The sequence below is a fragment of the Staurois parvus genome, unplaced genomic scaffold (assembly GCF_062004578.1).
Source record: "Staurois parvus isolate SC_StPar_1 unplaced genomic scaffold, SC_StPar_1.0 ptg000348l, whole genome shotgun sequence".
Classification (NCBI taxonomy): domain Eukaryota; kingdom Metazoa; phylum Chordata; class Amphibia; order Anura; family Ranidae; genus Staurois; species Staurois parvus.
In genome coordinates, this window is record NW_028318144.1 from 187,446 (window position 1) to 259,534 (window position 72,089).

At 44.5% G+C, this 72,089-nt stretch overlaps 3 protein-coding genes across 3 annotated transcripts; 2 read left to right on the forward strand and 1 right to left on the reverse strand.

Moving 5' to 3' along the window:
- The first annotated feature begins 14,824 nt into the window (after positions 1–14,824).
- On the forward strand, positions 14,825–15,962 carry LOC149456769 (odorant receptor 131-2-like). The gene has a single exon (XM_089684496.1). It carries the CDS (start codon positions 14,825–14,827, stop codon positions 15,752–15,754), a length of 930 nt encoding a protein of 309 aa, XP_089540622.1. The 3' UTR covers positions 15,755–15,962.
- A 2,408-nt stretch (positions 15,963–18,370) lies between these two features.
- On the reverse strand, positions 18,371–40,644 carry LOC149456770 (sphingomyelin phosphodiesterase 5-like). The gene is made up of 7 exons (XM_089684497.1): positions 39,791–40,644; positions 37,729–37,804; positions 35,117–35,257; positions 26,631–26,720; positions 23,451–23,514; positions 23,230–23,368; positions 18,371–18,574 (listed from the first exon to the last, which is right to left on the reverse strand). The coding sequence occupies exons 1-7, from the start codon at positions 40,634–40,636 to the stop codon at positions 18,470–18,472; spliced, it is 1,461 nt and encodes a 486-aa protein (XP_089540623.1). The 5' UTR covers positions 40,637–40,644; the 3' UTR covers positions 18,371–18,469.
- A 26,402-nt stretch (positions 40,645–67,046) lies between these two features.
- On the forward strand, positions 67,047–67,976 carry LOC149456771 (odorant receptor 131-2-like). The gene has a single exon (XM_089684498.1). The coding sequence runs from the start codon at positions 67,047–67,049 to the stop codon at positions 67,974–67,976; it is 930 nt and encodes a 309-aa protein (XP_089540624.1).
- Positions 67,977–72,089: the final 4,113 nt, after the last annotated feature.

A 72,089-nucleotide genomic window follows, 5' to 3' on the forward strand; every position in this document is an offset into this window, starting at 1 on the left:
CAAATCCCTCTTGTATTGAACTGTATTTATATAATGATGGTGAAGCGCTTAAATAAATACAATACACTTAAATACTACAAGGTGCTAAATGCATGACAGTACAGGTGATATTGTGCAAACAAATTGGTCCAAATATAGGACCCTTATCAAGTACCGTTGGCGCTATATAAATCCTGAATAATAATAATAATTAAGTAGAGGTGTATCCTGAAGTATCTGTCTTCTGGGTCAATGGTAGACCATCTCCTCCTTCACACTCCACCTCTCAGCATAAATATCAAAATAAGCAAAACATAATGCTTTATCGTTAAAAACACCTTTATTTAAAAAATACAAATGAGCCACTCACAGGCTTTCAGTGCCCAATCACACCAGATATATTCAGCCTGTATAGCCTGTTAGAAATCCCTATAATATATTGTCAGCGTGTTACTGAATCCTCTCTGCTTGGTACCGCGAGCGCCATAATGTCATTAAGCCCCTCCCCTATGCGTTACACCACAGGATCACCCGGCTTCCTCAGGGGGATATGATTGGACGCAATGCCGCTCCATTCGTGTATATATAGTGGTGTCCGCGGCCATATTCTTGTAGTCTCTCCTAATTCCATCTTGTGATCGCACTTTCTATTATCTAGCGGTCATATTATTGTGTGAACGGTTTGAACACCGTGTGTGACTATATATTAAATGTCCATCATCCCAATCCCACCTCCAAAAATACATTAAAAAATCAAATATAATAAAACATACTGAATCCTGTATAAATTGAACAAAAATGATACATACAAATACAGGAATCGTATTAATAAAATACATAATGAAATACTTCATATGTGACTAAAATTTAGACCTAATCCGCAATCATCCCAATACTCACTAACCTAAAACATGACCCCTCCATGGTAAATGTGTAACTAAACCACTAAATACCTGTATTATATAGATTTTTTGATATACTGTATATATATATTGACTTTCTGACCTTTAGAAATACCTATACGAAACTACCTATATACATTATATTGCCAAAAGTATTGGGCCCCCCTCCAAACCATTGGATTCCAATCATCTCCATGGCCACAAGTGCATAAAATCAAGCCCCTAGATGTGCAGACTGCTTCTACAAACATCTGTGAAAGAATGGGTCGCTCTCAGGAGCTCAGTGACTCCAAGCGTGGTTCCGTGATAGGTTGTCACCTGTACAATAAGTCCATCCGTGACATTTCCTGGCTATTAAATATTCCATGGTCAACTGTTAGTGAGATTATAACAAAGTGGAAGCAACTGGGAAAAACAGCAACTCAGCCACCAAGTGGTAGGCCACATAAAATGACAGAGCGGGGTCAGCGCATGCTGAAGCGCACAGTGTGCAAAACTCACCAACTGTCTGCTAAGTCAATAGCTAAAGACCTCCAAACTTGGTGCGGCCTTCAGATTAGCAGAACAACAGTGCATAGAGAACTTCATGGAATGGGCTTCCATGAGCGAGCAGCTGCACCCAAGCCTTACATCACCAAGTGCAATGCAAAGCGTCGGATGCCGTGGTGTAAAGCGTGCCGCCTCTGGACTCTAGAGCAGTGGAGACGTGTTCTCTGGAGGGACCAATCACACTTCTCTGTCTGGCAATCCCATAGACATGTCTGCGTTTGGCAGTTGCCAGGAGAACGGTACTTACCTGACTGCACTGTGCAAAGTGTAAAGCTTGGTGGAGGGGGGGTTATGGTGTGGGGTTGTTTTTCAGGGGTTAGGCCTGGCCCCTTAGTTTCAGTGAAGGGAACTCTTAAGGCGTCAAGCATGCCAAGACATTTTGGACAATTTCATCCTCCCAACTTTGTGGGAACAGTTTGGGGATTCCTGTTCCAACATAACTGCCCACCAGTGCACAAAGCAAGGTCCATAAAGACATGGCGGAGCCAGTTTGGGGTGGAGGAACTTGACTGGCTTGCACAGAGTCCTGACCTCAACCCCATAGAACACCTTTGGGATGAATTAGACCGGAGACTGCGACCCAGGCCTTCTTGTCTGACATCAGTGCCTGACCTCACAAAATCGCTTCTGGAAGAATGGTCAAACATTCCCTTAGACACACTCCTAAACCTTGCGACCGGCCTTCCCAGAAGAGTTGAAACTGTTATAGCTGCAAAAGAGCAGGCCAACTTAACAAAATCCTATGGACTAAGATTGGGATGCTATTAAAGTTATTGTGCGTGTAAAGGCAGGCGTCCCAATACTTTTGGCAATATAGTGTATATCTATGTAGGTGTGTCTAAAAATTGCTTAAAAACACGTAAAATCAAATTCAGCATTCAACCCATTGGGGACAAGAGACCCAAACTTGTAAATCCATCATGTCTCCTTTTTTACTTAACTTCCTAATCATATTGCCCCATCTCCAATATTTTTTTATATATTTACAATCCCCAAAAATGCAAATTACTGTAGTCATTCTAAAATGATTGGATAAGTAATGTTCCTTGTATCCCCTTCCTATATTATAAACATGTTCTTTAATCCTGTCTTTCAAAGCCCTTTCAGTCCTCCCAACATATAAAAGCCCACATGGGCGGAATCTACTTGTGTCCCATTGGTACGTGACTGGATTATCCACCTTGGGAGAATCGCGGATATGGAGGAATGGATCGCAACGGCTAAGGATAGCCCAACAAAATTTTCTCATATCTGGTCTTGCTGGACCCATTTTCAAACTACCTCTGAATACCATAGCCTCATGGGAACTTCCCACCAACGCACTACTTGAAGTGAGCCCCTGTTGAGGACTATACAAGCATACCCCTAGGCCATCTTTGTCCCCTTTCACTGTTCTTCATCATACCCCAGACACCGCTGGGTGTGTAGCGCTATGTTCTACAATGATTGGCCTTGTTCTTTGATTGGGATCTCTTTCGTAAGGACTTGTGGACGTTTCAAGGTCTATTATTATTATTATTATACAGGATATAGCGCCAACAGTTTGCTCAGCGCTTTGCTCAGGTTTAGACTACAAACCATCATCCCTCTCCTTCTTCCTCCCCCCGCTCTTATCTCTCCTCCCTACAACCTTCCCCTGCCCTTTCCCCACCACGATTCAATCCCCTCCTTCCCCTCATCTCATCTCTACCCTCTTTTCCAACCTCCCCCCCCCTTTTTTTTTCATTTCTCTTTTTCTTCTTTCCCTCTCTCCTGTTTCCCTCCACTCTCTCTTTTTCCCTCCCCATCTTCCTCCTCCTCCACTCATCTATGTTCCGCTCATCTTTCCCTATATATTCTATCTCCTTTATTTTCTTCTGTCTGTCCCCTTCTTGGTCACACATATGCCTCGAGCTCCACAACTGCCCATTCTCATGTACTGTATTGATTTTCAATACATGAAACTTTTAATGCTTGTACCCACTAACAAAGCTTACATGGCAACATGCCCCCTTCGCATAGGACCCCGCCCCATGTAGTAGCATTCACAATGCACCCTATGATACCATTATACCCGCCCTTCTTTCCTAAATGCTCCTCCCACTGAGTTTATCAGACGACTCTGGTTAGTAGTGCATAGCAATATCACCTACTTCATGTTATGTTGTTCATGCTCTTCCCTTATGCCTGTTTTGGAGAGAGATTATTATCATTTTTTTTGTGTGCTCCAGGATTATATATGTCAGTGTGACTTTTATGCCTAATGTGTATACAATGTATTCAGATGTACAGCTTTCTTTCTGTTATGTTGCATCTCCATTCTCAATAAAACATTATGGAATAAAAAAAAAGAGCTCACATGGGCATCCTAACACATATACAACACCCCTCCTGTGGCATGATATGAAGTCCTTAACCACGTCCCCTCCGGCCCCATGTATATAAACGGCCGGACCGGAGCAGTGCAGGAGTGCATTGCCATTCATAAACGGTTCATACCATTTTAGCCTGGAAGCGCTCCCTGGAAGCGCTCCCTGGAAGCGCTCGGCACCGCGATCTGGTGTCCTCCGAACACCAATCGCTGTACGGGACCTCTGTGTGAGGTCCCGATCATGTGATCACTGATTGGCCAATCAGTGATCACATGAAGAGTAGTAAGCAAGATGTCACTTCCTGACGTGTGAAATCTGTGAATGATCACAGAGATCACATGGTACAAGGCTATTCACAACAGCCTTGTACCATGTGACAAGCTGTGACCAATCACAGCTCTCGCAGTATTTCTCAATGGCTGCAAGAATGCAGCCAGATAGAAGGAGAAATTATTGAGTTTACAACCTTTATATGTGTAAAAGCAATCAGTGTAAAAAAAAAAAAAAATCTTCCTCACCCCCCACAAGTAGTACAGTGTAACTATAGTTACACTGTACTGCTAGGGTGACAGTATGTTAAAAATAAAAACCATCAATAACAATATAAAAAATATAAAATAAAAATGAATACATTTTGGCCAAGAAGAAAGATTATTTATTTGCAAAATTGTATAAGAAAAACACTTTTTTTTTCAAAATTTTTGGACTTTTTCATTTATATAGCAAAAAAAAATTAAAATCCCAGTGGTGAATAGATACCACCAAATAAAGTTTTATCTGTCTCAAAAAAAATGCAAAAAAATTCATAAGGGTACAGTGTTGCATGACCGCGCAATTGCAATTCAAAGTGTGATAGTGCTGAAAGCTGAAAATTGGCCTGGACAGCAAGGGAGTGACATCTTTTTATGTCCTAATAGTCAGGAGGTCAAATTGTGGTCAGGAGCTGAGTGGCTCTTCATGCCAGTCCCTCTAAAATTACCCCCTGCTCTAGAGCTTTGGAAGTAGGCTTAGAGGCAGTGGGTGGATCTGAGGAGTGGCTGGCTTGAGGGATCCTGGCCAATCCCCAACAGGAGGCTTGGCAAGGAGCCAGGACACCCTTAAAAGTCAGTGAGTCTGCTTAGCAGCAGGGGAGTCGGGTGGAAGACAGAGAGGAAGATGTGAGGCTGAATGCAGGAGCCTGGAAGGGAGCCCAGATGGAGATAGGGGCACACGTAGAGGCAGCAGAGCTAGAAAGGAATAAAGCTCAGAGCTTCACTGGCCCCCAGAGTGAGGACCACCTGTACAGCAGGAAAGGTGCTGCCCAGCTAAAAGGTCTGGTAGTAGCCACCAACCCATCAGCGGTACAGGAGAGGACCTGAGTAAGAACCCCTGCACCCCTTGGGTGAATAGGGGAAGGAGCACTCTGGTGGGAAACCAAATTCCACACCTATCTGGGACTGTCCATTACTTGGAGTGACAGGAACCCTCTTCAGGGATACCTCCAGATTGCTGGGTGAAGGAGGAGGAGTTCATCTAGGCTCTGGGGTCGTACATTCGGAGACGCTGGCTAGCTCTGCAACAGAAACTGTGTGCTACAGTGGAGGCATGTAAATAGTTCCAGGAAGTTGTCCTCGGCTCATCAGTTCCCTTGGGCATCCTGTACACCCCTAACCCCATCCCAGTTTAAATCCCCCTCAAAAAAGAGAGAGAGGGAAGGGAGGAAGAGAAGGAAAAAGGAAGGAGAGAGTGAGCAGGGAGGAAGAGAAGAAACAAGGAAGGAGAGAGAGGGCAGGGGGCAAGAGAGAGAGAGGGCAGGAAGGGAGAGAGAGGGCAGGGAGAGAGAGAGGGCAGTGAGAGAGAGGGAGAGAGAGGGCAGGGAGGGAAATAGAGGGCAGGGGGAAAGAGAGGGCAGGGTGGGAGAGCGAAAGAGGGGGTGGAGGGGAGAAAGAAAGAGAGGGCAGGGGGAGAGAAAGGGCAGGGTAGAAAAGGGAGGGCAGGGAGAGAGAAAGGGCAGGGAGAGAGAGAGAGGGTAGGGAGAGAGAGGGCAGGGAGAGAGAGAGGGGGGCAGGGAGAGAGAGAGAGAGAGAGAGAGAGAGAGAGAGAGAGAGAGAGAGAGAGAGAAGGCAGGGGGAGAGAGGGGAGAGAGAGGGCAGGGAGGGAAATAGAGGGCAGGAGGAGAGAGAGAGGGCAGGGTGGGGGAGCGAAAGAGACCCCAACAACACTGACCTAAGAATAGCCCATGACACCATACAGAAATAATACAAACAAACCCTTAAAAGAAAAAACAAAACTTCATTGCCAACAACCTGCAACAGTTAGACGAGGCACTTCAGGAAAACTCTTTCTGGAAAATATGGAAAAATATTGGCTTAGCAACCAGGAAAAATAACTTCCACATCCAAAAAGGCGACATCTGGCTCAACCACTTTAAGAACCTCTACAAAGAGATTCCAGAAGAGGTGCTAACTGTGGAACAAAAATACATCATCAGTAGATTAAATGATATGGAGGAAAAAATCAAGACCTTCCAAAACCCCCTAGATGTGCCGATTACACTAGAAGAAATAATGGAGAGAATTCAACACCCGCAAACTAAAAAAGCCAGTGGAATGAATGGAATCCTGCCAGAGATGATTAAACCTGGCTCCCCAGATGTACATGCAGCAACATGTAAAGTGTTAAATCTGGTCCTGAGCGTTGGTTACTACCCTCAAGTATGGAACCAAGGCCCCATAACATCCATCCATAGGAGTGGAGACCAGTATGATCCAGCAAACTACAGAGGAATATGTGTCAGCAGCACACTGGGGAAACTATTCAACAGTATCCTCAACAAAAGGATCCTCAACTTCCTGACACAACACAATGTCTTCAGTAGAAGTCAGGTGGGGTTCATGCCAAACCATCCCACTACAGACCACATCTACACCCTGCACAGTCTCATCAAGAACCGTGTCCACAATACAAAACATGGAAAGATATTTCACCTGTTTTGTAGCTTTGCAGCTCTAGGATCCCCCCTAGCACCTGGACTGACCCTACATGATGCCAAGCTGAAGTTCCTGTTGTATGCGGATGACCTCCTACTACTGTCACCAAGAGAGAAAGGCCTACAAGACAGCTTGGAAGTGCTGGAGAAACACAGTGCCACATGCGCACTACCTATCAATTCAAAGAAAACAAGATTCATGGTGTTCCAAAAGGAAGAACACAAAATAATTTACTGCACTCTTGATGAATCCCACAGCTACATATACCTTGGCCTGGAAATGAACCAATCAGGAAGTTTCTATGCCATCAGGGGACAGCTGTACCACCTTACAAAATGGTAAGAGTCTAGCTTAGAATTTTTGATAGCGTCATCACCCCAATCCTTCTTTATGGCAGTGAAGTTTGGGGTTCTGTCACCTACCCAGACCAATCCAAATGGGACTCCAGCTCGCCATAAATATTTCATCTGGAATTCTGCAAGAACCTCCTCCAAGTTCATCAGAGAACTTCCAACAGTGCTTGCCGGTCTGAGTTGGGAAGTTGTCCATTACTCCTCGTAGTACAGAAGAGGGCGCTATGATACCTGAGCAGACCCGTAGGGCTTCTTATGGATGGGAGGGGGGACCCCACGTCGTTTTTTAGATGCGGTAGGATACGGTTCAGTAAATTGCTTGTGTTCAAAGTTCACGGTCGAACATTCTGTAGGTTCTGCTATTCATGTGTTCAGCAAACTCTCCCCACAATGCACTGCATCCTCACAGTGCATTGTGATTGGCCAAAGCAATGCACCTGACCTGGCCAATCACAGCACAAAAAACAAAAAAAGCTCCACTCTCAATCTGGCTCTTGCCGTCTGACAGCTGCGCTGGCCTGACCGTTCTTAAATATCTAAGTGGCGGGGCCACCCAGTGATGTCAACTGGGTGATCCCGCCACTTTGATATTTATGAACTGTCAGGCCAGCGCAGCTGTGAGACGGCAAGAGCCAGCGTTGAGAGCGGAGCTTTTCTTGTTTTTTTTTTCAGGTCGGCAGTGGCGGCGGGCATCATGATTGACATTGGATCTACTTCAGGGGACTTTTATTTACTTTAATAAGGTTTTTAATAAAGGACTTGTCAAAGACTGTCTTCTGTCCATTTTTTACACTACTTTTATTTTTGTGAATGAGTAGTGGTACCATGTACCCCATACTCATTTCCATGGGGGGGGGGGGGGCAGGATCTGGTGGCTGCCTTGTTAACCTCCCTAGCGGTCTGATCAGGGGTGGACTGACCATTTGGAAACTCGGGCACTGTCCGAGGGCCCGGGGGCAGTAGGGGGTTCCATGAGATGCCCCTGGTACCTTTTTCATAGGCTTTTTTGAGTTTGGGCAAGGACACAGGGGCCCCATGATCCCCTATTGCCCGGGGGCCCCATGAGTTGTCAGTCCGCCCCTGAGTCTGATTATGTCAGTATTTCTGTGCTCAAAGCGGTACATTTTTTTTGCATGGAAATATGTCATTTTTAATTGTAGGCCTGTAATTTTTAGGAATAACTCACTGAAATCTGTCCAAACAAGAGTCTAGTAAACATCCCGGGTATGTTAAAATTTGAAACACGAAATCATAAATTATAATATAATAAATAATCATAAAAAATAATAATAAATGTAATTCAATAATATAATCAAACCAAAAACACTAATATTTGAAATATAGCGCCAAGTTTGCACATCACTGAGCAAAGTCGCAGAATCGTTTTCAGTGTCTGATGAGGAATTTCCCCCACGAATCATTATCACTCAATTCTGCAAGTGGTTCTAATTTACTATCGCTGTTCTCTAGCCGGTCTAAAACCGCTTTTGACCTAAAGGGACGCTTTTTGGACGCCATGGACGTTTCTCAGTAAAAATGCAGGCAGGGCGCAGGACAAAGCACTCGGGACAACATGTATGTGAAATGCTTTGCCTTCCTCTGGATCAACTGTGGGTAAAGGATTATAACTTTTTTTTTAATGGTTGAATCGGATGGACTTTTGTCTTTTTTTCAGCCAGACTATGTAATTGTGGAGACCCTCCCCCCAAGGCAGGAAGAAACCATCAAGCCAATAACGTCCATTCACAATTTCTCAGCTTATGCATTGAGCAAAGAGCATAATTAGATAGAATGCATCAAACCATTTGTGTGCAAACCCCGTTGGGAAGATGAAGACGTTTTATGTCAACACATATGCCATCTCCACTCTTCAGGCCACCAGAGAATTGGTTAAAAATATCAACGCAAGGGCAAATAAGGTATGAATTGGGGGAGGGGGAATTAAGAACAAGGGAAAAACATGCATATATATATGAATACAGGTCATGCATGTATAGAAGAATATATATATATACAATTCACACCACAGAAGAGTAGCATGTGTTCTGAACAGAGGTTGCTGCACTGGAAGGACAACTCTAGCGTGAGTAGACATGACTAAATACTTATAGAGATGTAAGCTGTATCATTCTACATTATATGTGGGCCAAACAAACTATTTAAAGTCATAGGGGGTGATTTACTAAAACCAGAGAGTGCAAAATTTGGTGCAGCTCCAATCAGCTTTTGTCAAATCTCAACTCAACAAGCTGCAGTTAGAAGCTGATTGGCTCCCATGCATGGTTGCACCAGATTTTGCACTCTCCAGTTTTGGTAAATTAACCCCATAGTAATCCTGGAATTCTTTATTTCAGGTACTTATATAGTGCTGTCAATTTACATATATATATAGTACATTCACATCAGTCCCTAACCCTCAAGGGGTGTACAATCTAAGGTCCCTAACACTCAAGGGGTGCACAATCTAAGGTCCTTAACTCACACCTACACATACTAGGGCCAATTTAGACAGGAGCCAATTCACCTACCAGCATGGCTTTGGAGTGTGGGAGGCAGGGGCAGACTGACCATTTGGAAACTCAAGCACTGCCCGAGGGCCCGGGGTCAGTAGGGGGCCCCATGAGATGCCCCTGGTACCTTTTTCATAGGCTTTTTTGAGTTTGGGCAAGAACACAGGGGCCCCATGATCCCCTATTGCCTGGGGGCCCCATGAGTTGTCAGTCTGCCCTTGGTGGGAGAAAACCCACGCAGGGACAGGGAGAACATGCAAACACCAGGGAAGTGGTGCCATGGTTGGGATTTGAACCAACAGCCCTAGTACTGCCAGGTGGAAGTGCTAACCATTTAGCCACTGTGCGGCCCAAGCTAGGCATTAGGCTTTAACCACTTGCCCTTCAGAGGATTTACCCCCCTCCCTGACCAGGCCATTTTTTGCGTTACGGCGCTGCGTTACCTAAACTAACAATTACGCGGTGATGCAACGCTGCACCCAAATCAAATTTACGTTTTTTTTCACACAAATAGAGCTTTCTTTCCGTGGTATTTGATCGCCTGTGCGTTTTGTATTTTTTGCACTATAAACAAAAAAAGACCGACAATTTTGAGAGAAAAACAATATTTTTGACTTTTTGCTATTAAACATATCCAGTAAAAAAATTTAAAAAATCAAATGTTGTCATAAATTTAGGCCAAAATGTATCCTCCTCCATGTCTTTGCTAAAAAAAAATCCCAATACGTGTAAATTAATTAGTTTACGTGAAAGTTATAGCGTTTACAAATGGCGGTACAGATAAAGGGATTTTTAAATTTTAAATTTTTTTTACTAGTAATGGCGGCGATTAGCGACTTATAGCGGGACTGCGGCAGACATTCTGACACTGGGGGGGGACTGAATAACTGCCACTGACATCCCCGGTACACCAATACAGCGATCATTCCTAAAAAAAAAAAGAACTGACACTGTACTAATGGCACTGGGCAGGAAGGGGTTAACAATGAGAGGCGATCAAAGGGTTACCTATGTGCTGGGAACAGGGGCGGACTGACCATTTGGAAACTCGGGCACTGCCCGAGGGCCCAGGGTCAGTAGGGGGCCCCATGAGATGCCCCTGGTACCTTTTTCATAGGCTTTTTTGAGTTTGGGCAAGGACACAGGGGCCCCATGATCCCCTATTGCCCGGGGGGCCCCATGAGTTGTCAGTCCGCCCCTGGCTAGGAATGTTTTACTGGGGGGGGGGGGGTGTGCTTCACTGTAATCACACTGCTGTGGATGACTGTGCCATGCACAGCTATCCAGAGCAGTGTGCCCGAGCTGACAGGGAGGACTGTTAGTAAACAAAACAGTCCTCCTCCCTGTCGGAAATCACCGGGTGCAAGCAAGTTTTTACCGGCTGATTGACAGTTGCGGCCGCAAATAGCGGCAAGGGTAGGGCGCGTGTGCGGCTCGCACGCGTCCCCTACTGGAAATGCAAAATCATGTATATATATATACGTGATTTTACACACCCGTGCCACCCTGTAACAGTATTTCTGCTATTGAAAAAAGCCAGTTATTTGTAGACTTTAATATCAATTTATAATCCAAAAGCAAACATTTATTATATTGCAGCTTACCAATTCTTAAATGTGGAGGTTGCATTAGTCTTCTTTTTTCACCTGGAGATGCAGCCAGTAAGTCTGTTGTTTTTTTAGAAGAACTAGCCACAGATGTAGCTAGGGGCGGACCGACAACTCATGGGGCCCCTGTGTCCTCACCCACACTCAAAAAGCCTATGAAAAAAACAATGAAAGGTACCAGGGGCATCTCATGGGGCCCCTTACTGACCCCGGGCCCTCGGGCAGTGCCCGAGTTTCCAAATGGTCAGTCCGCCCTTGGATGTAGCAGTTAGAGGGTTAAGACAAACCATTTACTACTGGCAGCAGTGCTTCCAGTTATTCGTTTTTATTCAGCTGTGTAAGTCCTTTATCCCAAAAGGGAAAAAAGAAGGTGTGCACATGCTGCATTTCATCACAGCTCAGCGTTCCTAATCACAAGGAGCTGTACAGCACCAGAACATCGACAGTATTGTATTAGCCAGAAAAGCAAAGAGACCAGGGGCGGACTGACTATTTGGAAACTCGGGCACTGCCCGAGGGCCCAGGGTCAGTAGGGGGCCCCTGGAGATGCCCCTGGTACCTTTTTCATAGACTTTTTTGAGTTTGGGCAAGGACACAGGGGCCCCATGATCCCCTATTGCCTGGGGGCCCCACGAGTTGTCAGTCCACCCCTGAAAGAGAGCGTTCTTCCAGCCTGCCAGAACTTCATCACAAACCTTGGGCTTCATGATAGTTATTGTTGGAAAAAACCCCCAAAAAAACTAAATTGCCATTCTGGAATAGTATGACAGACTATGCTGCCGGTCCTGTGGCCAGAAGGAGAGACTGGCGGCCACTAGACCACGCCGAAAGGTTTACCACTGCAACAGTGGTAATAGCCTGCGGTGTGCAAAACAACCAACACAAATGTGCGCAGCAAGAATCAAGTTTTACAATAAAAAAAAACATAGAAATGACATTAACCTGTAATATTTATATGTACATTTATTTATTTCAGGTACTTGTATAGCACTGTCCATTTTATGTAGTGCTTGACCTATATATCGTACATTCACATCAGTCCCCAACAATCAAACTCACATTCATACACAAACTAGGACCAATTTAGACAGGAGCCAATTAAACTACCAGCATGTCTTTGGAGTGTGGGAGGAAACCGGAGTACCCGGTGGAACCCCACGCAGCCACAGGGAGAACATGCAAACTCTAGGCAGGTGGTGCCGTGGCTGGGATTTGAACCGCTGATCTGAGGACTGCCAGGCAGAAGTGCTGACCATTTAGCTACTGTGCTGCCCGTATTTATATGTACATATTTGAACCTTTCGATGGAAGGCGGGCCATAGACGGTGCAAATTTCTTTCCTGCAGCCACGTGTCAAGCCATTTTGTTCTCCCGGCAAAGGGGGGGGGAGGGGCTGGCTATAACAACCACTAACGATAATCGCATGTAGAATCTGGCAGGTTGGTTGTACCCAAGTTGATCGATCAACTCGCCTACACTCAGCCTTCCCATACATGGTTCGAATCTCATCTATGGCCGGCTTAAAGTGTTACTAAACCCACAACAGTAAAATCAGTCTGTATATGCAGTAAAGCATGCTTGTTATACTCAGGGGTGTATTTACCACAAGGCATTTGCCTACATACGTAAGGGATTCTGACCAATTCCCAAACAGGAAGCATGGCATGGGGTCAGGACAGCCCTATGAGAGTGCGGGGAACCGGGAGACCAGATATAGTGAATGCGGGGTACATTAAAGGTGGAAAAAGTTCTGAAATTATTTATCTTTGTCTCATTTTTTTACATCAGAGAAACCTGACATTTTAACAGGGGTGTGTAGACTTTCTATATCCACTGTAGATGGATTTTGACTAATAAATTGAAGATAAACTCCTGCTTACACTGAACAATGTTTTTTCTTTTTTTTGGCTGTGATAAAGGTTTTAACTAAGTAAAAGCTGACCATTGTAAAGAACCCCTAATTTATGGCAACCCTCTAATTGCCAACTTTGCTTACAGCCTGGTCTGTGAAATGGAGCTAAAAAATACCAGACTTACCGACAGGATCAACAGATAATAAAACTATGTTACAGGGAGACTCCGGAAAACAAGAACTGCTGTGTTATTGCTAATAACATCATATATGTCATTTTTAGTTTTGCCACTTTATATCTTTTCCCCAGGCAGATATAAAAGACACAAATTATTGAATGTATTAAAAAAAATTGATCTTTTAAATGCAAGCAGAGTAAGTACCAGGGGCGGACTGACAACTCATGGGGCCCCCAGGCAATAGGGGATCATGGGGCCCCTGTGTCCTTGCCCAAACTCAGAAAAGCCTATGAAAAAGGTACCAGGGGCATCTCATGGGGCCCCCTACTGACCCCGGCCCTCGGGCAGTACCCGAGTTTCCACTTTTGGGGGTGGGGGGACCCCTGTATCATCTGCCCAAATTCTTATGTTTAACACACCCTGTGCCTGTTAAGGGGTACAGGGTGTGAATGGGAATGTATATTGTGTATATGTGTGTTGCCCTTTGTTCCCTGCTCTCCAAAGCACCTCCCAAATCCGCTGCCTGAGCTCCAGGTACTGATCCGTAGACACAGTCCTGGGGTATGTTGCAAGAACAGTCTGCAGCAGCCCTGGGAACTCTGAAGCCAGGTCCAAATCTCCACTGGGGTGACTGACGTCTACTTTCCTGATCTTTGATCCCGGTGGTGGTTTGGATGTGTTCACAGCTTGGAAGCACAATCCCACCGTTTGCCACCAATGCAACGAAACCGGACCCCAGACTACACTTGTGTATTTTCCATTATACTCCAGCTTCCCCGTCTGAACACAAATCCCCGGCGGACACCACCCGCTGATCGTGCAGGAAATAGACAGCACCAGAGTCTTCTTAAGACAGGAAGTCAACTCCTTTATTTTTACACAAACACAAGATATATACACAGGGCGGGGAAACACAACCAGGAACAGGAAACACATCATCAGCCTGCCCCATCAGTGGGAAGGGCTACAGGAAACATATCATCAGCCCGAACCATCAGTGGGAAAGGGCTACAGCAAACACATCATCAGCCCACCCCATCCAACCAAGACACAGAACAATGGGATGCAGCACATGGCACAGAACAATGGACAGCTGTGTGGCAGGGAACAAAGGACAACACACCAATACACAATATACATTCCCATTCACACCCTGTACACCTTAACAGGCACAGGGTGTGTTAAACATAAGACTTTTGGCAGATGATACAGGGATCCCCCCACCCCCAAAAGTCACTCCCGTCACAGATCTATCCCTCCCCATCTAGGTGGATCATGTCGGAAGGCAGTCGGTGTAAACAACCAATGGAGTCCGTTTATACCTGGCTGTCCATAGAGCAGCCCTTGTATACTCTGTAGAAACTGAGCGGACATGGACCTGTCATCCACCCATAACCGCCATCAACAGACAGATCCCCTGATGATCAAAATGGAGTCCGCCCCATGTGAAAAGGGCCTAACTCATGCAGGGTTAAGCATTACAAACTATCATTTCACATTAATCTTTTTCTTCTTTTTAAGCCTGAAGATTGCAAATACACAAGGACAAAAGAAGATCTGTAACCACAGGGACATGGTCAACCTCTCAACCGTTTACAGTAATGTAACTGAAGGACCCATTATTGATAAGACGACAGAAATTATAAGGGTGACCATCTTAATCCTGATTTTGCTATCTTTCACAATTTTCTACCACTGGTTGGCCATGATACTCCAAGTCTACCTCACCACTCCGCAACTACGAGAGATGGCCCGTTATGTGCTTTTTTTTCATATGCTTGTCAATGATATGTTGTATCTGCTGATTTCATTTTTTCTGTTTGTCTCTTCCGTTTACCTTTTGTACATGCCAGTACCAGTGTGCTATGCCTTAAGTACATTTACAGCTTCCTCCTTTCGGGTCACGCCTTACAACCTTGCTATTATGTCAGTAGAGCTCTATATAGCAATCTGTTACCCATTAAGACATGGAGAAACGTGCAATGTCCGCTGGTGTAATTATATGATTGTTCTAATGTGGGCTTTGGGGTTAGTCCCCATTGGCGTTGACTTTATCGCTATGAATTTCTCTGTCAACAGAGACTTTTACTCACTCTATATGATATGTAACTGGCTATCTTTTTCAAAGAACCAAGCACAAAGCACCATAAGAACTCTAGTCCTCATCCTCAGCTTCTCCATGGTGGCACTCATAATCATGTACACCTATATCAAGGTCATGCTGGCTGCCCTAAAAATAAGTACCAGCAAGTCTTCCGCCTTCAGGGCTGGGAAAACAGTCCTGCTCCACGCATTTCAGCTTTTATTGTGTATGACATCCTTCTCATCCACTTTCACAGACATTTACCTGGGGAAAAACTATGCCTTTGTTCCATCAGTCAATTTCTTCTTCTTTATGTGTCTTCCAAGGTTCATCAGTCCTCTCATTTACGGGATAAGAGATAATGTTTTCCGTAAATACACAAAAAACATTTGCACCCCTATTTGTTTGAAGGGACCTTAGCAGAACTCCAGGCAAATATAAAGCACCACCTTTAAGTCCAGTTATGGATAAAAACCCAACTTAGCCTGATTGGACAAAATGTGTATGCATTTAACTGTTTGCCTGGAGTTGAGTTTTAAAGCCATCCATACATAGGATTCACATATGGTGGAAGGTGTTAATTCTAATTTATTTTACATCATCTACTTACTTTTTTTTTTTTTTACAATTCAACAATACTATTCTCAATTTCTGTATCATAGAAAATGTTGTACCATGTTTATCTTTGTAAAAGTCAAGTTTTATGTAACCTAACCTTCAAAATGAACATCAGGACATAAAGCATGGACCAACAGATGTCTGCATGTTTATTTTTCCATCTTTTTAAAATGCCTTTGGAGCCACAGAACTCAAAACCCTAAATCTGGCATGGTCACTTCTTGCCCAACTCCACTTCCAGCTTTTATTCATAGCAATGTTCCCATTACTTGCAGGTGGGACAGAGTTCTTATCATAAACCTCTTAGTTGGCACAGTATTTAGTGGTTATCACTTTTGCTTCAGAAAACAGGTTCTTGGTTTATACCCTTTGACTTCAAACCAGCAACAATCCTTAAACTTACACACTTTGTACAATGTCAGGGATTTTGTAGGATTCGAGTCAGGTGTATGATTAACCATTTATACCAAGCAGGTGCTAATGAGCATCAATTTCATATGTAGGTTGAAACACAGGCATTAAATGAAACAGAAACAGCTGTGTAGGAAGTTTAAACCTTGGTGAGGAACAGCCAAACTCTGTGAGGTTGTGGAAGACAGTGTCACGGGTTATACACTATGGCAAGACTCAGCAAGGTCCCTCCTAGGCAAAGATTTCAAAGCAAACTGGGGTTTCAAGATGTGATGTTCCCAATCTTTTGAAGAAACACAAAGAAATGGGCATTGTTGAGGACCGTAGAGCAAGTGGGGGAAACCAGGGGTACCCAGGTACACCCATCTACTGTTCAGAGCAATCTGGCCAGAAGTGGCCTTCAAGGAAGAATTATGGCCAAAAAGCCATACCTTTGATGTGGAAACAAGGCTCAGTGACTCAACCGTGCACGAAAACATAGGAACTGTTACGGATCCGCCAGGTGGTACCTCTGGCAGCCCACTAGGCGGAATCACCCGGAGCGTGGAGTCTAAGTCCCGGTCTGCGTTTTCACCAGGGCCCGATGGTGGGGATGGACTTGGAGCAGAACCAGGACCAGGTCACGACCTCCGAGCAATTCCACCAGTGGCAGAGGGAGCCTCCGGGGATGAGAGTAAGACAGAATAGAGCCAGATGTGAGGAGGCCGGCAGGACCAGGCAGGATAAACTGGCGGTTGTCACCGTAGGGAATGGCAAGGTACAGAGACGGCAGGCAGAGAGTGGTCAGGTCACACGCAGGGTCAGTACCGGAGTCAGTCCGCATAATGGTCAAACAAGCCGGGGGTCGGGATAGGAGAAGGCAGCGTAGTCAGGGGCAATCCGGGTCAAACACAGGAGAAGGCAGCGTAGTCAGATAATCCGGGTCAGGGCTGGAGCAGGCAGAAGGTCAAACAATCCGGGTCTTTAATCACAGGGCACAGGTAACTACAGGTAACAGATCAGACCTTGCGGCGATTTGTGACAGTGCAGGGCATCTTTAAATATCGCACCCTGCACTGTCATTGGCCGCCCAGGACGCGCCCCCGGGCTGTCATTGGCCGCCCGAGGCGCGCCCGCGGTTCCTACTGCGCATGCGCGGCCTCCTGTCAGCCGGGACCTGGTGCCTGTGTCCCGACGTGAGCCGCCGCTAGTGCGCATGCGCCAGGTCTGGGGCCGCATTTATGCAAATGGAGTTGGAGATTTGGTCAGGATTAATGGTGTCCTCAATGCTGAGAAATGCAGACAGACACGTATCTATCATGCCATGTCAACAGGGAGGTGTGTTATTGGTCCAAAATATATTCTGCAGCAAGTCAATGACCTCAAACATACAGCCAATGTCATTAAGAACTATATTCAGTGTAAAGAAGAAGAAGGAGTCCTGGAAGTGATGGTTTGGCCCCCACAGTGCCCTGATCTCAGCATCATGGAGTCTGTCTGGGATTATATGAAGAGACAGAAGGATTTGAGGCAGACAACATCCACAGCAGATCCGTGGTTAGTTCTAGATGTTTGGAATAAACCTACCTGCTGAGTTCCTTCAATGACTGTGTGTAAGTGCAAAGGGTAATTACATAAAAATTTTGATTTGATTTGGATTTCTCTTCTGTTCATTTATTTTCCATTTCATTAATTGATAAAAAACCCCCAAAAACTATGAACACCTCTAACACTTCTAAGAACCGACCATACCAATAATTCAGTCGGACCAAGAAGGGAATAAATATTGGAAGTCTAAAAACATATTGGTATGTGGACAATCGATCCAAATCAATATATTAGAAAAATCCCAAAATAAGTAATCCCCACACCCAAACTCCCTTAAAATCATATAAAATCATATAAAATGCTCTACATGGAATAAAATGAAAATACCTCACAATAAATAGGTATGCATAAAATACATCAAACAATAATTTAATGATCATTTTTTTAAAATGACAAAATAAATATATTTTACATCCCAGTTATCTTTTCATAAACAAGTCATTTAAATAATTTAACAAACCCCTCACATGTATAGTACATCAGACCAGATGTGCTTGTGAGGTATACTCGTGTCATTCTTCACAGGGAGGAGCCCCCTGGCAGTGAGACGGAGAATTGCATCGAGACCGGAATGTGATCTGACAGTCCAGCCAATTGTGTAATAAACTGGAACTTGTTCACAGCCTTAAAAAAATAAGATAAAGCAATTCAGGAATAGTAAGGACATGGAATGTGGATGTTTCAAATTTATTATCAACTGACAAGAGTTCATGGGGAAATCATATCATGCATAGGCATAAACGAAGGCCACACAAGGGTCGGTCATATCAGGTATAACCACATGGTGACCTTATGCTTACAGCAGGGGCGGACTGACCATTTGGAAACTCAGGCACTGCCCGAAGGCCCGGGGTCAGTAGGGGGCCCCATGAGATGCCCCTGGTACCTTTCTCATAGGCTTTTTTGAGTTTGGGCAAGGACACAGGGGCCCCATGATCCCCTATTGCCCGGAGGCCCCATGAGTTGTCAGTCCGCCTCTGGCTTACAGTGTGCTCCCTGCACTGTCTTGTACCAGAAAACAAAACAGGTTCAACTTATAATGCCAACATCAGGATAGGAACCCTTTTTCTTTTAATGATAGTTGTTTTCAGCCGCATCCACTGGGGATGGAGAAATATATATATATACAGTCAGGTCCATAAATATTGGGACATCAACACAATTCTAACATTTTTGGCTCTATACACCACCACAATGGATTTGAAATGAAACAAACAAGATGTGCTTTAACTGCAGACTGTCAGCTTTAATTTGAGGGTATTTACCGCTAAATCAGGTGAACGGTGTAGGAATTACAACAGTTTGCATATGTGCCTCCCACTTGTTAAGGGACCAAAATAATGGGACAATTGGCTTCTCAGCTGTTCCATGGCCAGGTGTGTGTTATTCCCTCATTATCCCAATTACAATGAGCAGATAAAAGGTCCAGAGTTCATTTCAAGTGTGCTATTTGCATTTGGAATCTGTTGCTGTCAACTCTCAAGATGAGATCCAAAGAGCTGTCACTATCAGTGAAGCAAGCCATCATTAGGCTGAAAAAACAAAACAAATCCATCAGAGAGATAGCAAATACATTAGGCATGGCCAAAACAACTGTTTGGAACATTCTTAAAAAGAAGGAACGCACCGGTGAGCTCAGCAACACCAAAAGACCCGGAAGACCACAGAAAACAACTGTGGTGGATGACCAAAGAATTCTTTCCCTGGTGAAGAAAACACCCTTCACAACAGTTGGCCAGATCAAGAACACTCTCCAGGAGGTAGGTGTATGTGTGTCAAAGTCAACAATCAAGAGAAGACTTCACCAGAGTGAATACAGAGGGTTCACCACAAGATGGAAACCATTGGTGAGCCTCAAAAACAGGAAGGCCAGATTAGAGTTTGCCAAAAGACATCTAAAAAATCCTTCACAGTTCTGGAACAACATCCTATGGACAGATGAGACCAAGATCAACTTGTACCAGAGTGATGGGAAGAGAAGAGTATGGAGAAAGAAAGGAACTGCTCATGATCCTAAGCATACCATCTCATCAGTGAAGCATGGTGGTGGTAATGTCATGGCGTGGGCATGTATGGCTGCCAATGGAACTGGTTCTCTTGTATTTATTGATGATGTGACTGCAGACAAAAGCAGCAGGATGAATTCTGAAGTGTTTCGGGCAATATTATCTGCTCATATTCAGCCAAATGCTTCAGAACGCATTGGACACCGCTTCACAGTGCAGATGGACAATGACCCAAAGCATACTGCAAAAGCAACCAAAGAGTTTTTTAAGGGAAAGAAGTGGAATGTTATGCAATGGTCAAGTCAATCACCTGACCTGAATCCAATTGAGCATGCATTTCACTTGCTGAAGACAAAACTGAAGGGAAAATGCCCCAAGAACAAGCAGGAACTGAAGACAGTTGCAGTAGAGGCCTGGCAGAGCATCACCAGGGATGAAACCCAGCGTCTGGTGATGTCTATGCGTTCCAGACTTCAGGCTGTAATTGACTGCAAAGGATTTGCAACCAAGTATTTAAAAGTGAAAGTTTGATTTATGATTATTATTCTGTCCCATTACTTTTGGTCCCGTAACAAGTGGGAGGCACATATGCAAACTGTTATAATTCCTACACTGTTCACCTGATTTGGTTGTAAATACCCTCAAATTAAAGCTGATAGTCTGCAATTAAAGCACATCTTGTTTGTTTCATTTCAAATCCTTTGTGGTGGTGTATAGAGCCAAAAATGTTAGAATTGTGTCTATGTCCCAATATTTACGGACCTGACTATATATATATATATATATTGAAAATAAAGATACATATTATTGCAATAAAGCTCTATGAATTGAGCCCTCTATGTACCACTTTGGTATTGTAGTTACAACACAATGACCACAGTCTCCATAGGATAGGACAGCTCTTAACAAGCTCAATTGATAGAATAGCCCTTTACAATCTCCGTAGGACTGGACAGCCCTATATAATCTCCATAGGAAAGAATAGTCCAACACAGCCTTCATAGGCTAGGGCAGCCCTATACAGTTTTTTTTTAAAGTTAGAATAGCCTTTAACAATCTCATTAGTATAGGACAGTCTTATACTATCTCCATAGGATAGGACAGCCCTATACAGTCTAGATAGGAAAAAACAGCCCTATACAGCCTAAATAGGATAGAACAGCCCTACACAATCTCCATAGGATAGAACACTCCTTTACAATGTCCATAGGATAGGACAGTCCTTTAGAATCTCTATAAGATAGAACAGCCCTAAATAGTCTCCATAGAATAGGAAAGCCCTACAGAATCTCCAAAAGATAGGGCAGCCCTATACAATCTCCATATGATAGAACAGCCCCATACAATCTCCATAGGATAGGACCACCCTATACAATCGCCATAGGACAGAACTGCCCTATAAAATCTTCATAAGATAGAACAGTTCTATACAATCTCCATATGATAGAACAGCCCCATACAATCTCCATAGGACAGAACAGCCCTATGCAATCTCAATAGGATAGAACAACCCTATACAATCTCCATATGATAGAACAGCCCCATACATTCTCCATAGGATAGGACAGTCCTATAGAATCTCTATAGGATAGAACAGTCCTATACAATCTCCATAGGATAGGATGACCCTATACAATCTCTATAGAAAAGAACAGCCCTATAGAATCTCCAAAAGATAAGACAGTCCTATAGAATCTCCATAGGATAGGACAGGCCTATACAATCTCCATAGGATAGAACAGCCCTATACATTCTCCATAGAATAGAACATGCCTATACAGCCTACATAGGATAGAATAGCCCTATTCAATCTCCATAGGATAGGATGACCCTATACAATCTCTATAGGATAGGACAGCCCTATAGAATCTCCATAGGATAGGATGACCCTATACAATCTCCATAAGATAGGATGACCCTATACAATCTCCATAGGATAGGATGACCCTATACAATCTTTATAGGATAGGACAGCCTTATAGAATCTCCATAGGATAGAACAACCCTATACAATATCCATACGATAGAACAGCCCTACACAATCTCCATAGGATAGAACAGCCCTATACAATATCCATAGGATAGAACAGCCCTATACAATATCCATAGGATAGAACAGCCCTATACAATATCCATAGGATAGAACAGCCCTACACAATCTCTATAGGATAGAACAGCCCTACACAATCTCCCTAGGATAGAACAGCCCTATACAATCTCCCTAGGATAGAACAGCCCTATACAAACTTCATAGGGTAGGACAGCCCTATAGAATCTCCATAGGATAGAACAGCCCTATACAATCTCCCTAGGATAGAACAGCCCTATACAATCTTCATAGGGTAGGACAGCCCTATGCAATCTCCAAAGGATAGGACAGCCCTATAGAATCTCCATAGAATAGGACAGCCCTTTGCAATCTCCAAAGGATAGGACAGCCCTATACAATCACCATAGGATAGGACAGCCCTTTGCAATCTCCATAGGATAGAACAGCCCTATACAATATCCATAGGATAGAACAGCCCTACACAATCTTCATAGGATAGAACAGCCCTATACAATCTCCCAAGGATAGAACAGCCCTATACAATCTCCCAAGGATAGAACAGCCCTATACAATCTCCCTAGGATAGAACAGCCCTATACAATCTTCATAGGGTAGGACAGCCCTATAGAATCTCCATAGGATAGAACAGCCCTATACAATCGCCATAGGATAGGACAGCCCTATGCAATCTTCAAAGGATAGTACAGCCCTATGCAATCTCCAAAGGATAGGACAGCCTTCTACAATCACCATAGGAGAGTCCTAAGTGTTCTCATAGGACAAGACAGCTCTCTGTAAACTCCATAGGTTAGCCACATACTTTCTCCATATGAGAGAAGAACCCCATATATTCCCCATAACATAGGATAGCCCTATACATTCCCCATAGGATAGGCTGCACCTGCACAATTTCCATAAAATTGGTAGGTTCCTACCATTTCCACAGGACCGGACATTCCTGTAAAATCTCTATATGAAAGGATCCCCTTATAAATTCTCCTTCAGTTAGGTTATAAATATTTACGATCTCCATAGGATAGGATAAGCCTATACATTTTCTATAAGATAGAATAAACCTATAAATTCTCCATAGGATAAGATAAACTTGTGCATTCTCCATAGGATAGAACAGCCCTATGCAATCTCCATAGGATAACCCCATACAACCTCTTCAGGATAGGACACTTCTACAAATCTCAGAACACTTCATATGCATTTCTCACCAGAGAAAGTAATGAATCTGATTCTCTGTACAGGATATAATCTATTCTTCGGCCAGTCCAGTGCGCACCGCTCCCATCGATTCCTTCAGGAAGAGGTGGAGCCACGTAGAATTTTCGCTCAGCCTCTGAATCTAGAGTCCTGTATCAAAACACATAATGAGATTCCAGGATGAACATAACAAGTAAAATGTTCCACTTATTCTCAATGAGCCCCATCTTACCTCTTTAGGTTGGCCGGAGTGCTGACAGCCTCATGGTAGAGACAGTCCCATCTAAGGAGGGTTCCTAGGACAAACAAGAAGCCATTGTTATAGGTCTGTCTCTGGAGAACCCAATGTAAACCTCCAAATAAACAATCTGCATCACTGATATCCACCCATCAGCCACCATAAAACTCCAAATTCAGCCCTTTTCAAGAGATTCTCAGTTCTCCTATTTAAAATACAGCCATCCTTCATATGATCATCTAGAAGAAGTCAGGAACCCTTTTATATATATATATAATATGCTGGTTAAGAAGATGGTAGATTATGCCCTCCTCAGACTTTTGGCTGTACCTGATCCAGTTCATGATACTATCCCATTTATTTATTTCCGGTACTTATATAGCGCAGTCAATTTACACAGTGCTTTACATATATATTGTACATTCGCATCAGTCCCTAACCCTCAAGGGGCGTACAATCTAAGGTCCCTAACTTACATTCATACATACACATACTAGGGCCAATTTAGACAGAAGCCAATTACCCTGCCAGCATGTATTTGGAGTATCCCATTGCCCTCCTCCCCCTATGCAGTAAAGTCTTTATAGAATAGGATAGCCCAAAACATTCTTTTTGAGTTATGATTGCACTATACCAGTGATGGCGAACCTATGGCACGCAGAGCCATCTCAGTGGGCACGCCAGGAAGAAGAGGAAGATGAGCGCACACGGACCACGCACACTGACCGGCCATCCAGATCTTGTCCACACTGGACCCCCATCAAACTACATCTCCCACAGGTCTCTGGGGCCAGGGTGGGTGTGGACGAGAGGAAACGGCTCCTATGCGGATCTGGCACCAGGGGTGATGTAGCCGGGGTTGGGCGTGGAAGAGAGGAAGAGGCTCCCACACTGCTCCGGGGTCAGGGGCGATGTGTTCAGCATGGATGGGAATGAGCTGCTGGGTTGGAAGCCACACCGACACTGCCAGAGGTGAGATTAACTGCTTGCTGTGTCATCCATCAGTGCCCAGAAGTGTCACCCATCAATGACCAGCAGCGTCGCCTGTCAGTGCTGCCCAGCAGTGCCACCTGTCACTGCTGCCCAGCAGTGCCACCTGTCAGTGCCCAGCAGTGTCGCCCATCAGTGCCACCCATCAATGATGCCCAGCAGTGCCGCCGATCAGTGCCGTCTGTCAGTGCCTCCAGTTGGTGCTATCAGTCAGTGCCGCTTATCAGTGCCCATCATTGCTGCATATCAGTGCATCATCAGTGCCTCCTCATCAATGCCCACCAGTGCCGCCTCATCAGTGCTACCTATCTGTGCCACCTCATCAATGCCCATCAGTGCTGCCTATTAGTGCAGCCTCACCAACGCACATCAAAGAAGAAATATTACCTGTTTGCAAAATTTTATAATAGAAGCAAAGAAAACCTTTTATGTTTTTAATTTTTTGCTCTTTTTTCATTTATAGTGCAAAAAATAAAACACCCAGTGGTGATTAAATACCACCAAAAAAAGCTCTATTTGTGTGAAAAAATGAGTGTTGCATGACCGCACAATTGTCATTGTCAAGTGCAACAGCACTGAAAGCTGAAAATTGGTCTGGGCAGGAAGGGGGTAGACGTGCCCGGTAGGCAAGTGGTTAATTGCAGTGTTGGCACTTTGAAATAAAAAAGTTGGTTTTGTGTTGCAGTTTTGGGCACTCGGGCTCAAAAAGGTTCGCCATCACTGATCTATACAAACTTCATGGGATAGGCAAACCCCATACAACAGCCATACTGTATGACAGGATAGCCCAATACAATCTCCATAGGATAAGACAGTCCCATACAATCTTCATAGGATAAAATAGCCCAGTACAATCTCAATGGGACAGGACAACGTGAGGTTGTATAGACCTATCCTATCCTACAGAGTGGGAGGAATTATGCAAAGATAAAAATGACTTGATGGGTGAATGTCAGTCTGGAGGTGTGAGTGTTCCTAGTAAGGCTTGTAATTGCATGCAGAGCACTCTAGGTAATGCCCACATGCAGGGGTGGACTGACCATTTGGAAACTCGGGCACTGCCCGAGGGCCCGGGATCAGTAGGGGGCCCCATGAGATGCCCCTGGTACCTTTTTTCATAGGCTTTTTGAGTTTGGCCAGGGACACAGGGGCCCCATGATCCCCTATTTCCCGGGGGCCCCATGAGTTGTCAGTCCGCCCCTGCCCACATGTGATGCTGAGCCTCCATGATTGAAAAACATGAAATTGAATGAAGGAAAGGAGCAGGCCAGGGACAGTTAGGCTGGAGAGAGATAGATAATGCTGGACGTCCTCCAGCCAGGAAATGAGGCGGGCTCCATCTGGCTTGCTGCAGCTTCTAATGCACATTGAGAGAAGCTCACAGTGTGCAATGAAATCAGAATAAGCATTTCACTCCAGGAGAGGAGCCGCTACAACTGTGCAAGAATTCTTTTCCTCTCCTGAATGCTGGGAGGCCCTGAATGCCACCTGCCTTGGATCGGTATCATACGCTGTCCTGGTGCAGGCAAGTAGGGCACCAACACCATAGCAATGAACAATGAGTGTCATTGGTTGTTATGGTGCCGGCCTGCCCAAGCCACGGCAACTCATACGACTGATCCAAGGCAAACCGGGTTCATTGTTCACAGCACCCAAAATGAATCCAAAATGGTGTTACAATCGGTCAATCACCACCACCACTGCCACTGTCTAGTAAGCCTTTGGGTCAGTCTAAGTGTGTGTTAGGTTGGAAAAAAGGGTTTATATCACTGTTCTTATGTTTTGGCAGGGTAACAAAAAAAAGAACCAAGATAAAAAAGCAAAATTTGTATCTGGACCTTACTACAGGTACAAAGAGCCAATAGCGTACATGTGTGACATCTTCATGCACATCAGGAGTAGAGAATTTATTTTTGAGTTTTTTCTTGGTGGTGAGTAACGGTAATGGCAAAAAGTATACATTTAAAGTTTGATTTTTTTTTTGTACTTTTGTTGTTTTCCTTTGACAATATAAAAAAAAAATCTGGAGATATCTGTTAACATTTTCCACCAATTTGTCCTAAAGAAAACAAGGTATCGCTCCCATGGGGTACCTCAAGACATTGCATCATTTTAAAGGGTACCGTGGTGGTGAAGAGGTTGAGAGACATAGATGAAGGCCTTCTGGTATGTCTCTGTACTCACCCACTGTACCCCGTCTGTCCTGGCCAGTACAGTCTCTGCATGGATCCTTATATAGAGAGAACAGCTGATGGTTCTGCTCCATGCAGTGGTCTGAAAAAAAGACAAATAGGCTGTAAACTCACACATCATCTGGATGTCAATATTAAAATAAAATAAAAAAAAGTTGCAAATGTAAATGGGCATTAAGGGTTTGGAAGGTCACTGTCACCTATATGCTCAGATTGAATGTAACAGTGGCAGATAATTTAAAGTGATACTAAACCCCGGACACTGAAATCACTATATCTGGTCTCCCAGGACCCTGCATTCACTATAGCTGGTCTCCCAGGACCCTGCATTCACTATATCTGATCTCCCAGGACCCTGCATTCACTATATCTGATCTCCAGGACCCCGCATTCACTATATCTGATCTCCCCGGACCCCGCATTCACTATATCTGGTCTCCCAGGACCCTGCATTCACTATATCTGGTCTTCCAGGACCCCGCATTAAGTATATCTGGTCTCCCAGGACCTCGTATTCACTATATCTTGTCTCCCAGGACCCCACATTCACTATACCTGATCTCCCAGGACCCCGCATTTACTATATCTTGTCTCCCAGGACCCCGCATTCACTATATCTGGTCTCCCAGGACCCCGCATTCACTATATCTGGCCTCCCAGGACCCCGCATTCACTATATCTGGTCTCCCAGGACCCCGCATTCACTATATCTGGTCTCCAAGGACCTCGTATTCAATATATCTTGTCTCCCAGGACCCTGCATTCACTATATCTGGTCTCCCAGGACCCTGCATTCACTATATCTGATCTCCCAGGACCCAGCATTTACTATATCTTGTCTCCCAGGACCCTGCATTCACTATATCTGGTCTCCCAGGACCCTGCATTCACTATATCTGATCTCCCAAGACCCCACATTAACTATATCTGGTCTCCCAGGACCCCGCATTCACTATATCTGGTCTCCCGGGTCCCTGCATGCACTATATCTTGTCTCCCAGGACCCTGCATTCACTATATCTGGTCTCCCAGGACCCTGCATTCACTATATCCGGTCTCCCAGGACCCTGCATTCACTATATCCGGTCTCCCAGGACCCTGCATTCGTTATAACTGGTCTCCCAGGACCCTGCATTCACTATATCTGGTCTCCCAGGACCCTGCATTCACTATATCCGGTCTCCCAGGACCCTGCATTCGTTATATCTGGTCTCCCAGGACCCCGCATTCACTATATCCGGTCTCCCAGGACCCTGCATTCACTATATCCGGTCTCCCAGGACCCTGCATTCGTTATAACTGGTCTCCCAGGACCCCGCATTCACTATATCCGGTCTCCCAGGACCCTGCATTCACTATATCCGGTCTCCCAGGACCCTGCATTCGTTATAACTGGTCTCCCAGGACCCCGCATTCACTATATCCGGTCTCCCAGGACCCTGCATTCACTATATCCGGTCTCCCAGGACCCTGCATTCGTTATATCTGGTCTCCCAGGACCCTGCATTCCCTATATCTGGTCTCCCACAGTACACACAACATGGAAATGAAATTATTGTAGTAAATATAAACTGCTAAATACTTTTTCTCATCAGCAGTATATAGCAGTCTTGTGACTTCTATCAGTATCCAGCTGAGCGCTGGGTAATCTTGTAGCAGGAGTTTTCATTCTCCTCTGACTGTCCCATGAGGCTGCATAACCCCTGACCCATTGTCTGGACAGCACTGATTGGCCCTGTGCCACTCACATGCACCCTCCCCCCTCTAGCCATGCATACCAAACTGAGCATGTGCTGACTCCTGGTGCTCTGTACTATCAGCAGATGGATTGGGGACTGTGAAAGAAGGGGAGGATCAGAGAAGACAGGATCAAACAGCCTTTTTACACAATGTGGAGGATTAACCTCTATTGCATATGAATAAAGAGACTGGTTTTACTATTGTGGGTTTAGTAAAGCTTTATCAATAAACTCTAAAACAAGTTAAAAAATTATATTGTTTCTCTGTATTGTTCGCTAAAATGAAATAAATACATAGTTTGGTACACCACTTTAATAAATGGCCTGCTTATATATATTTTTTCTTTTTATATGCTAACGAAAAGAACCGCTAATGGTAATTTTAGACAAAAACATTGTTGTTAAAATGTTTTTAATTTTTTTATTTATTATTTTTAATTATTATCTCAATTTACATTTTTACTTTTAATTCTGACAGTCTCTATTACTTTTTTCTCTGTGCACTGTATGTTACACATGGAACACAGATTAACATTCTGTCATATTTATGGTGCTATACAGTCAGGTCCATAATATTGGGACATCAACACAATTCTAACATTTTTGGCTCTATACACCACAATGGATTTGACTGCTTTAATTGCAGACTGTCAGCTTTAATTTGAGGGTATTTACATCCACACCAGGTGAACGGTGTAGGAATTACAACAGTTTGCATATGTGCCTCCCACTTGTTAAGGGACCAAAAGTAATGGGGCAGAATAATAATCATAAATCAAACTTTCACTTTTTAATACTTGGTTGCAAATCCTTTGCAGTCAATTACAGCCTGAAGTCTGGAACGCATAGACATCACCAGATGCTGGGTTTCATCCCTGGTGATGCTCTGCCAGGCCTCTACTGCAACTGTCTTCAGTTCCTGCTTGTTCTTGGGGCATTTTCCCTTCAGTATTGTCTTCAGCAAGTGAAATGCATGCTCAATCGGATTCAGGTCAGGTGATTGACTTGGCCATTGCATAACATTCCACTTCTTTCCCTTAAAAAACTCTTTGGTTGCTTTTGCAGTCTGCTTTGGGTCATTGTCCATCTGCACTGTGAAGCGGCGTCCAATGAGTTGTGAAGCATTTGGCTGAATATGAGCAGATAATATTCCCGAAACACTTCAGAATTCATCCTGCTGCTTTTGTCAGCAGTCACATCATCAATAAATACAAGAGAACCAGTTCCATTGGCAGCCATACATGCCCACGCCATGACACTACCACCACCATGCTTCACTGATGAGGTGGTATGCTTAGGATCATGAGCAGTTCCTTTCCTTCTCCATATTCTTCTCTTCCCATCACTCTGGTACAAGTTGATCTTGGTCTCATCTGTCCAAAGGATGTTGTTCCAGAACTGTGAAGGTTTTTTTAGATGTCGTTTGGCAAATTCTAATCTGGCCTTCCTGTTTTTGAGGCTCACCAATGGTTTCCATCTTGTGGTGAACCCTCTGTATTCACTCTGGTGAAGTCTTCTCTTGATTGTTGACTTTGACACACATACACCTACCTCCTGGAGAGTGTTCTTGATCTGGCCAACTGTTGTGAAGGGTGTTTTCTTCACCAGGGAAAGAATTCTTCGGTCATCCACCATAGTTGTTTTCCATGGTCTTCCGGGTCTTTTGGTGTTGCTGAGCTCACCGGTGCGTTCCTTCTTTTTAAGAATGTACCAAACAGTTGTTTTGGCCACGCCTAATGTTTTTGCTATCTCTCTGATGGGTTTGTGGCAGGGCTGGTGCTTCCACTAGGTAAACTAGGTGACTGCCTAGGGCGCACTTCTACTTAGGGGTGCCTGGGAGCAGCACAATCCAGCACTCTCTCTGTGTGAGACGTCACCACATCATGAATGAATCTCTAGCTGAGAGGAGGGGAGGAAGAGAGGACAGAGGAAGACGCCGGGTGTCTGGGGCCAATGGAGCAGCTGAGCTGCCGCTCCTTCCAGTGTTCCTCTCAGACGCTGTCCCTTACTGCAAGCCAGCTGGTGGCTTTTGATCACTGTGGAGTTCCAGCCCTTTTCTTCCTATTCAACAGCGGAGGCGGCGCTGCGCCTGCAAAAGAAGGTAATGTCTGATTTTGATGTCCCATGTCTGCAGGAGTGTGACCCAGCCAGCCAGACATCCATCACATGTGCAATGTGTCAGTGAGTCATGACTTCATCACCATCCCAAAGTCTGCTGTTCTAGTGCCTGCTGATCTGTGTCAGTGTTGGTGGTGGTGTGTCGAATCTGTCTGTGGGATCGCTCAGTTCAGGTGTTCAGGTGATCTGTGTGGGCTGGGCTGGCTGCTGTCACAGTGTTTTATCGCCCCCCATTTCCTGGGGAATTCCAACCTGGGATCTGTCAAAGTGTGGATCCATCATCTTCCACTCACTGCAACTGCCAGCACCAGCCACAGATACAGTCCGTCTGTGACACTAGTTTTGTCTTTATTATTGGTGCTGGTGGCATCTTATGACATTTTTTTTTGCAAATTAAAAGAAATTTAGCAGTTTCATGTTTTGTTAATTTAATATTTTTCTACTGTTTTTTAAAAAATTTTAGTTATTACATTTTTTTTGGGTGTGGGGGTGGGCACAAATAGCTGGTCTTGCCTAGGGTGCAAAATAATCTAGCACCCGTCCTGGGGATGGGCTTGTCAGACTGCTAAAGAGCTAGCCCCAGGGGAGGACTGACCATTTGGAAACTCGGGCACTGCCCGAGGGCCCGGGGTCAGTAGGGGGCCCCATGAGATGCCCCTGGTACCTTTTTCATAGGCTTTTTTGAGTTTGGGCAAGGTCACAGGGGCCCCATAATCCCTTATTGCCCGGGGGCCCCATGAGTTGTCAGTCCGCCCCTGGCCAGCCCACTGCTTTGGTGAGAGCTGCAGTCTGACTCTCCTATGTGTTGCCAGCAGCAGAGTATTTGAACCCTTTGATGCAGCACTCAGCAGAATGTCTATATGCAGCTTGGTTGTTTCACAGTAATAAATAGTGAGGTTTCAATTAGGCTTTCACAATGTGTTTCTAGAGGGGAAAACAACCCAAGATACAGACCACAGTGGTTAGCACTTCTGGCTTGAAGCAGTGAGGGCTTCAGTTTGAATCCCAGCCAAGACACTTATTGGCATTAAGTTGTCTCCCTTTACTTCTGTCGGCAGGGCTGCTGTTAGAAACCATGGGGCCCCATACCGAAAACCTGACAGGGCCCTCCCTCCCAGAAGAAATACAGTTTACTATGCTTCAGTTATGAATGAACACAGTGAGTAATTGGTACCGATCACTTATTGTGTTCATCATCCCGAAGGATCCTATTGAGTGCTTGCAGTTACCGGTGGTAGGGAGAGGAGGGAACCCAGGAGTGCTGGGGGGGCACAAACAGAGGGGCCTGGGCAACATGGGGAACCGTATGGTGCACAGGGAGGATGAGGGGTGCAACAGAGGGATGATTGCTGGAATCGATCCATTGTAATGTTCTTTCTGCAGCAGCTGAATGCCAGCGGGAGGGAGAGGAGGAGGAGAAGAAGCCAGTTTTCAGCTGCTGCAGAGACAGCCATACAGGAGATTGGTTTCAGTAATTACACTCCCACCATGCTGATCACACTCCCTACGCACATCCGATTTACCCAGCTGCCTGGGCCCCCCCTGCTGGCCTGGGCCCTGTACAGGAGGACTTGTGATGCCCCCTTATCCACGGCCCTGTCTGGCAGGTTCCTCCGGGTACTCCCGATTTCCTCCTACACTCCAAGACATTCTGGTAGGTTAATTGGCCTGTGTCTGAATTGGCCCTAGTATGTACATGCATGCATATAAAATAGGGACCTTAGATTGTACGCTGCTTGACAGCAGAGACCGACATAAGTGTACAGCATGTAACGTGCTGCAGACATCGATGGAGCTATAGTATATAAATGCCTGTAATTAATAAATACTATAATGATGAGATTAAACTTCACACCCCCTCTTACCTCTATAAAAACATGTACTCCAGTGGTGTTCTCTAGGTATCAACACATGCACTTGGTCCTGCTCCACCATCTTCTTCTAACATCATCAGGAGCTGGCTATCTCTTCTGGGTTCTAGCAGATGCAACTGATGCATCATCATGGGGCCAGTTACAAAACTCGGCCTGCTCCCTGATGATGTGCTACAGTGCATACGCAGTAGAGTACCTGATGCGTGATGTGGTTATCCCAGGGGACTGCGGGCAATGGCCATTTTTAAAATAACTTTTTGAGTGAACACACGCCCTAACTTCCCAGTTTCTTGGCTAGGCGAGTAGGTGAAAATTATATTTTCATTGTCCGCAACCTCCTGGGATACCCACGTTACATCAGAAGGCTGCGGGCATCGAATACATTATTCTCGCCTACATGAGAAATCAGGAAGTGTTCCTCGAGAAAGGTATTTAAGAACAAAAAATAAATAGATAAAAATATTGGTTTATGTGAGAGGAGGGGGGTGTGAAGGGAGTGAAAGAACATGGGTGGGGAGGATGAAGGTCTGCTTTAATTCTCTGTATAAAATCATTTTGACAAAACCATATTATAAGTGTAGCGCAGCCCCCAAACTGCTGGCTGTGCTTTGAATGTCCCACAGGATTCCTAAAGCTGCTAGTGACTTGTACTCCCCGAGGACGTTGAAAACTATACAGCATTGGGGTAATTTACTCACTTAGCCACAGGATCACTGATTGCTTCCTACCGATATCCAACAGGCTTTTCTTACCCCTGGTTCACATATTCGGATTCCTGCAGGCCATGCTTTGAATGGACTTCAGTGCCCCGTGACACGCAGGGAAGAAGTCCCTGCACTTCTTCTGAAAACGCAGCCTGCACAGGAACCTCGGTTCCCAGTGCGGTTGCGATTTCCAGTGCGGGTGACGTGCCATTAGAATTAATGGCACCCACCCGCGGCTCTGCATTCTTCTGTGTGGGTGGTGCGGTTGCAGGGATTTTTGTGCGGATCCGCAGCGGCACCACCCGCACAGATGTGAACCTATCCTAAGTGAGGGAAATGTAGACTCACCACAGCAGGACAGCTGGACTCCTTCCCACCAACTTCCTTCTGGATCTCTCCAGTGAGCTTCCTCCTGACCCAGCTTGATCCCCAGAAAATGGATCTTCGATTAGGCACTCCAGCTAAGCCAAGCTGGGACCTTGATGTCTTCACATGGGCTTCTCTAGCTCTCCTGTCCCAGGGGCAGAGCCCCTGCACAGGTGCCTTCTCCTGCAGGAACACCGCACCCTGCTGCCCAACCCTCAGACTATTTATGGGCTTGCCTTCCTCCTTCTGGGCACACCTCCCCAGGGAGTGGCTAGAGTGCCATACATATTCAGGCTGCCTGTTCTGCTGTTCCTCCCACTATTCTTCTAGAAGCCTCTAGAAGACAGGGGGAAGTAACAGAACAGCAGGCTGTGAGACACTTCCTCAGCAGCCCTAAGCAATCGACCACTGCTCCACTGTTTACAGAGGAGATAAACTACATTTACCTAGCAGCCTGCTCTAAACTAGGAGGGTGCTACATCAGATAATTTGAATAATGATATGTACAAACAATGACAAAGGACAGCATCACTCCTGCAGATCAGATGACCGTATCTATATATAACTCAGGGGCGGACTGACCATTTGGAAACTCGGGCACTGCCCGAGGACCCGGGGTCAGTAGGGGGCCCCATGAGATGCCCCTGGTACCTTTTTCATAGGCTTTTGTGAGTTTGGGCAAGGACACTGGGGCCCCATGATCCCCTATTGCCCAGGGGCCCCATGAGTTGTCAGTCCGCCCCTGGTATAACTACAACAATGTATACAAATAGGCACAAGGTCAGAGATAAGTGCTTCTTGGGCCCCTTGTGCATGGGTCCGTCCAGTCATAGTGCATCTCTCCTGGCGTTTTGGCTCCCAGGAGGGACAGGTGTAGCGTCCAGTCTTGCTGCAGGATGGTTGTCAACATCTATGGCAAGCTGTTGCTAGATGAAGCTGAACACTGTGTCCAGGGCCATGGATAAGGGGTACCACCAGTCCTCCTGTACGGGGCCCAGACCAGCAGGGGGGCCTAGGCAGCTGGGTGAATCATATGTGGGCAGGGAAGGTGATTGCCATGACGGGGGGGATTACTGGAACAGATCTCCTGTATGGACTTCTCTACAGCAGCTGAAATCTGGCTTTCAGCTGTTGCAGAGAGCCAAGCAGGGGATTGGTTCCAGTAATTGCCCCCTTGCTGCTCCCGTATTCTTCCCTGTGCACTATACATGTCCCTCTGCCCAGGTCCCCATATGTGCCCCCACAGTGCTGCCGGCTTCCCTCCTCTCCTTTCCAACTGCAGCTGCAAGCACACAATACAATCCTACAGGATAGAGAGTGGGGGAAGGGTCTGGTAAATATGTCACATTTACTAGCCCCTTCCTTTCCTGAATGAACACAATGAGTGATCAATACCAATCACTTACTGTGTTCATTCATAACTGAAGCATAGTAATAGTAGTTTTTATAGGGGGGAGGGCCTAGAAAGGTTGGCTGTACAGTGCCCCGTGGTTTCTAACAGCAGCCCTGGCTGTGTCCAGTGGCACCGGCGATTATGGCCTTGTGCGTTCAGGGAGGAAGGCTGCCTGCAGCCAGGCTGGACACTGCACCCAGTGGACATGCTCAAGCGCCAGGAGGGACACACTACACCTAGGTGGCCCTGTATGCAAGGGGGCTAAATTATAGTTCCTCATTTACCTTTGGAACAATTGTCAAAGTTCAAGTCTCCACAAAGGACGTCAAACGCAACCAGATCTCCATCTTCACAATTCTGTGACTGGAAGTCCACAACCCACTGCAGGAGCAATGACATCTGATCGCAGCGGATGTCCACATCGTCTGAAAGAGAGAGAGGTTTGACTGGTTATCTGTATGCAGAGTGACACCCGTTTATAACGTGCGTCCTGAAATCTGCAGCATATTCAGCTTATATGTTGTCTTCCCCAATTTTTCCCACAAGGAAGGGGGACTGCGATCCACCCAACTGCCTGGCTGACACCTTTTTAAAATGCGGCTGATAACCTATTGTGCCTGTCCCCTCCCCAGCCTCCAATATAGTGAGTGCTGGAGGAGCAGAGCGGAGTGCAATGACTGACACTGCCCCTGGATACCAGCAGACTGACAACTGACTGCTCAGCGGACACGTCAGCTGCCAGCTTATTTTTTGTTTTTTTTTCACTGATCCCATAATTCTACTTTAACAGAAGAAATATGTTTATTTATCAATCATTAGTTTGGGACTTCTTTCCTTTTTTCCCCCCATAATGCACCTAGTATTACCTTTCAGTAGTAAAATGCAGAAAAAAAACCTGGTGATCCTGCTAGTTCCCTTTATGAAGACCCACTTTCTGTTCCTTTCTGACCACACTAGATACAGAAACAGATCCGTCCTAGAGTGGTCAGCTTGCATACCTGCCTCCTACCTAGGAGTTATAGGGTGTTGTGTAGACCCATGATATGTTACTAGTCCCAAAGGCCAATTGCTGCTGACACACCCTCGCCCAGACCTTCACAGCTTGAGTGACAGCTATTCTGGGACAAGTGAAGTCATTGGCAGTATAGCGTCCAGTCCCCGCTGCTAGCCCACCCCCACCTAGCCTTTCAAAGATTGAGTGACAGCGTCTCTGGGACAAGTGAAGTCATTGGCAGTATAGCGTCCAGTTCCCACTGCTAGCCCAACCCTCGCCCAGCCCTTTATAGATTGAGTGACAGCGCCTCTGGGAAAAGTGAAGTCATTGGCAGTATAGCGTCCAGTTCCCGCTGCTAGCTCAGCCCCGCCCAGCCCTTCAAAGATTGAGTGACAGCACCTCTGGGACAAGTGAAGTCATTGGCAGTATAGTGTCCAGTCCCCATTGCTAGCCCACCCCCGCCCAGCCCTTCAAAGATTGAGTACAGCACCCTTGGGACAAGTGAAGTCATTGGCAGTATAGTGTCCAGTCCCCTCTGCTAGCCCACCCCTGTCCAGCCTTTCAAAGCTTGAGTGACATCGCTCCTGGGACAAGTGAAGTAATTGGCAGTATAGTATCCAGTCCCCGCTGCTAACCCACCCCCGCCCAGCTCTTCAAAGCTTGAGTGACAGCGCCTCTGGGACAAGTGAAGTCATTGACAGTATAGTGTCAAGTTCTTGTTGCTAGCCCACCCCCGCCCAGCCCTTCAAAGATTGTGTACAGCACCCCTGGGACAAGTGAAGTAATTGGCAGTATAGTGTCCAGTCCCCACTGCTAGCCCACCACCACCCAGCCCTTCAAAGATTGAGTGACATGGCCCCTGGGACAAGTGAAGTAATTGGCTGTGTAGTATCCAGTCCCCGCTGCTAACCCACCCCCGCCCAGCTCTTCAAAGCTTAAGTGACAGCGCACCTGGGACAAGTGAAGTCATTTTGTAGTATAGTGTACAGTCCCTGCCAGTTCTATCTTAAAGCATAGGTACCCTGGGGCATTACCCAAGGGCCCCAGGTGCATGGGGGCCCTATGATAACCTTACATTACATCATACTTGCCAACTGTCCCAGATTTGCGGGGACAGTCACGTTTTATACTAAGCTTTTCCAGTATTGTGCCCTCCTGACTCTCCCAGTACTGTGCCCTTCTGCCTCCCCCCGCCCAGTCATGTGCCCTTTGTGTTGATTAGTTTTTGATTTATAGTATTTTTTGATTGATTAAAATAAAATTTTCCCTGTTAGGGGATGGCTACATTTGTTCTCTACAGTCCCACTTTATGAAGGAATGTAGCCACTTTCCTGTTCCCTTCTGAGGTGGACTATAGACTATGGGATTTGTAGAGTATATAAAACAGTGCACATTTATTTATTTATTCCAGGTACTTATATAGTGCCGTCAATTTACTCAGCACTTTACATATATATTGTACATTCACATCAGTCTCTAACCCTCTAGAGCCGTACAATCTAAGGTCCCTAACTCACATTCATATATACACATACTAGGTCCAATTTAGACAGGATCCAATTAACCTACCAGCATGTCTTTGGAGTGTGGGAGGAAACCAGAGTACCCAGAGGAAACCCACGCAGGCACAGGGAGAACATGCAAACTCCAGGCAGGTGGTGCCGTGGCTGGGATCCGAACCAACAACCCTAGTACTGCCAGGCGGATGTGCTAACCATTTAGCCACTGTGCTGCCCATGACTGCAACTAACATGCATTGTTCATTCCAAACAAATGGAAGTGAGGGGGAACATTTGGAAAACAAGGATATAGCTTAATGTCACTTTATTTGGAGAATATACCGCTGCCTTGGTTGTTCTGTGTATAATTGGTCACCATCTGGATTATCTGGAATCGACTTACTCTCTGGTGCATGTAAATGCGTGCAGTTTATATATCCCACAATTCTTTGCTTCTCTTTTGTCATTCCAATGTGAACCTGTATGGAAAAAAGGATTCAAGAAGTGGAGATTAGAAGTGAACATCCCCTTGGCCAGTCAAACAGCCGCAGCCCGCAAACCCGGAAGGAAGACTGGGTGAAGATAGAAGTGCCTACAGCGGTGACAGCGCTCCACTGGAGGGCTTCATTTTCAAGTAAGTCTTTCATAATGTGTTAGTATGCACTGCATACAGTAGCGTCTCCTTACATTGGGGGTCAGTGTAGCATCTTCTTACATTGGTAGTCAGTGTAGGGTCTCCTTACATTGGTGGTCAGTAGTATTTCTGTACATTGGTGGCCAGTAGCGTCTCCTTACATTGATAGTCAGTGTAGCATCTTCTTACATTGGTGGTCAGTGTAGGGTCTCCTTACATTGGTGGTCAGTAGTATTTCCGTACATTGGTGGTCAGTAGCGTCTCCTTACATTGATAGTCAGTGTGGCGTCTTCTTACATTTGCAGTCAGTGTAGTGTCTTACATTAGTAGTCAGTAGTGTTTCCTTATATTGGTGGTCAGTAATGTCTCCACACATTGGTGGTCAGTGTAGCATCTCCTTACATTGGTGCTCAGTAGTGTTTCCTTTCAATGGTGGTTGGTAGCGTCTCCTTACATTGGTGGTCAGTAGTGTTTCCTTACAATGGTGGTTAGTAGTGTCTCCTTACATTGGTGGTCAGTGTAGCATCTCCTTACATTGGTAGTCATTGTAGCGTCTCCTTACATTGGTGGTCAGTTTGTTTCACCTTACATTCCCAGACAGTGTAGTGCTCCCTTACATTAACGGTAGGGTGTAACTTCTAATTTCTTTGGCAGTCAGTGTATTGCCCAGGGGCGGACTGACCATTTGGAAACTCGGCACTGCCCGAGGGCCCGGGGTCAGTAGGGGGCCCCATAGGATGCCCCTGGTACCTTTTTCATAGGCTTTTTTGAGTTTGGGCAAGGACACAGGGGCCCCATGATCCCCTATTGCCCGGGGGGCCCCATGAGTTGTCAATCTGCCCCTGGTATTGCCCCATTACTTTGGTAGTCAGTGTGGTATCCCCTTACACTGGTGGTCAGTGTCGGGCCTCCTTACACTGGTGGTTGTTCAGTGTAGTGATTGCCTAAACTGGTGATTGGTCAGTGTAGTGATCCTTTATACTGGTGATTGGTCAGGGAAGCATCTCCTTACATTGGTGGTCAGTGCCCCCTTATATTGGTGGTCAGTGCAGTGCCCTTACATTGGTGGTCAGTGTATTGTCTCCGTACATTGCTGGTCAATGTGGTTTCTCATTACATTGGCAGTCAGTGTAGTGCACCTTATGTTGGTGGTCAATGTACCAACTCCCCATACCAAGGTCACTGCAACATCACCAAATTCAGTACAACATCTCCTTACATTGGTGGTGAGTTTGTTGTCCCTTTACATTGGTGGTAAGTAAATTGTCTTCCTAAATTGGTGGTCAGTTTGGTCCCCTACATTGGTGGTTGGTTAGTGTAGTAACCCCTCATACTGGTGGTTGGTCAGTGTAGTGACTCCTTATACTGGTGGTTGATCAGCTTAATGAACTCTTACATTGGTGGTCAGTGTAGTGCCCCCTATATTGATGACCATGCAGAAGATCAAGCCGCTCACTGCTCAACCTCACTGCTTAGCAAACTCATGGGAAACCCCTAGGTTTCACGGAACCCTTATTGAGAAAGGCCATCCTATATTAAATGAGTGTAAAGTTAACAAACCAAGGACTCAAAAATTATCATTAATTTATAAGGCTAAATGTTTCCAAAAAATTATTTGGGAGAATGTATTCACGCTGGTTAGAAGTACAGATTACCATGAAAAATATTCCGAAGTTAAACAGAAAAATAAAACACTAAAAGAGCTAAGGCAACTTCACCAAATCATTTTTCTCTGACTATAGAGCTACTCTAACTGGTCTATAAGAGGCCTCATAACTCTAAGAACACTTTATTTGACTTGCACACTTTAGGTTCAACTATGTGAGTTTACCTTGACACAGAGGAGACCTTTGGAAGCCAAGGCGTCCTCCCCACGTGCGTTCGGGTAGCAGTAATATTTGGCTGCCATGAAAGGGTGCCGACTGGCCAGGAATAATCCACTATTAAAAAACCTAAATCCACAACCATGAGGTCCTGAGAGTCCAACATCATACAAAATGTGAGGAAAGGTTGACCCAAGGCAACAGCGTAGTCTACGTGAAGCTCTTCCATCAAACACTTCCTGCAGGCACACAAAGTCAGCATTTTGGGGAAAATAAATGGACACTTCGAATGGCACAACTTCTGCACTGGAATCCGTCTTCTCAGGTATCTCAATCATCGGCAAGACATCTTCCGTGCTACACATTGGCACCATGTCTTCACAGTTATTCTTGGCAAGCTCTGAGGAGGAACACAGGAGGTGGGCAATGGCAGCACTGCGGCGCTGAGTGTGGTGCAGGTTACTGAAACGTGCCAAGCCATTGGGCAGAAGACAGAGGTTGGCGCTGATGAAGATGAAGGAGCAGTCACCACTAAGTGTCTTGTCTGGAAAAGTAGGAGTCTTTATGGAGTTCTGATAGGAGAAGGGGCGGCGGAAACTCTGCAAAGGAGCCCAAAACAGGAAACCCAGAAAACCTAGTGGTAGATAAAGAAGGAAGAGAAGAAAGAACAATGGGACCCCAAGAAGCAAGCAGAGGAACCTCAGCCCCGGGCGGTGGGAGCGTTCTACACTGGTGGAAACCACACAGGACAAAAGATGATCGATAAGCCAGTAAGAAGGGAAAAGCAGAGATGAACTCAGAGAGAAAAGGAAATGAAGGCAAAGGCAACGGAACGGGGACTCGGGCAGAGACATCTAGACCACGTGGGGCTTTCCTAGAAAAGCAAGACTGAAACAAAAAGTGGTGGAAGAAAACACACAGGAAACCATTAATAATAATTGAGCAGAACTAAAGTCACATTTTTATAATTCATTTTGGGTGAGTTTGCTAGGGCTATAACCCCTGACGGGTTTTTTTTTCGACACCTGTGTCCCTTTGGGGAAATTTCCCATTCTGTCCCATAGCCATAACAGGAGATGAGAAGATATCTTTGGTTGTCACCAGAACTAACGTTTCCATTGAAAGATCTCCCCTCTATTTGTCCCGGCAAGTGTTCTCACCAGGGCCTTTATACAGTGGGAAGGTGGATGAACGCAGTTACGGCACCTCCAGAGTTGAATGTATGTAATGGCAATAGGTTCTGGGTTGTGCTGGGGGGTCTATTTATGCTGACTGCTGGGAGATCTATTATTGTGGAGGCTTCTATTGAAGCTGGTGGTGTCTTATCTTGCTTGGGGAATCAATTGTTGCTGGAACGGATCTACAGTTGAGGCTGGGGTCTATTGTTGCTGGATTGTGCATGGTCTACTGATGCAGGCTGCTGGAAGATGGATTGTTGCTGGCAGGGGTCTATTGTTGCTGATCTACCAAGAAAATTACTTAGCACTCCCTGTTCTGTATTTTCTAAAGGGACAGTTCTGGGAAATGGGTAGGGGGAGTAGACAAGGGATGGTGCTTGGAGGTGGGTAGGGGGTGAAGACAAGGGGTGACAAAGGGGGAGTATCTGCACCTATTTACTGAGATAAAAAAGCCCTGGTTCTTACTGAGAGCGAATTCAAATGAAAAACCCTAATTTTTTCTAAATACATTTGTTGTGTGTATTCTTGTTGAATCTTAGTGTGCTTTGTGTATTCCTTCCAAATCTGTGCAGTAATCCAGTGTGAAACTTTGTCCCTGTGCAGCACCTTCCTGTAATAAAGACCAGTCACTGCTGCTCTCTCTCTGTGTGCAGGGTGACTGGTCTTGTCTCCACCCCTTCTGTTTTTTACTGCAGTCAGCCTGTAGTGGGTGGAGCTGCTGAGCCCCTCCCTCTCTGCACAGGCTAAGCGCTGCTCACTGATACTTTTACCTCTGTGCAGGAGACCGTCAATGAACCCTTGGCACAAAAACTTGAATTTAAATACTAGCTGCCCAAACCAATTCTGATACTTCTCACATGCATAAATCAGCATTTTTTATAGATAGAAAATTACTTGGATCCCCCAAACATTATATTTTTCTGAAAGCAAAGGAGAAAAAAATAGTGGTTGTTGCAATATTTTTATATTACATGATATTTGCAAATCCAACACAACAAACACTTTACTCCTGCGCTAGGAAAGGACTCAGTAGACCCAATAGGAATGTTCTGGAATTTTCTGGAATATGCACTGCTTGCTGGCCTCAACAGACCGGGGTGGTCCAAATACACTGGATACAAATGGAGAAACAGAAAAAGGTTGCAATGACCTAGTGCATTATCGTTTAAAATAATTTACTGAAGAAACAAAATAGGTATCATACTCAAAATGGACATAATAACACAGGCATGTCAAACTGAACAAGTTGTATGATCCAAACAACATCTGAGTATATACGATGGAACCCTGGATGACCAACTGGCTAACGCGTTTCGAGGACACAACCTCTTCCTCAGAGAAGAGGTTGTGTCCTCGAAATGCGTTAGACAGTTGGTCATCCAGGGTTCCATCGTATGGACTCAGATGTTGTTTGGATCATACATGTTGTTCAGTTTGACATGCCTGTGTTATTATGTCCATTGTGAGTATGATACCTATTTTGTTTCTTCCATGATATTTGCGCAGAAGTTTATCAAGCACAAATTTTCAGGAAAAAATACACTTTGCTCACAAACACAATATAATACAGATTTTGTTGGGTACAATATAAAAGATGATGCTATGCCGAGTAAATAGATGCCTAACATGTCATGCTTTAAAATTGCTCACGGCCATAGAATGATGACAAATTACAGTGCCTAAAAATTTCCATAGGTAATGCTTTAAAAGCCTTTACAGGTTACCAGTTTAGAATTAAACAGGAGGTTTGGTGCTACAATTATTGCCCTCATTCACGGTGATACCTCACATGTACGGTGCAATCACCATTTACATATGTGTGTGGGACCTAAGCCTGCATTTGCACGTGAGCGTGGGAGGGCGGGGCTTTACATTTTTTAAAATTGTATTTTATTTTAAGTAATTTTTTTTTTACACTGTCTCTTTACATTTTTTAAAAATCAACTTTATTGCTATCACAAGGGATGAACATGATAGCAAGGGCCATGACAAGTACACTTTACTTTGAGATTTGGGGTCTTTAAGACCCCTAATTTCTCCTCAGCACTCAAAAACATCTGATCAAACCGAGATTGGCTGGTAATGTCTTGAAAACAACAAAGCAAAACCAGAAGTGACCAAATCCTCGTAGCTTCTGGTTTCATATACCATAGAGATGATTGGGGAATGGACGTTCTTTCTTCACCTCAATGTTCAGCTGGTGCAACCGCTCACACTGGCCAATTAATGGTGGAACCCGGAAGGGTAGGGGGGCCCTTCCGCTGCGTGTAAAAGTGATTGAGTGGCTGTATAGCCACTCAGATTGCTTTTACTAGAAAGAATTGCAGGCTCTAAAAAATTATCATGGCAGCTGCAGCTATGATCCTGGTACAACCACATCCACCCAAGGATGTATAGGTATGTCCTAAGGGCAGGAAGTGGTTAAATCTATTCCTCAATAGCCACAAATTCTACTTTATGTGCACCAGATGCCTTTGCAAATCCAGATATCACCTTGTAAAAGTAGCAGTTATATCATCGCATCACATAGGCTGTGCAGAGAGCAGTGGGACGGAACCAAGCAGGTCCCACCCACTACAGAAAACTACAGGAGGGGGAGGAGACAAGACCGATCACCCTGCACAAGGAGAGCGAGCAGCAGTGACCGGTCTGAGTTACAGGAAGCCAAAATGTCACACTGGATTACTGTACAGATCTAGAAAAAAATACACAAAGCACACCAAGATTCAAGGAATAATACACAAGATGAATGTGTATAGGCAATATTTACTTATCACGGGGTCCAGCTTTAAATTCTTTCATAAAAGAGTTCCAGTAAAGAGACCCTGTTATGTCTCTAAAAATATAAAAGCTTTACTCTTTGCAGCTCTTTCTGTATGTCACAGATCTGCAGCAAAGCTGTTCTGTTACTTGTAGTTCTGCAAACATGTGCTCTGTTCCTACCTTGTCCTGGCACAGGACAGAGAACTTTAGGCATCGTCTGGTATAACCATCATCTGATTGATATAATCAGCTATGTGGCCAGTCCCAACCCTGCTCTTTGAGCAATAGGTTTCCTTCCTAGTTGCAGCCCTTATTCCAGTAAGAGCTCCTTGTTCCTGAGACCCCAGTGCACTCCTGAGACCCCAGTGTCTCCAGCATACCTGTAGCTCCTGTGTCCCCTGCACCCCCGGTATACCCTATGTCTCCATTGACCCTAGAACATTCCATGTCCTTTGTCACCAGTGTTCCAGAACCTCTGTTTGTCAAACTTGTCTGACCACATTTTTTCCCGGCCTACCATGACCTCTGGCCTGTCCTCATTTACGAGATTTTTTATTCTGTTCTACACCCTGGTTCTTTTCTAGGTCAGCTTGGGTGTGTCCAAGGAATGCAACCTAGATGGTGAATAACAGGCAGCTCCTTGGACTCTGCTCTTCAGCTCAGACCTCAACCAAATGAACAGACAGTCCAAAATCCTCAACCAGGCAAGACAGAATTTAGGACAATTTATACTCAACTCTCCTTCCTCCCCTACATTCCTGCCCTGGAGCCTGAGAAAGCCTGTTCGATGTTTGACACTTCTAGGAGTGTCAGTTACCTGTGTCCCCTGCCATATGCTGGTTGCCTTCTAAGACCCTCAAGTCACTGCTGAGCCATATAGTGATGTAGGAGATCGGAGAAAGGAGTCAGCGTATGGTGGGGAACCAACACACCCAAAATCGGCAAATATCAAATAGGTTTTCTGAGGCTGCAAAGCTAGAATGTGAGTGGTAGGAGCCATTGGAGAGGTGAGCATACAATCTGTTCATTGTTTATTCTCTCTTTTTTTTAATTACACTGTTCAACAAATTTTTATTTTTTGCCAGTTTTGGAAACAAAAGGATCCATTTCTTAATGAATTTCACATTCTGAGTTCAAATATAACAATGAAATTTGTCAATTGGCTCTAGTTTTTCTGTAAACGGAAAGTTTTCTACTATAGGCGTAATGACTACATAATGCACAATAATTATATAGATAGATGTCTTTCCACAAATATAAAGCAAGTGATATTGACTACATAACAAAGCCTAAATGGCATAATATATTGCAAAGGATTACCAAGAAAAATTATAGCCATAAGCTAAGTTGAATCATTTTAATACTTAAGATTCTCACTAGTTTTGTCTTCAGTTTGTGTCGGTTTTGCTTCTCTTGGCTTTTCTCTTGTATTCGAGGAAAGGGCTATCTCTTACAACTGCACGTGACTACACGCTTCAGGTTCTTCCTCACTTGACTCAACCACGAAGGATTCTGGTGCTTTAGGAATTGGTAGCCCCTCTCCATGAGGAACTGGACGTATTGCCGATGGAATATTTGGATAGTGCACAAATAACTTTTTCTTCTTATTTAGCCCTTTTACAATTGGAGGCACCATACAAAAGTAACAATTACTAACATGATCTGTTGGCTCTCTCCAAATCATTGGCACAGCGAAAGGCATAGATGCCTTTTTTCCATTCAACCATTGCTCCAGTGCCATCCCACAAGAATTGCAGCATATATGTGGTGCCCAGCTCTTGTCCTGGTCTCCTATCTTGCAGCCAAAATACAAGTTGTAGGCTTTCTTAATCATTCCTGTTATCCTCCTTTTTTGTGAGATAAAAGTTATTTCACCGCAGATATAGCAGAAATTATCTGCTTTATTCACACAAGTTCGAGGCATTACTGAGTAGCCTATATAAGCATAAAACGAAATGTAAAGACGCTGTTGAACTACAATCAGCTACAGATACTGCAGCTTTTATGCAGTGAAGTGATGCAATTAAAGGCTAATATTGCATCATCTCAGTATACATGCAATTTTCTATTGGTCACCAGTATCAATTGCGCAATATGCAGCTGAAGTTGCATCATAATTTTGAATGGCTTACGTCATTAGATGGGTGAATATATCATGGAAACTAGAGCCAATCAACATTTTTTAGGGTCATTTTCGTTTTCAGCACCCCAAAATTATGTAAGATTAGCTAATTTTATGCCCAAAACTTTTTACCTGTTGAACAGTGTTATCAAAGGAGAGGTGGACAAAAGGATGGATAACATAGTTGCAACAGTTTTCAACAGCACTTTCATGGAAGCCTAGGGTTCCTCCAGAGGTTGCTAGTGGTTCACTTACCAAAATATAATTGTTTTTAGCAGGGGTTTCCCTGAGATTGAAAAGTTATTTCAAGTGTTTCTCTGTGTTGAAAAGGTTGAGAAGGCCTATCCTAGACCAAGAGCCCTAAGGGGATAAGTAGTCACATGCACTTGTTGCCATTTAAGGGGTATTTGTATGATTGGAATTGTGTATTCAAAATATAGCTCTAACTGAAACCAGACAGAACCACCTTTCTCGACCCTTTACCCAAGGGGAGCTCCTAAAATAGTTTTCAGGTCTTAGGGAACTCTTACTAAAACCAATTATTGGGAGTCAGTGGGAAAAATGCCCTTTACATTGCTGGTCAATAGGATGAATGCAACCTTTACAGTGGTGGTCAGAATGCCTCCTTACAGACAACTAAAATCTGAAATCCTTCTATCTTGCTCCCTGGTCTCCTCCTTCCACGCACGACTGCAAGACTTCTCCAGGTCCTCCCCCATCCTCTGGAACTCACTACCCCAATCCATCAGACTGTCACCTTCCCTCCTCACCTTCAGGCGCTCCCTGAAAACCCACCTCTTTAGGGAAGCCTACCCCACCCTCACCTAACAGCCGTTCTCCTTCATTCCCCCCACCACTCCATCCCCCACAGCCATTTCCTCCTGTACCACTACTCCCTCCCTTCTAGATTGTAAGCTCGAAAGAGTAGAGCCCTCTAACCCCTCGTGTGCTGTTTGTAGTTGCTGTACTGTTTCATGTATTGTCCCCCCCTCTATTGTACAGTGCTGAGCAAACCCTTTGGCGCTATATAAACTGTAATAATAATAATAATAACGAAAACAACAAATTCATTCATATTCATTCGTTTGCGACTTCAGAGGGTTTTGTAAGTTCCATACTAGGCGTCACACTCTGTATTGTGATTGGCCAAAGTCGCAAAACTTCAAAGTCACAAGCAAGTCACATCAAAGCTGCAAGCAAATCACAAGCAAGTTCAACAAAGTCGCATGCAAGTCACATCCAAAATGCCGAAATAGCATAACTATATAGCAAATTAATGTGAATCTTCCGAAATAACGTTCGAAAATGTGAATCGATTCTAAACAACCAATATACGAAACAAATCCAAATATATGAAATTAATTCCAAAAACTAACCATTCTAAAATGACAACATGAAATGAATGACTTAAAGTAATACTAAAGCCTTTTTTTTTTTTTTTTTGTTAAATAACAGGCATGTCTATACTTACCTGCTCTGTGTAATGGTTTTGCACAGAGCAGCCTGGATCCTCCTCTTGTAGGGTCCCCCGCTGGCGCTCCTGTCGGGTATCCCCACAGCAAGTAGCTTGCTATGGGGGGGGGGCACCCGAGCAGGCACGCTCCCGAGCTGCTCCTCTGCTCAACCCGCCCCTACCCTCTCCTGATTGACTCACTGGCTGTGATTGACAGCAGTGGGGGCCAATGGCTCCTACTACTGCCTCAGCCAATCAGGAGTGATAGTTCCTGGAGAACTGAGGCTCTCATAGATATCGCTGGATAAAGAAGGGGCTCAGGTAAGTGTTGGGGGGGCTGGGGGGTGCTGCTACACACAGAAGGTTTTTGACTTTCGTGCACTTAAAGTGATACTAAAATCTTGTTTGTTTGTTTTTTTTTTAATAACAGGCATGTCTATACTTACCTGCTCTGTGTAATGCTTTTGCACAGAGCAGCCTGGATCCTCCTCTTGTTGGGTCCCCCGCTGGCGCTCCTGACCCTCCCTCCTGTCGGGTATCCCCACAGCAAGTAGCTTGCTATGGGGGGCATCCGAGCAGGCATGCTCCCGAGCTGCTCCTCTGCTCAGCCCGCCCCACCCTCTCCTGATTGACTCACTGACTGTGATTGACAGCAGTGGGAGCCAATGGCTCAGCCAATCAGGAGTGATAGTTTCTGGAGATCTGAGGCTCTCATAGATATCAATGGATCAAGAAGGGGCTCAGGTAAGTGTTGGGGGGCTGGGGGGCGCTGCTACACACAGAAGGTTTTTGACCTTCTTGCATAGAATGCATGGATGTAAAAAAAACCTTCAGCCTTTAGAACCACTTTAACGAATGACTCTGAAACAAAAAAAAGAAAAACACATTTTTCCATCATGCATATCTCTACCTGGAACTTTACAGGCACCACCAGATGAGAGGTCAGTCAGTCACAGCTCAAGGAATCCCTAGCAGACCATGCAGATTAGAAATGTCAGTGTGACGGGAGTAACTTTGGGTGGGGGGGCCCATGGAACCTAGCTCACTTTGGAAAGGTGGGGAGACCCCTGTCTCAGCCCCCCATATCCCTAATATGTGTAAGTCACCCTGTGCCTGTTGGGGGTACAGGGTGATCTGTCCTAATATTGGGGTGGGGGGTTGTTGATTGTTTAATGCCATGTGGTTGGATCCCATTGTTCTATTGTGTGTCTGGTTTTGGAGCAAACTATTATGGGATGTATGTGTTTATGTGTATTAGCTTAGTGGGGGGTGTCTCCAGCGGCCCTCCCTCCTGATGGGACTGTCTGCTGGTGTGAAGTTTGAATACCTGTGTGTCTCTCGTTGCTAAGTGCAGATTACCCCGCCCTGTGTCCTTATGCAGGGAGGGGGGATTGTCCCCTGAGTGTATAAAAAGCCAGTTCGAGTTTCAAATAAAGAGTTCCATGTTCAGACAGATTGGTGTTGTCTAGTCTTGTTTGGTCAGCTGTGGTGTCTGTGGTCGGTGTTCAGACGGGGAAGCAGTATTATAACAGAACCAAGCGCAGACTGGGTTGGTTCTGTTACAGTCACACACTATAGTATTCCCCAACACTTCTCCCCTGGCAGCTACAGAACAGGTTATGTAAGAAGGTAAGGGGTAGAGGAGCTGGGACAGCACAGACAGGAACTAAACACTCCCAGAAGAGAAGAGGGCTAGGATGTGTAAAGAGGGAGGGCGGCTGTGCTAGTGAACCAACATTTTCAGAGGCACATTGCATGTGTATAAAGAATAATTAAGGGGAAAAAAGTTTAAAATACTTGATTTTTCTTTGCATTTACCTAGAATTTTCACATTGGTGACAGGGTCTCTTTAAAGTGAACAAAAGTCCATTGCTTCTACAGCCTATTGCGCCCTGTAGGTCTGAGTGCTAAATACAGACTTATCTGCTGCATGTCTCGCTGTTTACTTTTCCAGAGCCAGCTCTTCTTTAGGTATGCTAAAAAAAAAAATAATGAACACATAATGAGGTCAGATTCTGGGTGGAGCGGATTCTGAGATCATATTTTGGCAGAGCCGTTCCATCTGTTCATCTTTTAACCACATTATGGCCACCTAGCAATCTCCCATCACAGCCTGACCAATCATAACCAAGAAGACAGCCAGACGTGTGACTGAGAACGATGATTAAAATACTCCAACTGCCATTTTCCATCGTCCATATTTTATCAAATAACCTTCGCAATCTCTAAAGTAGATCTAACCCCAATCACAAACATCTCATAGAAGCTTTACCACAAGAATGTCATTTCAAAAGTCATTCTAAATCTGCAGATTTCACTAAAGTAATCATTGGAGATCCTGCCATTAAAGTCCTTATTCAGGCACTTCCTGTTATAGGGTCCTGTCTCCCAATTGCACTTCTGTATCGTCACCCTGTCTCCCAACAAAGAATACAAGTGACCGTACATACTGAATGTTGCGTCAGCAGGAGGAGATCAGCGGCACTGAGACGTAACAAAGGATAAAAAAGAAAGGTGAAAACAAGGACTTAACTTTTAAAAAATGATTATTGATTGTAACACACAGAGATCTATTTATAAAATGTTCGTGTAGGCTGGACAAATTTTCCCCATATTTTCTGCAATAAATTATTTCCCATGATTGTAAGCTCCATCTAGTGTCAAAATTATGTAAAAATATCCACATTTTGACCACTAGCTGGAGATGATGCTCTTAGCAATTAATCTGTTACAGAATACAAGGGAAACTTCGTCCAGCTGAACGAATGTACGTGACATTTGCCCAGTGAATGCTTTATAAAGAGAGCTGTGAATGTCATTCGGTTGGAGTTTTAATCAGCTTTATTTGCCTTGTGAATACTGTACGTAATATATAGTACGTCAGAGCACAAGATGGTGCTGGTAATTTACCGGTCAGTCACAATTTTATACCTTACCCCCAAACACAACCTTACTTCCCAACCACAAACATTCCCCCAAACTAAACTTTACTCTCCAACCACAACCATTCCTCCAAACTTAACCTTACACTTCAACCACAACCATTCCCTAAAACTCAACCTTACTCTCCAACCACAACCATTCTCCCAAACTAAACTTTACTCTCCAACCACAACCATTCCCCAAAACTAAACCTTACTCTCCGACCACAACCATTCCTCCAAACTCAACCTTACTCTCCGACCACAACCGTTCCCCCAAACTAAACTTTACTCTCCAACCACAACCATTCCCTAAAACTAAACCTTACTCTCCAACCACAACCATTCCTCCAAACTCAACCTTACTCTCCAACCACAACCATTCTCCCAAACTCAACCTTACTCTCCAACCACAACCATTCCCCCAAACTCAACCTTACTCTTCAACCACAACCATTCCCCCAAACTCAACCTTACTCTTCAACCACAACCATTCCCCCAAACTCAACCTTACTCTTCAACCACAACCATTCCCCCAAACTCAACCTTACTCTCCAACCACAACCATTATCCCAAACTTAACCTTACTCTCCAACCACAACCATTCCCCCAAACTCAACCTTACTCTTCAACCACAACCATTCCCCCAAACTCAACCTTACTCTCCAACCACAACCATTCCCCCAAACTCAACCTTACTCTCCAATCACAACCATTCCCTAAAACTATACCTTACTCTCCAACCACAGCCATTCCTCCAAATTCAACCTTACTCTCCAACCACAGCCATAACCCCAAACTCAACCTTACTCTCCAACCACAACCATTCCCCCAAACTCAACCTTACTCTCCAACCACAACCATTCCCCCAAACTCAACCTTACTCTCCAACCACAACCATTCCCTAAAACTAAACCTTACTCTCCAACCACAACCATTTCCCCAAACTCAACCTTACTCTCCAACCACAACCATTCCCCCAAACTCAACATTACTCTCCAACCACAGCCATAACCCCAAACTCAACATTACTCTCCAACCACAACCTTACCCCCAAACACAACCTTACTCCCCAATCACAACCTTCACCCTACACACAAACACAACCTTACGTTCAAACCACAACCTTAACCCCAAACGCATCCTTAACCACAGCCACAACCTTACCCGAAGCCACAATCGTATGCCCAACAACAGCCTTACTCCCTACCATAACCTTACCTCCCAAACTTAACCATACCTCCAACAACAACCTTATCCCAAATCACAAAAATTCCCCCAGCTACAGCCTTATCTCCCAAGCATAACCTTACCACAACCATACCCTCAACCACAACCTTATACCCAAACACAACCTTATCTCCAAACCACAACCTTAACCCCAAGCATAACCCCACCTCCAACCAAAACCTTATCCCCAACCACAACCTTACCCCCAACCACAATCGTATGCCCAATAACCACCTTACCCCCTACCACAACCTTACCTCTCAAACACAACCTGTCAGGAATTGACTGGCCAGCAATGGTGGGACTCACCTGCCTTTTGATCTGCAGTACCAGGGCTGGCCAGCGGATGCTCCCAGCAATCAGAGACTCAACTTTGCAGCCAGCTAACACCTGGAACTGATTATGCTGGGGTATTTAAGGGATGGCCAGACCCATAGACTCTGCCTTGGTGTTGTGTTTGTCCTGGGCCCTGTATCCTGTTTCTGTCCTGCATCCTGTTTCTGAACCGCTGCTGACTTCTCCTGCTCTGATCCCGGCTCGCTCCTGACCATCCCTCTGTCTGACCCTCTGTACCACGCTGCTTGCTACCTGTTCTGATCCCTGGCTTGTGACCCTGACCATCCCTCTGTCTGACCCTCTGTACCACGCTGCTTGCTACCTGTTCTGATCCCTGGCTTGTGACCCTGACCATCCCTCTGCCTGACCCTCTGTACTACGCTGCTTGCTACCTGTTCTGATCCCTGGCTTGTGACCCTGACCATCCCTCTGCCTGACCCTCTGTACTACGCTGCTTGCTACCTGCTGAACCTGGCCTGTGACCCCGACCAATCTCCGCTTGCTCCCCCTGTACCTACCTGCCCTATTGATATTGACCCGGCCTGCCTGACGACGCTTGCTTGTATGTACTGTTATCTGTGGGTGGTTTGGTTTGGTTGCACTGTATTATGTTTTAGTATTGCACTGCGTTTATGTTTGTATTGTTAGTGTTAATAAATTATATTGTTTATAACATATCTGAGGTCTGCGTTTCCCTGCGTCAGCCACACCTCTGGTCACACCTGGGAGCCCTGACACAACCTTCCCCCCAACCACAACCATACCCCCAACAGCAACCTTATCCCCAACCACAAACTTATACACAACCATACCCTCAATCAGAACCTTACCTCCCATACACAACCTTACCCCCCAAAACAACCTTACCTCCAACCACAACCCTATCCCCAACCACAACCTTACCTCGCATGCACAACCTTACCCACAACCTTACCCCCAATCACAAACGTACCCCCAACCACAACCTTATTCTCAACCACAACCTTACCCCCAACCTCAACCTCACATCCAACCACAACCTTACCCCCTAACTCAACCTTACCTCCAACCACAACCTTACCTCCGAAACACAATTTTACCCCCAACCACAACCTTATGCCAACCAATCTTACCCCCAACCACAATCTTATCCCCAACCATAACCTTACCCCCAACCACAACCTGATCCCCAACCACAGCCTTACTACCAACCACAACCTTACCCCCAACCACAACCTTACCCCAAACCACAACCTTACAACCCAAGAACAATCTTACCCCCAATCTCAACCTTATCCCAAAGCACAACCTTATTCCCAAGCACAGCCTTACCTCCCAAACACAACCTTACCCACAACAAGAACCTTATCCCAACCACAGCCTTACCTCCCATATACAACTTTACCCCAAACAACAACTTTACGCCCACACATAACCTTACCCCCAACAACAACCTTATCCCAACCACAGGCTTACCTCCCAATCACAACTTTACCCCCAACAACAACCTTACGCCCATACACAACCTTACTCCCCAACTTAACCTTACCTCCAACCACAACCTTACCCCCCAACTCAACCTTACCTCTAACCACAACCTTACCTCCCAAACACAATTTTACCCCCAACCACAAACCTATCCACAACCACAACCTTATCTCAACCAATCTTACCCCCAACCACAATCTTATCCCCAACCACAGCCTTACTACCAACCACACCCTTACCTCCTAAACAAAACCTTACCCCAAACCACAACCTTACAACCCAAGAACAACCTTATCCCCAAGCACAACCTTATCCCCAAGCACAGCCTTACCTCCCAAACACAACCTTACCCACAACAAGAACCTTATTCCAACCACAGTCTTACCTCCTATATACAACTTTACCCTCAACAACAACTTTACGCCCACACATAACCTTACCCTCAACAACAACCTTATCCCAACCACAGGCTTACCTCCCAAACACAACTTTACCCCCAACAACAACCTTACGCCCATACACAACCTTACCCCCCAACTCAACCTTACCTCTAACCACAACCTTACCTCTCAAACACAATTTTACCCCCAACCACAAACCTACCCCCAACCACAACCTTATGTCAACCAATCTTACCCGCAACCACAATCTTACCCCCAACCATAACCTTATCCCCAACCACAGCCATACTACCAACCACAACCTTACCTCCAAAACAAAACCTTACCCCAAACCACAACCTTACAACCCAAGAACAACCTTACCCCCAATCACAACCTTACCCCCAAGCACAATCTTACCTCCCAAACACAACCTTACCCACAACAAGAACCTTATCCCAACCACAGCCTTACCTCCTATATACAACTTTACCCTCAACAACTTTACGCCCACACATAACCTTACCCCCAACAACAACCTTATCCCAACCACAGGCTTACCTCCCAAACACAACTTTACCCCCAACAACAACCTTACACCCATACACAACCGTACCCCCAACTCAACCTTACCTCTAACCACAACTTTGCCTCCCAAACACAATTTTACCCCCAACCACAACCTTAATCCCAACTACAACGTTACCTCCAAAACACAACCTTATCCCTAAATACAACCTCCATATAATAAATAATATACACATACATTGCAAATATATACTCCTTAAATATATAATACACAAACACATTGCAATCTATAATCCATATAATTTTATTGGATGGGTGTGGTGAAAAGTAGTGCCATCATCCTAAATTGAGCAAAAATAGAAAAAGACCCTTATTTTGGATCAGCCGCTCTTGAGAGCAGTAGGGGCAGCACTTCCTTCTACATGATCCTACATGGGGGGAACTTGGAGAGCGGAGGATGCATATGTCCTATGTTTCTCTGTACAAAAAAAACAGTGGCGGTTTTCTTTATTCATCATTCAATACAGGGTTTTTTTGTCCTCTTTAGGCACTTCTGAAGAGATTGCTTGATGTCTCGAAACGCGTCAAGTGTCCTATTATGACTTGAACCCCGCCTTATGACTGTATTTAATCTGTGATTGATGTATATGTATAAACTCCTCCTTTTTGTGAGTTTAGGGGAATTTTTAATGTTTTCTGCAATAAAAAATTGATTAAACTTTTTATATAAACTCAACCTTGGTATAGGTTTCTGTGTGCCTTTAAAATCCCACCAAAATAAGAGGGTCTTTTTCTGTTATTGTATAATCTATATAATATATACAACATATACAATCTATAGTCTATAAAATTTATAACATACATACACAGTATAACCTATATTATTATACAGTTTATAATATTGTACACACACACACACTCTGGTGTCAGCTCTCTGCTCACCTTCCAGCGCAGAAATGTAAGAAATGCTGTTGTGGAAGTCAAATGACTGGCTGGGCGGGGCCATGACAACTCATTCATTTTCCCTTCTTAGACGCTGCTTTCGCTCCTCCCCTGCTTCATTTACCAATAATGTCCTAGTATTAATAGGATGGAACTTCGCACTGGCTGTAACATTTCCAGAAAGAAGTGATGTCTATGTTTTGTATGCTGAAGAAAACTCTGAATAACACAACATTAGAGGAAACAAACCAGCCATTACACACAGTGCAATCCCATTCAACATGAGACCCTCCACAGCAACGCAGTAATCCTGTACAAGTCCCAGGAAACTGGAAAAGTAACTGTCAGCGCTATGGAATATGTCAGAGCTATTTATTGTACATGCATAATAATAATAGTAGTGTGTGACTGTGGGGGAGGAGACATTAGAGTGTAAGCTCCTCTGGTACAGAGACTGATGTGACTGTGGGGGGGGGGCATTAGAGTGTAAGCTCCTCTGGTACAGAGACTGATGTGACTGGCTCAGTGTTCTCTGTACTGCAATATATGTCAGAGCTATATAAATGTATAATAATAGTGTGTGACTGTGGGGGGGGACCAGGGGTGGACTGACCATTTGGAAACTCGGGCATCGCCCGAGGGCCTGGGGTCAGAAGGGGGCCCCATGAGATGCCCCTGGTACCTTTTTCATAGGCTTTTTTGAGTTTGGGCAAGGACACAGGGGCCCCAAGATCCCCTATTGCCCGGGGGCCCCATGAGTTGTCAGTCTGCCCCTGGGGGGGGGGGCATTAGAGTGTCAGTTCCTCTGGTACAGAGACTGATGTGACTGGCTCAGTGTTCTCTGTACAGCACTGCGGTATATGTCAGAGCTATATAAATGTATAATAATAGTGTGTGACTGTGGGGGAGGGGACATTAGATTGTAAGCTCCTCTGGTACAGAGACTGATGTGACTGGCTCAGTGTTCTCTGTACAGCACTGCAGTATATGTCAGAGCTATATAAATGTATAATAATAGTGTGCGACTGTGGGGGGAAGGGACATTAGAGTGTAAGCTCCTCTGGTGCAGAGACTGATGTGAATGGCTCAGTGTTCTCTGTACAGCGCTGCGGTATATGTCAGAGCTATATACAGTAAATGTGTAATAATACATCACATGTCCCAGGGTGGATGCAGGACCAGTCTCACTATGGTGTGTGATCCCACGCATGCACAGTGGGGAGCCAACTGGGATTCAGCAGGAAGCCACAGATGGCTCCCAAATCCAAGATGGTGGCACTGGGGATCTGCAGCAGTGACAAAATCGGCTGTGGGAAGACAACACCGGACTCTATGGACTGGTAAATACCTGATCTTCAAATGCTAAGAGCTACAATATTTGTGCTGCTGCCTTTTATTGTCTCTAAGAATGGTTGGAGTTCCCCTTTAAAGATGATGGGCCTATATCTTACATGCCACTTTGTATTGCTGTGCATAGAAGAGCAATACAAAGCAGCATGCTTACACAGTGAAACACACACACATAGCACACGTAGTAAAACAGTTAACCCTTTGATCGCCCCAGATGTTAACCCCTCCCTGCTCAGTGCCATTAGCACAGTGTCAGTGCTTTTTATTAGCACTGATCACTGTACTGGTGTCACGTGGGATGTCAATGGCAGTCAGTTCCCCCCCCAGTGTCAGAATCTCCGTCGTAGACTGGCTATAAGTTGCTGATCGCCGCCATTACTAGTATAAAAATAAAAAATTCCAGTATCTATACCGCCATTTTTAAACGCTATAACTTTCACGTAAACCAATTAATTTACATGTATTGGGATTTTTTTTTTAGCAAAGACATGGAGCAGAATACATTTTGGCCTAAATTTATGACGAAATTAGATTTTTTTAAAAATTTTTAGTGGATGCTTTATAGCAAAAATATTGTTTTTTTTTCAAAATTGTCAGTCTTCTTTTTGTTAATGGCACAAAAATTAAAAAACGCACAGGCAATCAAATAGCACCCAAAGAAAGCTCTATTTGTGGGGAAAAAAGGACGTGAATTTCACTTGGGTGCAGCGTTGCATGACCGCACAATTGTCAGTTAAAGTAAAACAATGCCGTATCACAAAAAATGGCCGGGTCAGGAAGGGGGGTAAATCCTCAGGAGGGCAAGTGGTTAAGGAAGTCGGCCGCTGCATTTTTAACAATGGATGACTTGTCAGCTGTCAAGTGAATGTATACAAAACATGCCGGAAATTTCAAAATTATGAAAGGCATGCCCGCCCCCCCTCCCCCAATTCATACCAGGCCCTTCGAGTCTGGTATGGATTTTAGGTCTGGTTTAGATTTTGGGGGAACCCCACGGCAATTTTTTTTTTCTAATGCAATGGAGGTCCCCCAAAATCCATACCAAACCTAAGGGTCAGGTATGGATATGGGGAGGACCCTATGCCTTTTTTTTTAAATCCATTTCAGCCTCGAATGGCCTGGCATGGATTGGGAGGGACCCCCACGGCAATTATTAAAACAATTTTGCTGTGGGGTTCCCACAAAATCTAAACCAGACCTAAAATCCATACCGGACTCAAAGGGCATCTGAAAAAATACCGCATGTGATACCACCAGCAAAACCGTGGTGATAAATAGCGCATTTTTTTTAACTTTCTGTTCCGTTTGTGAATTGGACTTAACAGCTTACTGCATCATTTTTTGAGATCTTTACCGGCACGTTTTTCATTCTGCGTTTTTTTTAGGTTTTTCTTGTGAATTGGACTTTTTTTTTACTGCATACGATAATTTATGCAAATAAGTCACATGACTTATTCTTTAGTGAATTGACCCCAAGGTGTTGTATGTCTACAGTGTCTCACTTATCTCCTGCAGCACACCGACAGTCTCTAAACATCTTCTGTGATATATTTGCAATTTCCTGTACCAAGTCCATAGCAGTTAACCATGTCTAGTTGTACAATAGCAGTCTCTGGCTATCTGTATCATGGGCTCATGGGCTCTAACCTTCTCTTTCAGTATGTTACAGTAGTAGTCCCTGACCATCTCCTTGAGCATGACCATAGGCTTTGACCATCATTTGTAAGTTTGTAGTCTCTGGTCATCACCTGTACCATGCCAATGGGCTTTATACATCTCTGATAGTATGTTACAGTAGTAGTTCCTGACCATCTCCTTGAGCATGACCATACAGTAGGTTTTGACCATCATTTGTAAGTTTTCAGTCTCTGGTCATCTCCTGTACCATGCCAATGGGCTGTATACATCTCTGGTAGTATGTTACAGTAGTAGTTCCTGACCATCTCCTTGAGCATGACCATAGGCGTTGACCATCATTTGTAAGTTTGTAGTCTCTGGTCATCTCCTGTACCATGCCAATGGGCTCTATACATCTCTGGTAGTATGTTACAGTAGTAGCCCCTGACCATCTCCTTGAGCATGACCATAGGCTTTGACCATCATTTGTAAGTTTGCAGTTTCTGGTCATCACCTGTACCATACCAATGGGCTCTATACATCTCTGGTAGTATGTTACAGTAGTAGTTCCTGACCATCTCCTTGAGCATGACCATAGATTTTGACCATCGTTTGTAAGTTTTCAGTCTCTGGTCGACACCTGTACCATGCCAATGGGCTCTATACATCTCTGGTAGTATGTTACAGTAGTAGCCCATGACCATCTCCTTGAGCATGACCATAGGCTTTGACCATCATTTGTACGTTTTCAGTCTCTGGTCATCTCCTGTACCATGCCAATGGGCTCCATACATCTCTTGTAGTATGTTACAGTAGTAGTCTCTGACCTCAGAGGAAGGAAGCTCGTCTCCCGAAACGCGTTAGCACACCCTGTCGCAAGACCACCACTTGCTGGGGCTGTCCCATTGGTTCCTTGCTTTTATTTATGACTCTTGGTTTGTGAATATACACTTTTGTCATCCTCAATAAATTCTTTTTTATCACGGTAATGCACGCCCTATTTTGCTCTTTTCCAGCATTATCAAGATTCCCAGATCTTTAGAGGGCTGCACCGGTACCGTGTCCCTGCAACGTTTATGGACCTGAGCGCTGGTTATGCTTTTCTTTCTTGTGTTCTCTGACCATCTTCTGTAGTACAACCCCCAACTACAAAAAAGTTGGGAAACTATGTAAAATCTACATCCTGTAAAAACAGAATGCAATGATTTGGGAATTTCATAAACTTATATTTCATTTACAAGGAAGGAATTTTTCCCATCCGGAGCAAATTGGATCATGCTTTGCTGGGGGTTTTTTTGCCTTCCTCTGGATCAACTGTGGGTATAGGATTATAACTTTTTTTTTCTATTGTTAAACTGGATGGACTTTTGTCTTTTTTCAGCCAAACTAACTATGTAACAGAAAATAAAAAATATATCAAATGTTTCAACTGAGAAAATGTACCATTTTATGAAAAAGATAAGGTACTTTTGAAATTGATGGCAGCAACATCTCAAAAAAAGTTGGGTCAGGGCAACAAAAATCTGGTAATGGTACTTTCAGCCTAGGTTCACATATATGCAGTGTGGTATATTGCATGTGATTCGCACAGGAACCGCACCTCATTCCTGTGCAAATCACATGTGATTTGTGTGCGGTGCGATTGGAGCCATACATTTTGTATGGCTCTAATCGCACCGCACCCACACCAAAAGGGTGCAGGATCTAGAATCGGATTGCATGGGTATTCACACCTAAGCGACCCAATTCTGCACATCGCACTACGTTTTGCTGACCACTTTCGGGGTGATGTTAACGTAACCCCTTCACACCTAAGGGTAAAACAAATCTAAATTCCTAAGCACAATTTTGCAACATTGACATGAGTTAGTAAAACCGTACAGATCATCACAATTAATTTGGACATCCAGGTGAATTATACTGCGTTTTTTCCAGGAATTTGAGGTGTGAATGGTCATTAACAGATCTTTTGTTTCCATGGGTGGGAGAGGTCTGAGGTGTGAATGGTCATTAACATATCTTTTGTTTACAAGGGTGGGAGAGGTCTGAGGTGTGAATTGGTCATTACAATGTGTGACAAGCTTGGTAGGAACATCCTGTGTTCAGTGTTTTGTCCATCTGAGCACCTTGAAAACGCTTTGCATGCATTTTTCATTATGAAAAAAGGCTCTGGAAAGCATCTGGAACTGGAAGAGTTTAAAAAATTTTCAAATGCTTATAAATGTGATTTGCCACATTTAGCCGCATTTACAAGCATTTTGCTTTTGAAACGCTGATAAAATTGACTGCTGAACACAAGTTTGGTGCGTTCAAAAAAATGACTGTAAACTCAAATGCCTGTAAACGACTGTGAATGAAGATGTGTACATGGACACATAGGAAAACATTAGGGAGAGTTCAGGGACTGGTGAAAAAAACGCAGAACAGCTCCTAAACGTGAGTTTATCAGCTGCAGTGTACATGAGCCCTAAGTCACACAAGGGTAAACAGCCTTTAGCCTACCACCAAATTTGTCAGAGGAGATCGTGGTAGAACAGAGAACCCATCATCTCAAAGGGTATGGTGAGCCTAGATGGGATGTTTAGTGATACAATTTTTGATCTTTATGTGTTATTTTGCAATATGTTTTGCACCTTCCCTTTTATTGTTTATAGTTTTAAAGTGCTCCCCTACTTTTCCCGAGGAAGCATGTACTCCCAGTGAAATGCATCGAGGATAATAAACTTGTGGTGGAAGTATCCCCAGCAAGAATATTGTCACCTATGAATAATATTGAACAACTTTCGTACCCTTAGTAGAGTGACAGGGACTTTTGCTCCCACAGAATATATATTAATGGGAGGCATTGTTTATGTAAAGTATATATTTTTACCTTACTTACTTTTACTTTTGAAATAATGTAATAAAAATGTGTTAATTTTATGTTGGATTATGTTGTCTTGGCACCAGAAAAATTCATCTTTCTTATAATTTATGACCAGGGGCGGACTGACCATTTGAGCAATCGGGCACTGCTCGAGGGCCTGGGGTCAGTAGAGGGCCCTATGGAATGCCCCTGGTACCTTTTATAGGCTTTTTTTGAGTGTGGGCAAGGACACAGGGGCCCCATGATCCCCTATTGCCCGGGGGCCCCATGAGTTGTCAGTCCGCCCCTGCTTATGACATCACAGCTCTCTCACAGCCAGTTTACGAGAAGTCTTGCATGCACTTGCCAGAGTACTCCTGACTGGAGTGGTGAGCTGAGCTACACAGCTGGCAGTGTCTGTGCATGCGGGCAGATGGGCCGTGATATCACCCTGGCCTAGACCAAGAATATTAAAAAAAAATAATTTTTTAATTAAAAAAAAAAACTAATATACAAGAGGGAGGAGAGATGAACTTACAAAAATAAATAAAGTTCGCTTTAAGGACATTGGAGCATTATCGTGTATTTCTGACCCCAATAGACTTCAGTAGGAGCACCTGAAAAACACATATAATGCAAGTTTTTTTGTGTGATCTGGTGCCTATACACCATCTTCAGTCTATCTTGAATATCATCCATCTTACCAACCGCTCCGTTTCCACCACCCCCTTCTGCCACTTCCTAAACTGGCTTCCGATTACACAACGGATCAAATTCAAAATGCTACCACTGACGTACAAAGCTGTCCATAACTCTGCCCCACCGACCTAATATCCAAATACCACCCAAAACGCACTCTCCGCTCCTCACAAGACCTCCTTCTCTCTAGTTCCCTGGTCTCCTGCACCCATGCCCGCCTCCAGGACTTCTCCAGGGCATCACCCATCCTATGGAACTCCCTACCCCAATCCATCAGACTATCACCTACTCTCCTCACCTTTAGACGCACTCTGAAAACCTATCTCTTCAGGGAAGCCTACCCCACCCTCAGCTAATTACTGAACTCCTCCACTCTTCCTACCACTCCATCCCCCACAGCTATCTCCTCCTGTACCACTATCCCCTCCCTCCTAGATTGTAAGCTCCAAGGAGCAGGGCCCTTGAACCCCTCGTGTATCGCATTGTATTGTTACTGTACTGTCTCATGTATTGTCTCCCATTGTAATGTACAGCGCTGAGCGAACTGTTGGCGCTATATAAATACTGTATAATAATAATAATCTCATCCTCCTAGTAACTAGCTTTCCATGGGCTAAAACAAAAACATTCAAGCCTGATAATGCCTGAAAAACCAAAAAAAAGAAAATGCTCCAAAATCACTTTGCTCAGGGGCAGACTGACCATTTGGAAACTCGGTCAGTAGGGGGCCCCATGAGATGCCCCTGTACCTTTTTCATAAGCTTTTTTGAGTTTGGGCAAGGACACGGGGGCCCCATGATCCCCTATTGCCTGGGGGCCCCATGAGTTGTCAGTCCGCCCCTGCTTGTGCTCAAGCTCAAGTGTGAATCCAGGCCTAAATGGTTACCAATTACTTTATATACTGTATATACATGTACAGTATATAATTTTTTTTTTTAAGGAAATCTGGAAAACAAAGGGAAATGTGCAAAGAAGTTTGGCGAAACTGCAGTTTATTTCGTTTACGAGGAAGAGATTGTTAATTTCTCAACAAAACTAGATTTTTTTTTTCCCTACTGGCTATAGGTTCTTTAAAACATCATATTGTACTCCAGGGACTCATTATTACATAAAATAAAGTGGTACAAAGATGGTAAAGCTCTTGGGATCTCCTTAGTGCCCTGTCATGACAATGTCAACGCATTCAGTTTTAATTGTTTATTTGAAAATAAAATACCGGTATGTTGCTTCCAATTTGTAATATAAAAAAAGGCAAAAACATAAAATCTTTAGGGAACCTGGGAGTAAATAAATACTGAGACTTTGCTCTTAATTGCACCAATGTGCAGACTTAAATGCTAAATCTTCTTTTGTAAGTATTTATTTAGTTATTTGTACTTACGCTGCCAGCATTGCAAAAAGAAACAAAATTTTAAAAAATGATGCCATAACAGAAAAAAAAATCACCAGGAAAGTGTACAAAGTCATTTTTATTTGGGGACAGAGTATACAAAATAGATATTTCACTTTTTTTCATGGTGGATAGCAAACGTTCTTCCTATGTGGGCTGGGGTCAATTTTATTTACTTTTTTAGGTTGCTAAAAAAGTTTTATACTTTTTTTTAGTTTTATTACCTTTACAGAATATGTATTTTAAAAGAAAATGTGCAACCAGACGAGAGTACCGTAGGTTTTCTAAAGATTAAAAAAAAGCACAACAGAAACGGGTTGCTTTTAGAGGACCTCTGATTGACAGTCAGTATAAAGTAGTATAAATCAGAGAGAGCTGGAAGATGTCACTTTTGTAGCTAATTCAGCTGTTCAGCTTCAGCTACTAAACTTAGTATAAAACCTTTCTTTTTTTTTTTTTTTTTTAATTTGTAAAAGGAGCCCAGAGCTCTACGTGGCTACAAATATGAACTAATCATATAAAATATTTCATATTTACATTATAATATAAAGAATACAATAAAGAAAAAAAGTACAAAACAGCAGGCATTATTTTTATTTTATGTTAATCAGTATTTTAAAAGTGACTGTAGAGATTTAAATGTTATTTTTTAAAAATAACAAATATGTTATATTTACCTGCTCTGTGTAATGGTTTTGCACAGAGCAGCCCTGATCCTCCTCTTCTCGTGTCTCCTACCGGCCCTCCTGGCTCCTCTACCCTGCCTTGTGTCCACCATAGCAAGCTTCTTGCTATGGGGGCACTTTCGCAGGCTCACCCCAAAGACAGCTCTGTGTGTCCATAACAAACCCAGCCCTGTCTCCTGCTCCCTCCTCACTGGCTGTGATTGGCAGCAGCAGGAGCCAATGGTTCTTGCTGCTGTGCCTGAGCCAATGAGGAGGGAGCAGGGGCGGACTGACAATTCATGGGGCCCCTGTGTCCTTGCCCAAACTCAAAAAAGCCTATGAAAAAGGTACCAGCGGCAGCTCATGGGGCCCCCTACTGACCCCGGGCCCTCCGGCAGTGCCTGAGTTTTCCAAATGGTCAGTCCGCCCCTGGGAGGGAGAGATCTGAGAAAGGCTCTGCTCTTGTGCACATTGCTGGATCGAGATTCAGCTCAGGTAAATATAATATATAATATATATAATATAATATATATAATATAAAGGATTCCATGCAGGTAAGCAAATTTTCTGCCTTTAGAACCACTTTAATTTCAATGTATTTTTACCAATTATTAAAGACTTTCTGCCTTTTTGTTGCTTACAGAAAGTGGCGTTGAGAATTTTACGACATCCTAAACGTGGTTTATTTCACTTTCTATGGGATGAAAACTCAAAAAGAACTTTCCTTAGGTTAGTGTGGTTTTTTTTTTATTTTAATTTTCATTTAATTTTTTTTTATTATTTAATTTAAATTTTTTTCTCAGTCTGTATACATTATTGTCGTTTTTGTTTTTTCTTGCCACACTGTCCAGTGTTCACCATATTTATATACAGCACCTTAAAAGGAAACCATATAGGCCTGTTCATACCCATTAGTTGCAGTAACGTGTGCTTTCCCACAGTCCACCATTAGTGCGTTGCATTTTCCATGGCACCCCAATGCATCTGAAAGGCACAAGTGTTGCAGTGTGCCACATCGCACAGTAATGCACTACAGTGTGCTCTGGTGCTCTGCATCAGAAAATGTGGCACTGGGACATTTTTTGGTCCATTTTGGTCACAGTGGCTAAATGGTTAGCACTTCCGCCTGGCAGTACTCGGGTCGTTGGTTCAAATCCCAACCACGGCACCACCTGCCTGGAGTTTGCATGTTCTCCCTGTGTCTGCATGGGTTTCCTCCGGGTACTCCGGTTTCCTCCAACACTACAAAGGCATGCTGGTAGGTGAATTGGATTCTGTCTAAATTGTCCCCAGTATGTGTATGTATTAATGTGAGCTAGGGACCTTAGATTGTACACCCCTTGAGGACTGATGTGAATGTACAATATATATGTAAAGCGCTGCGTAAATTGATGGCGCTATATAAGTACCTGAAATAAATAAATAAATGAAATTAGCTGTCTTAATGCAACTCCCAACATAACATGAGAATGTAAAGAGGAAAGGATTACCGCTACTCCCAAGCAGCCCAGTTGAAAAAACGATAAAGAGCAGCATCAACCTACAGGTCTCCACTAAACCATACACCCTGATGCATTTTGCCCTGATGGGTTAGTCATGGGGTCACGCAGTAACATGAGAATGAGAGAGGAAGAGAGTTTTTTTTTCCTCAATCAGCATTTAAAAGATGACAAATGATTCCCAGAGCACTGCTGGTAAGCTAGAGAGCAGTCATGGTGGTGCTGATTATCATCCTATAAAACCAACCCAGTCCTTGCAATCCTATATTGGTCACACCCAACAAAGTAAAATGGCTTGATCAGATGCTTTGGAGGACAGAAGGGAGATATGTGGTCAGATCTCTCCATAAAGAAGACCTGTCATGGCCCATGAAATCACAAGGAATGTTGTTCATTCCTTCTGATAGCAAAAAAAGACATTAAAAAAATGTAAAATACAGTATAACTTTTTTTTTACATAAAATAAATAAGAAAATTAAAAGAAAAATATAAAACGTCCCTTTCCCTGGTACTCACGCACACATAGAAACATGCTTGTAGGTCCCGTACGCATATATAAATGGTGATCGCACCACATATGTGAGTTATCTGCGTGAATGCCAGAGGGAGGGAAATAATTTTAGTGCCAGACCTGCTCTGTAACTTTAAACTGGCAACCTGTAAAGGCTTTTAAAGCGCCACCTATGGAGATTTTTAGCTACTGAAGTTTGGCGCTGTTCATGGGCGGACACAATTTTAAAGTGTGACAAGTTTGATATAATTTACTTGACATAACATCATTTTTTATATTTTACCAAACAATTGGGTATAACTGTATAATTGTGTTTTTGTACATTAAAATTTATTAAAGTGTAATCCAATTGAGAATCTGTGGCAAGACTTAAAAATTGCTGTTCACAGACGCTCTCCATCAAATGTGACAGAGCTTGAATTATTTTGCAAAGAAGAATGGCAAAACTTTCACTTTCTAGATGTGCAAAGCTGGTAGAGACATCCCCAAAAAGACTTGAAGCTTTAATTGCAGCCAAAGGTGGTCCTACAAAGTATTGACTCCGGAGGTCAGAATACAAATGCACGCCACACTTTTCACATATTTATTTGTAAAAAATTTTGCAAACCATTTATCATTTTCCTTCCACTTCACAATTATGTGCCACTTTGTGTTAGTCTATCACATAAAATTCTTAAAAAATTTATTTTACGTTTTTGGTTGTAGCATGAAAAATGTGGAAAATATCAAGGGGTAGGAAGACGTTTTCAAGGCAATGTATACGTGGGAGAGGAATGTCAGAATTGGAAGTGGTTTAATAATACATTTTCTGAGAATTTGTTGCATTTTTTTATTAGTTTATGCCATACCTTTATAGCAGTGGTCTCCAAACTAAGGCCCTGGGGCCAGATGTGGCCCTTTGATTGCCCTTATCCAGCCCTTCGGGTACTATTCCCCACATTGATTCTACCAACTGACACCAACAATAGGGCACCATTTCTCCCATTGACAGCAATAATAGGGCACTATTCCTCCAAAAGATAGGGCACTATTCCTCCCCCTAACACCAAATGTGGCAATGTTTACTCCCACTGATGCCAGGAAAATTTTCACTCCCGCTAGCCACAGTCTAGCCCCTCTAAAGTTTTAAGGACAATAAACTGACCCTTTGTTTAGAAAGTTTGGAGACACCTGCTTTATAGTATCTTTTATCTTGTCTTTTTTATCTATGAATCAAATCTGATGTATCATAATAGAAATTCCTTCATGTTTTTTCAATTTTGTCACTTGCATCAGTTACCATTATTTTTTCGCAGATCAACCAACTTGTTCCATTTATGTTTCATCTTCTTTGAAATCTGAGAAATTAAAGAAAATTTGACCACAGCGATGAAACTAACAGCAGTTCAAGGGAATATGACAAACATGTTAACTCAATCAGAGTTTGATGCGATATCCCGTATGGTTCTCATGATGGTGACTCTATTGTGCTTCTTCCTCTTTCTTTTCTTCATTGGAGCTCTTCTCAGTGTTTTCTTCACCACTCCTCACATCCAGGAAAACTCTCGCTACATTCTCTTCGCTCATATTCTCATCACCGACACGTTATATCTTACCTTGGGAATTTTAATCTTGTTTTCCATACTAAACAGTGTATCTTTCCCTACACCACTTTGCTGTTTTATTCTTGCTGTTGCTGCAGCTTCCTTTAGAGTTACTCCGTATAACTTGGCTCTCATGTCTCTGGAACGTTACATAGCCATATGTTTCCCGTTGAGACACTTGGAATTCTGTACCGCGAGAAGAGCTAAATCAGCGATAGTGGTGATTTGGATTGCAGGATTGTCCCCAAGCATTGCAGACTTTGTAACCATCGTGTACTCGGTAGAAGGAAGCTTCTTCTCCCTTGTTGTGCTCTGCAGCCATCCAATGTTGACCATCAGCCCCTTGCAAAATGTGATACGTTCATTTGTCCATATTCTCAGCTTCACCCTCGTGGCCTTAATTATTTTATTTACCTACCTGAAAGTCATGCTGGTAGCCAGGAGATTGGGTTCACGGGAATCATCTGCCCTCAAAGCTGCAAGGACAGTCTTGCTCCATGTGTTCCAGCTTATGCTTTGCATGGTGTCTTTCATCTCTTCTGTTCTAGAAACAACCATTCCTAATTATAATTCGGCCCTACGCATTGCTGGTTTTCTAATATTTACCTGTTTGCCCAGATTCCTTAGTCCCTTGATTTATGGAATAAGAGATGAGGTGTTTCGTAAATACATGAGAAAGCTCTACCACACTGTATTTTCTCCATTCATCGCTTAATTTATGAAATACAACATGCGGTGTTGCATAAGTGCTTAAGAAAACAATACCATAGTGTAGGTTAGTAAATTTTGTTCAGTCTTGATCATAATAAGTGTTCACCAGGGGCGGACTGACCATTTGGAAGCTCTGGCACTGCCCGAGGGCCAGGGGACAGTAGGGGGCCCCATGAGATGCCCCTGGTACCTTTTTCATAGGCTTTTTTGAGTTTGGGCAAGGACACAGGGGCCCCATGATCCCCTATTGCCCGGGGGCCCCATGAGTTGTCAGTCCGCCCCTGGTGTTCACTTTTGACACTTTGAACATGCAGGCCTAGTTTTTACATGCATGCAGTGTTGTGGTGTGAGCAGGGACCTTAGAGAACAATTGTTTTCTTTGTGCCCTTGCAAAATGCACACAGAAAATAGGGTTGGGCTTCATGTTCGAATCGCCTGCCGTGCCCCACAGTGCATTTTTCCCCTTGCAGTGCATTGTGATTGGCCAAATCAAAGCAATGCTTTGGCCAATCACAAAGCATGATGACATCACAAGGGGGTATGGTGACCCCGTGGGCGGGGTGACCCCACCCCCTTCTGACATCATCACAGTATTTAAGAACTGTCATCCCTGTCAGACAGCGGGAGCCAGCATTGCCGGGGGAATGTCGCCAGGCCATGCACATCATCACAAGGATCCCATAAGCTCCAGCATTGGACATCCAAAGGATCTAAGGGGGATGTATATGCAGAGGCGTAGCTGGGGGGGGTACATATGTACCCGGGTGCCAAGGTACAGGGGTGCCAAAATGAGGTTTACAATCAGGGGCGTATTTGCCGTGAGGCAAACAAGGCGTTTGCCTAGGGTGGCACTTTTTAGGGGGGCGGCGCGGTGCCGCTGCCCCCTTACAACGGAATGGACACTTAGTACAGGGGCAGGCAGTGGGCTGCTGTGTCTTACCTGGCTCCGTGTCCCAGTCCCACGACGATCCAGTCCAGGAGGCGCTGCTGGAGGAGGGGTAGAGAGGTCCGCAGGTCCGGTGTCTTCTTTTCCCTGGCTGCGATGTGTGGGTGGGATGACATGCCGCCCCAGTCATCTGGCCACACCCTCGGGATCACTGGACAGCCTATGGCAGCTTGTACTTCCCCCTGCAAGCTCCGCCTCCTCACCGGTGATTGGGCGCCAGAACTTTAGCTTAGAAAAGGCACACGCAGCCAATCACCTGCGAGGAGGCGGAGCTTGGAGAGGAGGAGCTGAGTGGCAGCGCGAAGATCGAGTTAGGGAGCGGCCGGAGCAAGTGAAGAAGACAGCTGACCGGTAAGTGTGCCGTGCAGATGGTGCTGTTGCAACCAGGTATGCTGGCTGTGGATGAGAGAGGGAAGGAGCCTAGGCTGGAGCAGGGGTCAGCAAGCTAAGTGTCATTGGTGTCAGTGGGAGGAAAAGTGCCCCATCATTGGTGTCACTGATGTGATTAAATGGAGAGGGGGGCTGGGGCACCAATTTTATAGTTCGTCCCCGGGTGCAAAATATCCTAGCTACGCCTCTGTGTATATTGATACAATGCAATAAATATACACAGATGAAGAAGGATGTATATAGTAGGGTATTTACCTATAAATAGAATTAAAGATGCTGGGCTCAAATGTATATAGAAAGGAAAACAAGCAGTGGATCAAAATTAGAGGGGTCTGGGTTAAGTAGGCGAGTGTGTGAAGCTAACCAGGTTGGAAGTAGAAAATGTTCATAGGTTGTGACCAGTATTTCTCCATAAAGACAAATGTGTAGGAAGAAACCACATATATAGTAGCACTGTAGATGGATCCATCTACACGTGGGCCAATCAATGGCTGGAAATAGGATGCTAGCCAGAGGCACTGGCATGTTCTGGCATCCATCCTGGGATCCCCCGGCATCAGCAACACATGGCGTCGCCCTGCCATGAAGATGTCACGAAGATGTCACATGTCGCCGCACCATCGTCACGCATATGACGGCATAACGCAGATGGAGTAAGTGCGTTTACAGAGGAGGGGCTCAGAGTCACAGGCCACACTGAGGGATGCGACCGCGAGAGCCAACCCCCTCCGTAATGCAGTCCACAACCACAGCCCCCATAAGAGCCTCACTAGTAAGGCAATGGGGGTTGGACGTGTCGGGCAGTGAGCAGAGGGCCACCAAAAACATCCCCCAATGTGGTCAGATGGTGAACAGCAGCTCCGCTTAGTATCAACATCAAAGAGAAATAAAGTGTAGATAGAGAGTACATAACAATGACAGTCATAGATAACATAGATGCCAATATGGAGAATATACAAGCATGGAAGATGAATACATATGCATATATAGGGTGAAGTCATGATCCACTAAAACAATCAAAAATGGACTTCCCCTCTCTCTCTAGATGTATGGAAACAAATGTTCCACATGGGCACATGGGTGTAAAAAACAAAATAAAAATCGGATTGCTACGATGTGCCCACACCCAGTGAGCAACAATAAAGAGATAGGGGAATGCAGAGGGTGACAAAGGATCAGGCTTTCTCAACCTTTTCAATGCAGAGGAACCCTTGAAATAACTTTCCGGTTTCAGGGAACCCTACTAAAAAATGACTTTATCTACAATTCATGATAGATTAGTGTGATGGTCATTGGGAAGAATGCTCCTTACACTTGTGGTCATTGGGAAGAATTACCCCCTTACCGATTGCTAAAAAGATCAATGGTGTCAGTGGGAACTTACCTGAGAAGCAAAAATTGCTCATTGCTCAAGAAACCCCTGGCAACCTCTGGAGAAACCCCAGGGTTCCATGGAACCCTGGTTGAGAAACCCTGCCAAGACAGAACCTGAAAGTGAAGAATCTCATTCACATATCAATTTCACATCCCCATGAATTAAAGCCCTCCAGGAAAGGTTTAAACTAGAACGCCTTGTTGAGGCCTGGTGGTGTCGTAGCATTTAGTAAGTAATCCGCTTCAACTCAACTGGGAGAAGTTTGTTAAAATACCCTTCCCTTGGGTAGAGTGAATTGTTTCGAGTTCCAGAAGTTGCACTCAAGGAGTATGGTCACCATGTACCAGGGCTGAGTTGTGGCCTAGGGGTAATTCGGGTGCTCTTTTGTGTATACTTTGCAAGTGTGAATACATACTGTATGTCTTCAAAACTCCAATTTAGTTTTTCCGACGCAGAAGCAGCTCCCTGGGATTCTGCAATTTACATAGTGTCTAGGATGGAAAAGGGAACGCGGGTCCATGTATTGGGAATATGGACATGCTCCACATCAAAACTATCCATATCTTTTGCATGGATCACCTCTTGCTGACCCCCGAAACTCGCTGTGTACAAGTCTGTCATCCACAGAGGGGACTCCTCTGAAGGTGACATCTGGCAGTGCAGGCCCCCATGGACCTACAGACGGATCCATGGTCAGTAGGTGCCAATACTTTTTCAGAATTTGACTGACCTGTTTGTGTTGTGTTGAGTATTGTGTGATGATTCTAATGTTGTTGTTGCATTTAGCTTTCTTTTAAGAAAAAAGTAGATTGAAGTACTGCATAAAGTGGTTCTAAAGGCAGAAGGTATTTTACCTTCATGCATTCTATGCATGAATGTAAAAACCCTTCAGTGTGAAGTTCAACCCTCAGCCCCCTCTAATACTTACTTGAGCCCCATCTTGATCCAGCAATGTGAACGGGAGCCTCGGCTATCCCGGGACTCTCTCTCCTCATTGACTCACATAGCAGCGGGAGCCATTGGCTCCTGCTGCTGTCAATCACAGCCAATGAGGAGAGAGCAGGGGGAGAAGCCAAGGCATGCTCTGTGTGTGAATGGACAACATCCATTCACAGGACTGCGGCTCAGAAGTGAGCCTGCTCAAGTGCCCCTAAGAGGCTTGCTTTTGGGGGCATTCTGCAGACGGGAGGTGCAAGGACACAAAAAGAAGAGGATCGGGGCTGCTCTGTGCAAAACCATTACACAGAGCAGGTAAGTATAACATTTTTGTTATTTTATTCATTTTAACCTTTAGAATCACTTTAAAACATAGATAAGTCCATGCATTCCCTATTGCTTTAAGACAAAGGCTGTTTTCTGTTCATGCTGCCATTTTCCCCCAACCCAACTGCTTTTCAGGAAACCTT

What these genes read in the sequence shown, in the direction of transcription:
- LOC149456769 (XM_089684496.1), top strand. Translation starts at nt 14,825, where the DNA reads ATGGTCAACCTCTCAACCGTTTACAGTAATGTAACTGAAGGACCCATT.
- LOC149456771 (XM_089684498.1), top strand. Translation starts at nt 67,047, where the DNA reads ATGAAACTAACAGCAGTTCAAGGGAATATGACAAACATGTTAACTCAA.
- LOC149456770 (XM_089684497.1), bottom strand. Translation starts at nt 40,636, where the DNA reads ATGTCTCTGCCCGAGTCCCCGTTCCGTTGCCTTTGCCTTCATTTCCTT. An exon ending in AAGGTCTCCTCTGTGTCAAG is followed by an intron (nt 37,805 to 39,790) that starts GTAAACTCACAT and finishes TTTTCCATACAG; the next exon opens with GTTCACATTGGAATGACAAA. An exon ending in GGACAGACGGGGTACAGTGG is followed by an intron (nt 23,515 to 26,630) that starts GTGAGTACAGAG and finishes TGTTTGTCCTAG; the next exon opens with GAACCCTCCTTAGATGGGAC.